At 43.9% G+C, this 72,089-nt stretch overlaps 1 protein-coding gene across 1 annotated transcript; it reads right to left on the reverse strand.

Moving 5' to 3' along the window:
- Window positions 1-5,414: 5,414 nt before the first annotated feature.
- Window positions 5,415-56,961, reverse strand: RBP2 (retinol binding protein 2). The gene is made up of 4 exons (XM_033959518.1): window positions 56,848-56,961; window positions 38,303-38,481; window positions 34,561-34,662; window positions 5,415-6,098 (listed from the first exon to the last, which is right to left on the reverse strand). The coding sequence occupies exons 1-4, from the start codon at window positions 56,918-56,920 to the stop codon at window positions 6,045-6,047; spliced, it is 408 nt and encodes a 135-aa protein (XP_033815409.1). The 5' UTR covers window positions 56,921-56,961; the 3' UTR covers window positions 5,415-6,044.
- Between the last annotated feature and the right edge of the window lie 15,128 nt (window positions 56,962-72,089).

The raw sequence follows: 72,089 nt of genomic DNA on the forward strand, positions 1-72,089 counted from the left end.
AAACGTTTTTAATTTAATCTTGAATTTATCTAGGAGATTTTCGTGGCGAAGTTGGGGAGGTAAGGCATTCCATAAAGTTGGGGCGACAACGGAAAAATTGGATTTCCTAGTGTAATAAAATTCTTTAATAGAGGGAACAGATAGCAGGTGGTAGTTTTTTGGCTAGCGCGTGCTAATCCGGTGTAAAAGGAGCCCTTAGTCATACCTTTCTGGATCTGTAGTTGGGCACATTATTTGAGGATCTTTTGTACCGAGTAGGTTGACAAAAATTATTTTCCACAAGTCTGTTTGATTACTCACATTTTACAAATGCCACCGCTATAAAAAAAAGTCTGCTCCAGTCACTGTGATTTGCCAGTTGTCAGAATGGAGTTCTCTGTGGTCTATTGATATCTCATTTTCTATTGATTCTCCTTAATCTCTTTCCTGCCATATAAATACAGTATATACTAACCATGCAAGCCTATAATTCTAAGTAGTTAAAATTATTTTCTTGATTGGCACTGAATTACCTTAAGGGTTGTTTTTTTTTTTTAAAAATCCCAGGAAGCCAATTAGCACACTTAATGGTATATGGGTTTTGGCAGTTACTATGTTTCAGTAATTAAGCTTAGTAAAACACGAGTGTGATTGGCATGCCTGTTGTGACTTACAGTAAAATGAAATATAGTAAAACCTTGGTTTGCAAGCATAATTCGTTCCAGAAGTATGCTTGTAATCCAAAGCACTCGTATATCAAAGCAAATTTCCCCATAGGAAATAATGGAAACTCAGATGATTCGTTCCACAACCCAAAAACTTTAATACAAAATATTATACATACTCGCTCATTTAGAACAGTCACTACACTCCTGCAGCGTCAGAGAGAGAAGAACCATTGGCGCAGTTGTAATGATGTGACGCATGTTGATGTACTCGTATTGCAAGACTTTGCTCGTTTAGAACAGTCACTACACTCTTGCAGCATCAGCGAGCGAAGAACCATCAGCTCAGTTGTGATGTGTGTATGCTTGTATATCAAGTTAAAATTTAATAAAATGTTTTGCTTGTCTTGCAAAACATTTTCAAAGTAACTTGCAATCCAAGGTTTTACTGTATTGTAGTACATAAGAATTTGCACTAACGCTAACCAATATGAACCTGTAGGCCCATTATTGAACTTCTATCCCACTCGCAGCATATGCGACCTTGTGTGGATTCACACAGATAAGTGAATATAAAGATGCAGTGAACGAATGGCACAAATTATATAGAATTCCCTGCCCTCACGTTTGAAACCCCTTACTGTACTTTCATCTTAATGATTCAAAGAAAGTTATTTGATATCCAAAAACAAAATAGTCCCCTATGCGCAGCCCCCTAAATCATCCTTCTACCTGCGAAGCCCCTACTCTTACCTCCCTCAGAACCCAGAAAAGCCTCCAGTGCTGATGCAAGCTTACCTCTTACCAGCATCTAGTACAGCTGTTAGAGAAATGCTGGATGCTGGGTCTGTAATAGAGGTCTGCACGGGAAAGGGGATCACGGGGGTCCCGTGGGAATCTCCCCTAACCCACGGGACTTCCATGGGGACCCCCTCTAGCCAACGGGACTCCCACGGGGATAGAAGGCTTTGGAAGCAGGGTTCGTCCATATAATATAATGGACACGTCAGCCTTAGTAAAAGAGAGGGTTTATAAGTTAATTACCTGAACAGAAAACAAAAAAAGGGTTCCACCAAAGAGATTCCACAAGGAAAACAGCAGCGCAAACACAAAAGAAACTGTGGAATTGATGATCCCGTCAGAAGTAATTGCTGCTTTTTATGGGGTCTGGTGTGGATGGAGGTAATTCCTTGCGGGGATGAGTGGGGATGGAGAGGATCCTGACGGGGACGGAGAGGATCCTGGCAGGGACGTGTGGGGACGGAGAGGATCCTGGCGGGGACTAGCGGGAATGGGTGGGATTTCTGTCCCCGTGCAGCTCTCTAGTCTGTAAGTGACAAGCTGTGTCTTCTTAAGGCTCAGCTGGTGGGCTGGGAAGGGGTGTAGGGTCATCTTTTTTGTTTTAGTTCAGGCAGGTTGTGGTAATTTTTTGATCATTCTATTACTAGCCACTAACATTTTTGTCCATGCTACCCCCTAATTCCACAACCTTACCCCCAGATTCTGTATATGGGCCTAATGTTGTGTGCATAAATCAGCGCGCACAGCCAATACATGCACACAACTTAATTGAATAATTGGCCTAATAGGCACTGATAATTGGCAATTAACACCTCATAATTGACACTAATTAGAGCTCCTCCTCTCTTACCTCCTCACTAATTGGGGCTAATTAAAAGTTCTACGCACAACTTGAAAATCACAGTTCAATAAAAAGTATGTGCCAGTTGCAGTGTGCAAATTTGAAACGCAGGCATGGCCGGGGCAGATTGTAAGTGGATCATGGGCATTCTTAAAAGTTATGCACATGGTTATAGAATATGCCTGATCCACGAACAACTTAGGCACAGGTATTTAGGCCTGGTTTAAGCTGAGGGAAGGATTAGAAGGAAGTGTTGTGTTATGTTGTTTCAGGTTTTCTATTCCGCCTTTACCTATTCAGTTCAAGGTCAGATTGCATTAAGAACCTAAGAATTGCCGCTGCTGGGTCAGACCAGTGGACCATCATGCCCAGGAGTCCGCTCATGCGGCGGCCCTCTGGTCAAAGACCAGCACCCTAAATGAGACTAGCCCTACCTGCGTACGTTCCGGTTCAGCAGGAACTTGTCTAACTTTGTCTTGAATCCATGGAGGGTGTTTCCCCCTATGACAGACTCCGGAAGAGCGTTCCAGTTTTCTACCACTCTCTGGGTGAAGGAGAATTTCCTTATGTTCATACGGAATCTATCCCCTTTCAATTTTAGACAGTGCCCTCTCATTCTCCCTACCTCAGTTACCCAGGAAGTTACAGCGGACAATTTGACCTGGTCATTCAATAGGGTTGCTAGGACAGGTAGACCAGTACAACTATTAAAACAGATAGTTCATAGTTACAAAAACATAGTTACAAGTAAATCATATTAAATATTAATATTTTATATTATATTAATATTATTTAAGTTAGTGATATTAAAATATTGGAGTTTTGGTGTAGAAGTGGGAATATTTTTGGTTTGGGAGCATAGGTATCCCTGTTCCTAGTTTTGGATGGCCAATTAGCAAGTTAGCACTGCAAATCAGCTCTGGCCTCCTTTCTTTTCCCCCCGTAAGCTATCTCAGGTTGTGAATCCATCTATTTTTTCAACAGCTAAATTTAATCACTTAATAAAACAAAGGAGCTAAATTTAGCCACTGAGCAGTGAAACATTTCTACTTAAGGAAATCTCTCCAGCTAGTTCCCTGGTTAGGCATTTAGATATTTATGTTGTTGTGCTCTACTGCCCTCCAAGACAGATATCAGGGTGGTTTACAATCAAATCCAATGGAAGAAAATTAAAATAGATCCCTTTTAAATCACACCCTTTATTTTAGAAATATAGGGACCCTTTTACTAAGCTGCATTAAGCGCCCTGCAGTAACTGCCAAATTAACGCATGCTGTGTAAGAAAAAATATTTTTTTGGTAAGGGGCATGTCAGGGATGGAGAGTGGGTATTCATGTGCTAATCAGTTAGCGCAGGTATAACACCGCGTGATAACTGGTTAGCACAATACCGCATGAGCGTTTACCACCCCAGAAATGTAAGTGCTCATGCAGTAAAATGTTGTAGTGGGTGTGCGCTGGCAGGAGAGTGTGGCATAGTGGTTAGAGCTACAGCCTCAGCACCTGAGGTTGTGGGTTCAAATCCTGTGCTGTTTCCAGTGACCCTGGCAAAGCTACTTCATCCTCCATTGTAGTCACTTAAGGGCAAATTCTATAAGAAGCGCCCAAAAGTGAGGCGCCGATATTGGCACTGTTCAGCGTGATTCAAGTAAAATTGGGTGCTGTGTAGTGCATCACGCTGAGCGGCACCTGTTTTGGAGGCGCCCATTAAATAGGCCAGCTCTAGGCACAACTAAAAGTTAGGCACCCATATGAGCCTTTAAGCACGCTTAAGAGCAGTGATTCTGTAAGAAAGTGCCTAACATGTGCCCACACCCACGTCTAACATGCATAGCGCCTATTTTTTTTGAAGGCCACCTAAATTTTTAGAGGCGCCTTGTTACAGAATCGCGCTTTCTTGATAGGCGCCTAAGTTTCAATTAGTGCCGATTAAAAAGCTCAATTAAGCTTTTTATTCAATTTAGATAGGTGTCTATCTAGTTGAGCGCTTCCAAAATAGATGCCTAACTTTATAATAATAATAATTTTATTCTTATATACCGCCATACCCGGCGAGTTCTAGGCGGTTTACATCAGTTAGATTAGGATCCGCGTTGACAGCAGATTTACAACAATTTATCAGCTATATAACAAATTTTAACCGAACTTGATAGAGGAGGGGGGAGATTGGGGGAGGTCGGGAATAGAGAAGCTATCATGGAGGAGGAGAAGAGCAGGGGGCGAATTAGGGGGGGGCGAAGAGTAATGAAAATTGGGGGGGCCCTTAGGGGTCTTGTTCACTGAATAGGTAAGTTTTAGGAGCTGGTTTTAGAATTTGGGCCTTAATCTTCCATTGTACCCAGGTACATTAGATCTATTGTGAGCCCACTGGGACAGATAGGAAAAATGCTTAGAATACCTCTATGTAAACCACTTTGAGTGTGGCTGTATAACTACAAAAAGGCAGTATACGAGTCCCTTTCCCTTCTCTAATGGCAATATTTGTATGAGAAAGGCTGTAGGTCTGAAGTGAAGAAAGACAACTGTCCTAAAACAAGATACCCTGAAGCAACGGTAAAAAAAAGATTTTTGGATCACAAAACGCTGGCCGCGTTGGTATTCAGTGAAGCGACTTATGCACTGTGATTACTGGTTACCTGTGAAGAAAGCGGCTGCGAATGGTCACTACTTGTAAGCTGAAAGCTGAATATCTCAGATAAGTTCTGATGCTGATGAATTTGGATGACATTTAAAGTTTAGAAGTGTATGATTTTTCAGCAAGTGTTTCTCGTATGAAATATCATAAGACCTAAACATAGGAATGAACGTTGATAAAGTGGACTGTTAACACAAGCCTTCCCGATTGAGGCCTATTTTGCCTGCCAGGAATACTCTATTTTTACTTTGTTTATGACTACAGTGTAGTAGTATTTGGCTCCATTAATGTGGACTGGAAGGAATTGATGTCTATTTTTTCCTGATTAGATTTATTTTAATAAATGGCATTGTTTATTTTCCTGTATTTTGTTATTTTTTAGTAACAAAAATCAATAAAGTATAAAGTAAAAAAAAAAAGAAAGAGAATAACAATTGATTAAGAGACTGATATTTTTAAAGAAAAGGAAGTATTTAAGTTTTACTAGGAGTTTGGAAAAGGAATGAATAGAGAAAAATCTATATAAAAGAAGATTAAAAAATAGAAATAAATAAAAATAAAGTGGGTGGCTGGTGGTTAAAAGCCAATGATTACAACTAAGAGTGACCATAAAATTGGATTTTAACACCTAATGGTGGAGATGCTATAAGTCTGAGGATATTTTTCCACTTAGTAAATAAAAGAAAGAAAAAAAAGGGAAAGAGTTAGCTGAAAAAGATAGTTGGATGAGAAACATTTTGGCGGGTCTTATGGTAGTTTCTCAATGGAATAGCAGAAATACTAAATAGTTTATAACATTTGTACAAGGCCATTAATAGAAAAAATACAAACAAGCCATATTTACATCTTTGGTAAAAATGGCATTAGCACATGGGATAAACTCACGCTAATGCCACTTTTTTGCCTCAGCTTAATAAATGAACCCCTTGATTAGCGAAATAACTTTTCTATTAACCATGGCATCCAAAATCAAAACATTATATGCTGCAGTTTTTAGTTGCCTTAATTTTTTTTATCTCCATTTACAAAATAATAGAGTTGTACAAAATGCTTCATAACAAGGCCAAATTGCTTTTATAATACAAAACAACAACAATGTTTTATGATGTAGTATTCAGTATAGTTTAATTTTTCTTCTTAAATACTTGTAGGCACACCTGATCTTCACAAGTCAGCTCCTGCAATGAGAAATCAAAGTGTGAATCTAAAACGTATAATAGATTTTTCTAGTCGTATCTAAATACTGCGTCGGGTGCTCAGCCTATAGTTATAAGACAGAATATAGCATGTATTCAATTTCATTGTAAATGGATGTCTACAGAGCTAAAGGGGCTTTTTTAAAATTACCCAACCTGAGTATACGTAAAAGTGGGCACATTGTTGTATCTTAATGCACATAATTGTACCTGCTTTTGGAGGAGGTGAGATTAGGCTAGAGAAGCCAATAATACCTACAATACTACAAAAGTATCCTCCTAAATGGAGGTACAAATCTATACAAGTATCTTCTCCTTGAGCAATTTTTAAAGAGAAAGTATCCAGATACTGTCTTTTCTTTGTTTAAAAAATAAATCTTTATTCATTTTCAAACTTAAAACAATGCATTTAGGAATACTTACAGAATATTTGAAAAACAGCACTTACATCTTTCAATCAAATAAAAAATATTTTCACCCCCTCTCTATTTCAATGTAATCAAGAAAATCAAACAGTATTAGTTCCATATTTTTCAGATAACAATCCCAATATACTGTCTCCCTCCCTTCCCCTCTCCCTCCCTGAATGTGCAAATTATAACCAGAAATATAATGAAACACCATTCAATCTGAATCAATAAAATTAGTCAATTGAATCAATAAAATTAGTTTAAACCATTTGTTACCACCTTGCTCAAAAAACATTTTTTTGTATCTGTAACATAAACATAACGAATGCCACCAAAAAGTAAAATTTAATCAGTCACAGTTTTTCCAATTTTTGGTAATCATTTGGATGGCTACCCCATCATAATACCCAATAATCTATTTTTATGTCTGTCTACTAGAGGTGTAGGAGATAATAACACCCGACAGATTACCACATCATATGACAGCGGAACCGCAGACTCCAGAATCAGAGTAATATGTCCCCATATAGATTTCCAGAAGCTAAGTATCAAGGGACAAAAGAAGAGCATGACAGTGCCAGCATCTATTTGACTTAGAACGATCTAATTTTTGTAATCTTACAGGGGTCCAAAAACTTCTATGCAACAACTGTCTTTTTGAGAACTGGGAGTCACCCTGGATACCCACCTGTCCCTGACCGAGCACATAAACTCGGTGACTAAAAAATGCTTCTTCATCCTTTGGAAACTGAAAACCATTAAAAAATACTTCGACCCGCTATCCTTCAGAATATTGGTACAATCACTGATTTTATCCACCCTGGACTACTGTAACATTGTCTACTTGGGAATATCTAAAAAAAATGTGAGAAAACTGAGAATAGTTCAAAATACGGCCATCCGTCTAATATTCGGACTAAAGAAGAGCGATCATGTTAGTCCATTCTACAAACTCCTTCATTGGTTACCAATTGAAGCACGAATTCTATTCAAATTCTCCTGCCTCTGCTATAAACTAATCTGGGGACTGGCCCCCAGCTACCTACTACCTCATTTCAAATTCCACTCCTCTATTAGGCCTACCAGAAACCGTAACCTCTTTACCTACCCAAATATCATAGGCTGTAGATATCGCACCTTCTTTGATAGAACATTCAAATTCCAAGCAGGTAGACTGCAAACTTGGACAGGCTACTTCACTTATGCCGCCAGAGAATCATATAGTATCTTTAGGAAAGAACTAAAAACCACATTGTTTAAGAAATTTATAACCTAACCAGACTTCTCCCCTAAAATCGGAGCCTCCTCCCATCCCATGGAGTCCGTCTACCCTCTTCTGCCAAAATTTCTATCTTTAATTGTTACCAGTTTTTCCCACTGGTGCCCGTCCTTCGTTCAAATGTACCAAGTTAACAACTTACTTCTCATCAACATCTTATGTTATCTTTTTCACCTTCGCAGCCTTGCACCTTTGTAACTCAAAGCGCAATCTCCTTTCTCTTCTCCTACTTATGCTCTGAATATCGTCGACTGTATAATGCTACTCATTGTGAAACCATGTAATACACAGCCCTGTAACTCTCCTGTTACTATCACTTGATGTTCAATGCTATACTCTGTAATTCGCTGTCTGTACAGTTTCTCTTCATTGTAAACCGCCTAGAAGTCGCAAGATTGTTGGCGGTATATAAGAATAAAGTTATTATTATTATTATAATATTTAAATAACTTAGAAAGTGTCTTAACTGCAAACTGAAAACACTGCTTCATGTAAACATATGCATTGGGCATGCTCTGAAAAAAAATTAATGTGATTTTTGTTGTTGCATGCTGATAACTTGTCAATCCTTGGCTCATAGTGCGTTGATTTCAGAGCAACACATGCAGCACTCATGTCATCCGTTAATCTGTTTCTAGCATCAGATTTTATATGATTCAAAGCCGAAAACAGCTGCTCACAAGCATAGGATGACCCAAACAAAGTAAGAAGAGCAATCCCAAGTGCTTTCATGGACTTAAAATTGTCTGGCAGAGAATTCCACGCTTTTAGGATTTCATTTTCAGAACTGCTAGCAGTGATTTCATTTGTCACCCTTTCACACTCAATACGTTCAAGAGCCGCACGCAGGTCATTGAATTTACTTTTCCAGATAGAGCTTTCTTGAAATTCCAGTAGCTCCATTTCCAAATTTTGAATATCCAACCACTGTAAGCAGGAAAGATCAAGATCTTCAAATGTGGACTTTTCGGGGGAAGTTATAAATGAAAGGGTTGTCTCCATCTTATGGAACTGAGAAAATCTTTTACTAAAATTCTCCTTTGCTTCGGCTACAATGGTGGAATATGCTTTGTGGATTTTCTGGTGTTTTTTATGACTGTCCACAAATGTAGAATTATCCAAATGTATTTTTAGGTTGGGAAAATATTTTAGCTGTCCACTCTCAAGGTCTTTTTCAAAAACATGCAATTTTCTCATTTTCTTTGTTCAAGACTTCATACAAAAAGATAAAATTTGTATAATAAAAAAAATCTAATGAAGTGCTGTATACAAATCCGTCCCCATAAAAAAATATGTGATTGGGGAATTTTACTAATTGTAGACATCCGTTTTGGTCAAAAAATATACTGTCCGGGTGAAAACCGGACTTGTGCAACCCTAACCTGGACACCTAGACAAATAGCCAGATAATTTAATAGGTTTTTAAAAAGGAGCCCAGGCAAGTTTATAATTAACATTAGTATTATTGGTCCAATTAAACTTAGGCAGCACAGGTAGGGCAAAGTAGAAGTTTACCTAATAATAAATGATGTAGAATGCAGATTGCGTCTCCTGTTCTCCTCAAGTCTCCCGCTAGGGTGGGAGGGCGTGACAGGAGAATGCTCGGTGCTGTAGGCGAGTACCTGGGCGGGTTTAGAGGCGGAGGCGGGGAGTGAGACTTTGCTTCTCACAGCCCCGCGGCGGTTCAGGCAGCCGCGAGGAACACATTGCCAGGCAGGGCCGGACTGGGACAAAAAATAGGCCCGGGCATTTTAGGTTGAGCAGCCCAATCACATGACCTCACGCAGGCCCCGCCCATTGAAGTCCAGGGGCAGGGCTAAAATGCAGAAGCACACTTGAGAAGCACGGCCAGCCACTAATAAGTAAGGAGTGCAAAAGCCAACACACAAGAAGATGTGACATGGGGGAGGGAGGGAGAGAAGATGGGACATGGAAGGAGGGGGAAAGAAGATCCATATCCTCACCTCTCTAGCATGGGAGCACTAGGAACTGTTCCTGATTACAGATGTCACATGTGGAGTCACACTACAGCCTCACTGAGTTCCTGTGACAGACTCAGTGTGAAGCTTCTCTTCCTCCCCCCACTTCCCTCTCACACACTGCCTGGCTCATAGGATACTAAGGGGAAGACAGGCAGGCTAAACATCCACTCACAGGACTGCAGCCAGCACAGGAGGATAGGCCGCGGCCCACCAGGACAATGCCCGGTCCTCCCAATGGCCAGTCCGGCCCTGTTGCCAGGTGAGCAGCAAAGCAGACACAGGCACACTCGCCTCCTGCCGCGCCGCATATCTTAATTACGGACCTTACCGCGTGCCAGCTGCAAGGCCTTCGCGTGCCACAGTTGGCACGCGTGCCATAGGTTCGCCATCGCTGGCTTAGAATTATGATTAAGCGATTAATCAAAACCTCATTAAACTTGAAACTTGAAAGTGGTACACTACATAGGCAAGCAATGAACAGTCATTGCTAGGGTTGCCAGATTTTCCAATCGGAAAATCCGGATCCCCTAAACCCGCCTCCAGGCTCACCCAGTTCCGCCCTAAATCCGTCCCCAGTTCCGTCCTAGCCCCGCCCCTCACTGCCTGCTCTTGGCGGGCAGGGAGGAAGTTCGCGTGTGCGTGGCTGCCACATGATGATGTCACTTGAATGCACGCATGATGTCATCGTGTGGCAGCTGCACATGCGCAGACTTCCTCCCTACCCGACACAATTTGAGGAGGCTTTTCAAAACCTGAACAAAGTGCCTGGTTTTGAATAGCTGTCTGGACCCCTGGACATGTTCTCAAAAGGAGGGAAATCCGGACGCCTGGTAACCCTAGTCATTGCAGACTAGTGTGAACTGAGACACGCCAATGAAACACAAAGCTGGAAACATGAAAAATGCAATCAAATTATCCAGTAACTAGTATTTTAGCCCGTTACATTAACGGGTGCTAGAATATATGTCTGTCTGTCTGTCTTTATTTCCGTCTCTCTCTCTCTGTCCTGCTGTCTTTCTTTCTGTCTGTCTCTGTCCCTGGCCTCCTTTGTCTGTCTGTCTTTCTGTGTCTCTCCCTGTCCCTGTGTCTTTCTTCTTTTCTTTTGGTCTCCCTTCCTCCCCCTGGTGTAGAATATATGTCTGTCTTTCTTTCTGTTTCTCTCCATACCCCTGTCTTTTTCTTTCTGTCTCTCTTCCTCCCGCTGTCTTTCTTTCTGTCTCCCTCCCTGGCCCCCTTTGTCTGTCTGTCTTTCTGTCTCTCTCCCTGCCCCTGTCCCTGTGTCTTTCTTCCTATCTCCTTCCCTACTTCCCTGTCCAGCAGCCGCAGCATTCCCTCTCCCTCTATTTACCGCGAGAGGAGCCTGCACGGAACTAACAGCCCGAGCCCCCAGCAGTGTAACTACCCGGCGGCTCCTCTCACGATCGCCGCCTTCTCCGCCTTTTCCGCCGCTGCAGCGTCTTTGAGAAGTTGAAAAAAACTTCGGCCCATCTCCGTGCTCGGCCGCGGCGGGCTACAGCTGCCGCGGCCTGCAGCCGCCGACAGCCGCCGCGGCCGACATCCGCCTTGCCGTATTTTTTTTTTTTAGTTGAAAGACGCGGCGGTGGCTCCTCTCATGATCCCCACCTGCGTCGAAAGTCCGACGCAGGCGGGGATCGTGAGAGTAGCCACCGCTGCGTCTTTCAAAGAACCGTAAGCCGCGCATGCGCACTTCCTATGGGTCGCTACAGCTCACGGAAAATGGACCCACGCGGTGGGAGTGCGCATGCGCTGCCTAGCGTTTTATTATATTAGATGGTATGGCTTTGCATACTCTGATTAAAGCAACATATCATAATTTGTTAGAACTGAAGCAACAAGGGAATTGATGAAATGACAGGTTAGAAAATAACATGAAGCAATGCTTTGGCAGAGTGGTATAAAAATAAATTGGTTGCTAGACAGTAACTATGGTATCTGTAGTCTAATAGTTTAGAATTTTCCGAAGTAGAATTCCTGGCAGCCGTAGTTTGAGTCTATTTGCCAGTGTCCTGGAAATCGTTTAGTTTTACATCTTAACTTCCCTTCCACAGAGAAATTTTTAAAGTTATTTCCAGGGGTGAAATGGTGTTCTACCCATAAAACCAACCAGAGAAAATATTTCTTCACACAACGTGTAATTAAACTCTGGAATTCATTGCCAGAGAATGTAGTGAAATCAGTTAGCTTAGCGGGGTTTTAAAAAGGCTTGGATAATTTCCTAAAAGAGAAGTCCATAGGCCATTAGTGAGATGGCTTGTGGAAATCCACTACTTATTCCTAGGACAAGCAGGATAAAATCTGTTTTACTACTTGGGATCTTGGTAGATACTTGGGACCTTGGTTGGCCACTGTTGAAAACAGGATACTGGGCTTGATGGACCTTTGGTCTGTCCCATTATGGCAATTCTTATGTTCTTATGCACAGGTAAAAGATGTGTATCATGGAATACTTATAGCTGCATTTAGTAGAGGTATTTTTGGGACATGGTGAGGGGAAGTATTGAAACAGTGCATAGACATTTGTGTTTTCATGAGTATACACAAAGGGGGCAATTCTATAACTGGATGTCTCAAATTTGGCACCTACTTCAGCGCACTGAGTGATAATTCTATAACGGCATCTGGGTGCCCAGATTGTATTATAGAATACTAGCATGAGTTGGCATCTATGCCCCTATATCTAGACACAGCTACTGGTCTAAATGCAGTACTTTAGCATGAAACAGAGTATTCTGTAAGTTACAAATGTAAATGTTGGATATGCTCATGCCTTACTCGTGTTTCACTTTCAGTGCATGCCCTTTGCATTTACACCCTAAGAGGCCTTTTTATTAAGTTGTGCTAAAAAGTGGCCTTAGCATGCCTTTATGTGGGTCTATCCCATGCATTAAGGCCATTTATAGCCCAGTTAGAAAATGGCTGATTTTCCATTTCACAAATGAATGATCATCTGCTAATGTTACATTAGCAGATGGCTATTAACAGAAATTAGTGCATGAGCCCATACCATCTCCTATTTTGTAGGCAGTAAGGTCCCGATTCCAAAAATGGCACCTAAAATGTAGGTTCCAAGTAGTGTGGCTCTTAGACATGATTTTATAAGAGTTCCTATGAGCGTTGGGAGCAGCGCGTGACATTCAGCGCAGCTCTCTGTGCTACAAACTGCTAGCGCAGTTTAATAGAAGAGGGGGTAAGTCTAGGTTGGCCCACATCCCGCCTTAACCACTCCTCCAGATACACTTCTTTCAACTCTGGGCACACAGCAGCATTCAGAGGCCTAAAATGTCCCTGGATATGTCCAGAAATTAGGTTTGATTGTCGGCACTTGGATGACCTGTCTTTAGGTCATCCAAGTGCTAACTTGGAGGAGGGGGGGTGTTTAGACATGTTTAAGTTTCGATTATGAGCCCTATAGTGTTATCAGTTATTTAGTTCATGCATAACAATGAAATTTCTTCTGCATTCACTAAAAGGCAAACTGTTAGGAGCACCCAAAGCAGCTAGCATAGCCATGCTATTTCTGCAATTAATTAATGCATGGTAACTGAAAAATCAGACCCTGCTTTAGTAAAGGTGGTCCTCTATGCAGTAAACCACGAGAAAGAGGAAAATACTGCATATGTATTTCCAGTTCAGTTGTAGTAGTGAAAACAATCATTCATAGTCCCAAGATAGCCAGAAACCTGATGATAATCTTTTCCAAGAGTCTAATTATATCATCAGAGTACATAGTAAATCATGGTACATAAAACTAAATTGATTCATCCAGTAGGTCCAATTGTGATCTCTCCTCCTGAACGGAGGAATAGCCTAATGGTTAGAGCAGTGGGCTGAGAATCAGGGAAGCTAGGGCTCCAATTCTGCTGATCTTGGGCCTCACGTAGAAACGTGAAGAACAATTCTAGAACTGTGCACCTGCAGTTACTGTATATGTGCCCAGCATGCAGAAATGTGGCAAATTTGAGTAAGTAGCACATATGCATGCCATTATAGCACAAGTGATATAGGGGTCCTTTTGCCAAGCTGCTTTAAGCATTAGCATGCTCAGGCTTCCTATGGTACGTTCTGAGTTAGCTTGCACATATCATATGCAGATATGCTAGAAAATTGTTTTTATTTTTTACTGTGGAGGGGCATTTTTGCAGTAATCAATTAATGAAGCTACACTGCCACATGCTAACTGAACAGGGGAGGCCATAGGGGCCGTGATCTCCCCACAGATTGGCGGTTGCCGGTCAGTTCCTGCCCACCCATCCTACTCCCAGCACTGTACTTTTAAATCGTCAGGCAGCCACTGTGCCGCATCAATGAGCAGACCAGCCCCGGAACCCTTCATTTACTTCCGGGGGCAGGCCTGCTTGTTGGCACTGGCATGGCAGCTGCCCGAAGGTTTAAAAGTATAGCGCCAAGAGGACGACGGTGACGGGGCGGTGAAGGGAATGGCGGTGACGGGGTGGTAAAGGGGATGGTGGGCCGGGGATGGGGCAGTGACGGGGACAGATTTTTTCCCCTTGTCATACTCTAATAGAATCCAATAGAAAGCAATCTTGATTATTCATCAAATACTTTACCATCCAATGCTTTTCTATTTTAAGCAATTGCTGAGGTTATACTGTCCCGGTAGAGCACTATGTTCAGAAAATGCCATGTTACTTGAAACATCAACTAAAGTGTGATAAGCTGCTTTTTGTGTGGCAGGTGTTAAAATATGGAACGCATTGATGGGACAATTACGCCTATGTGCTGACAGATTGAAATTTAAAAAAACTGTTGTAAACACAGCTATTTGTATCTGCTTTCATGTAAGAAAAGATTTCTATTTGTACAGGTAATACAAGGAGATGGGCAAGAAATGTCATGAAGACTCATCTTTTTGTAATGTTGATTTTTATGTTATGTATGCTTTATACGGAAACCCAGAATATCCATTCTTATTTTTTATTATTCATACACTATCCTCCTTAAAATATACTATGATAGTGCACGGATAATGGCATTTGTTGGAACTAAGATGAATAAGTGAACATCTCCTAGAAAACCGCGATGATTGAAAATGGGTGCTGTTTAATGATTTTGTTGAAACATTAGCACAAGTGCTATGTAGCATTATTCTGGGTTAGTGATAATTATATAAGTATATGTACCTGGGATTATACGATATTTGATGCTCCTATTTTATGGAAGAAAGAGTTATATGGAAACCACCTAAATATAGACAGTATATACATTTAAAAAAATTAATAAATGGTATCTGATTCCATTTAGAATAGGTACTTTCTATGCTGCATCAGGGTACCCAAATGGAAACAGCCATTATAGAATTCCCACATTAGAATGTAAGTTCCAGAGAGAAGGAAATGCCTACTATACCTAAATGAAGGTCACCTTGAGATATTACTGAATAGGTGTGAGCTAAATCATAATTTTACTCCCCCCTTTTACTAAACCGCGTTAGTGGTTTTTAGTCCCAACGCTCATAGGAACTCTATGAGTGTTGGGAGCAGCGTGGAGCATTCAGAGCGGCTCCATACGCTAAAACCTACTAGCGCAGTTTAATAAAGGGGGGGGGGACTGTTAGGTAAATATGCATCTAAATTCCCAAACTGAAACCAACATTAGCTCCCCACTCTTTTAGCTGAATTTTTAACTTATTACCTACCTGTGCCTTTCATATTGGTCCCAATCATGCTTGGTCTCTAATATCAATAGTGGGAGATATCAGTTTTCTCCCTTGTTATCTTATTACCACATTTTCTAATAATCCACACAAGAGTTATTTTACTCTAACACGAGCCATATGTGTGCCTAACATGGCAAAAAAATGGACCGTCACAGAATGGACTGCAGCATCATCCAGTAGTTTTTGAATAAGAACATAAGAACATAAGAACATAAGCGTTGCCTCTGCCGGGTCAGACCAGGGGTCCATCGTGCCCGGCAGTCCGCTCCCGCGGCGGCCCCCCAGGTCCATGACCTGAAAGTGTTCCCTACCTAACCTGAAATATCCATACCCTATTCGCTCAATGTCCTGTACGGTAAACCTCTATCTGTACCGTGTTATCCCCTTCGCTTCCAGGAAGTCATCCAGTCCCTTTTTGAACCCCAGAATTGTACTCTGTCTTATTACCTCTCCGGGAAGCGCGTTCCAGGTGTCCACCACCCTCTGAGTGAAGAAGAACCTCCTTGCATTCGTTATGAATCTGTCTCCTCTCAGTTTTTCTGAATGACCTCTTGTTTTAGTTGTCCCTGCTAGTCTAAAGAATCTGTCCCTCTCCACCTTCTCTATGCCTTTCATGATTTTATAAGTTTCTATCATGTCCCCTCTCAGTCTCTGCTTCTCCAGGGTAAAGAGCCCCAGCCTGTCTAACCGTTCGGCATATGAAAGGTTCTCCATACCCTTTATCATCCTCGTTGCCCTCCTCTGGACCCTTTCGAGTATTGCCATGTCCTTCTTGAGGTATGGCGACCAGTATTGGACGCAGTATTCCAGATGTGGGCGCACCATTGCTCGATACAGTGGCAGGATAACTTCTTTTGTTCTGGTAGTGATACCTTTTTTGATAATGCCCAACATTCTGTTCGCTTTTTTTGAGGCCGCTGCACATTGTGCCGCCGGCTTCATTGTGTTATCTACCAATACCCCCAGATCTTTTTCCTGGCTGCCTTTCCCGAGTACCCTCCCTCCCATCGTATAGCTGTACATGGAGTTCCCCTTCCCTATGTGCAAGACCTTACATTTCTCCACATTGAAGCTCATCTGCCATTTTTTTGCCCACTCACTCAGCTTGTTCAGGTCGCTTTGCAATTCTTTGCATTCCTCAACAGTTCTGGCCCTGCTGGAGAGTTTTGTGTCATCCGCGAACTTGATAACTTCGCACTTTGTCCCCATTTCTAGATCATTAATAAATATATTGAACAGCAATGGTCCCAGCACTGACCCTTGCGGAACACCACTTGTGACCCCTATCCAGTCAGAGTAGTGCCCCTTTACTCCTACCCTCTGTTTCCTGTCCGCCAGCCAATTTTTGATCCATCTGTACACGTCCCCTTCCACCCCGTGACTCCACAGTTTCTTCAGTAATCGTTCATGGGGCACCTTGTCAAAGGCTTTTTGGAAATCTAGATATATAATGTCTACTGGGTCACCTTGGTCCAATTGCTTACTTATCCCCTCAAAGAAATGCAGTAGATTTGTCTGGTATGATCGGCCTTTACAGAAACCATGCTGGCTCGATCTCATCAGATTATTTTTTTCTATATGCTCATTGATACCTTCCCTGATCATTGATTCGACCATCTTCCCTGGAACGGAGGTTAAGCTCACCGGTCTGTAGTTTCCCGGGTCTCCTCTCAATCCCTTCTTGAAGATCGGTGTAACATTCGCTATCTTCCAGTCCTCCGGGATTACCCCTGTTTTCAAGGACAGGTTGCAAATATGCTGCAGTAACTCTGCTGTTTCATCTCTGAGCTCTTTCAGTATTCTCGGGTGGATCCCGTCTGGGCCCGGAGCCTTGTCCGTTCTTAATCTATCTACCTGCCTAAGAACGTCTTCGAGGCTTACCTCCATGCATGATAATTTCCCCTCTTGATCTCCCCTGAAGATTTTTTCCGGTTCTGGCACACTGGATGTGTCCTCTATCGTAAAGACCGACGAGAAGAACTTGTTTAGCCTACCAGCCACCTCCTTTTCCTCTTTCACCACTCCCTTCCGGTCACCCTCATCCAGGGGCCCCACCTCCTCCCTCGCTGGCTGTTTCCCTTTCACATATCTGAAAAATGGTTTGAAATTTCTTGCTTCCTTGGCCAGTCTCTCCTCATACTCTTTCTTGGCTTTCCTGACTACTCGGTGACATTCTTTTTGTTGCTTCCTGTGCTCTCTCCAGTTTCCTTCAGTTTTGTCCTTTTTCCACTTCCGAAATGATTTTTTCTTGTCTCCTATCACTTTCTTTACTTCACTGGTTATCCATGCAGGGTCCTTTGTCTGATTTTTCTTGGAACCTTTCCTAAATCTTGGTATATATAGGTTTTGCGCCTTGTTTACTGTGTCCTTGAATAGGGACCAGGCTTGCTCCACAGTCCGAGTTTCCTTGGAGCTGTTTCTGAGCTTCTTTCTCACCATTTGTCTCATGGCATCATAGTTCCCTTTCTTGAAGTTAAATGTTATTGCCTTGGTTCTCTTTCCCATAGGTACTCCTACTTGCACTTTGAACTGAATCATGTTGTGGTCACTGGTTCCTAGTGGTCCTATGATCTCCACATCCTTCGCGGGGCCTTTCAGCCCATTGAGGATCAGATCCAGAGTCGCTGATCCTCTCGTTGGTGCCTCGACTAGTTGTTCCATGAAGCAGTCCTGGATTGCTTCCAGGAACTCCATTTCCTTTGCACATTTTGAATTTCCAAGACACCAGTCTATCCCAGGGTAGTTGAAATCTCCCATAACTATGGTGTTTGGGTTCTTGCATTCCCTTCTCAGCTCGGCTACCATTTCTGTATCTTCAGCTTCAGTTTGCCCAGGTGGACGGTAGAACAATCCCATCTTTATCTCAGATCCGTTGCTTCCTGGTACTTTGATCCACAATGACTCCAGTTGGGCATTTGTCTCTGCTGTGTCCACAGTAGTTGAGTGAATGGTATCCCTTATGTATAGTGCTATTCCTCCCCCCTTCTGGTAAGTCCTGTCTTTTCGGTAGAGTTTGTATCCTGGCAGTACTATGTCCCATTTGTTTTCCTCGTTCCACCATGTTTCCGTGATCCCTATGATGTCTAGTCTCTCATTTTTGGCCATGACTTCTAGTTCCCCCATTTTGTTCTTTAGGCTCCTTGCATTAGTATACATGCAGTTCAAGTCCTGGCATTTTCCCTTCCTTTCTATTTTCCCTTGCATTTCCTGCTTCATTCTGTCCCCTTCCTGGCCTGCCAACTCCTGAGTATTGTCTCTTTTGTCCTCTCTTTGTGGTAGATTCCTATTGCCTTCCCCTTGTGGCGTGTTTCTACTGTCCTCCTCTTGTTCTTTCTCATCATCCAGTCCCGTTTTGTCTTCCCCTTTCAGTATGTTCCTCCTTTCCCCCTCTCGCTTCATCTGACTCCCTTGTTTGTTCATAGTCTGTTGCTTGCCACTTGTGTCTTCCCCAAAATCTTTCCCCTCAGTACCCTCACTGGGTACTGTTTCCCGAACCGTCGATACCAGGTCGACTGTCGGCTTTCCCCTACTACTTAGTTTAAAGCTTGCTCTATCGCTCTTCTGACGTTATTTGCTAGTTGTCTAGTTCCCGCCTTGCTCAGGTGTAGACCATCATTCTTGAAAAGCTTGTTCTTTCCCCAGAACGTTGTCCAGTTCCTCACAAAGAGAAATCCCTCTTCCTCACACCATTTTCTCATCCATGCGTTAATTGATTGTAGCTCTGTCTGCCTCTTCGTTTCTGCCCTCGGTACTGGAAGGATCTCTGAGAAGGCTATCCTCTGGGTCCTCATCTTCAGTTTCCTTCCTAAGATCTTGAATTGTTCAGTCAGTGCATTTTTGCTGTAGTCCCTCCTGGTGACATCGTTCGTCCCGACGTGGACTATCACTGCTGTCTCTTCCGTCTCTGCTCCTTCCAGGATTCTCTCAATCTTGTCAACGATGTCCTTTGTTCTTGAATGTGGTGTGTGCTTATCGTGCACTAAATTTTTGAAGGTTTTTTTGAGGGGGGGGGGTGCTAACTGGTTAACACAGGAACATCTATGTTATTGCATGCTAACTAATTTATGAACGGATAATGCAGGAGCCCTTACCTCCTAAAAATTAGGTGGTAGTAAGTGCCCCCATGATAATAAAAATAGCTTCACATCAATACCAACATTAACACTTGGCCACTAATGGAAAAAAATAGACAATGAAGGTTTTTATGTAATTGCTGTTTGGGTCATAACTGCTGCTCCATGAAACGTACCCTGGTACCTTCTTGGAAGCATCAGTTGTTGTGCTCATAACTGTATCCAATCTCTTGTTCATTCAAAAATATGTCCATTACAGTTTTGAATTTAAAACCATCAAAGCTGTTCCATAGATGGGTATATATAATTTATTGGCTAAATAGTTTTAAAAAGAAAGCTACAGAGGGACATTTTGATAGTGCATCTAACTCCGATTTAGACGTCCTGAGAAGTGCGTTCAAAACTTGGATGCTGAAAACATCCGTTTAAAAAAAAATAAAAATTCTTTATTCATTTTTTAAAACTTACAATAAGTGCGATATAAAATAAAAACCATTTTACACTTTAACATCACTTGGCCGTGTGTGTTCAAAAAGAAAAAAAAAAAATTCATTCTTTACAATATTTTGTTAATGGCTCCCAAACATCCTGAAATTTCTATTTTTGAAACTGCTAGACATCCATCTTTTTTATTCAAAAAAATGGCCTATTTAGATGTCTTGATCATCAAGATGTCCAGTCGTAGGACACATAACTTTTTTTTGCAATTTTTGAACATAAAAGCGTCCAAGTTCTAAATGTCCAAACCCAAGCCATTTGAATGTAGGCAGGGCCACCATTTACACTACACTGGCCACACAGGCCTGCCAGCAGAGCAGTGGGGTAACTTAGAGGGCACTGCTGTGAACTTCACATAAGGGTGCCAGGTGTACATCTCACCATAACCCCTTTATAATTTATGGTGAGCTCTCCAAAACCTATTGTACCCCTATACCCACCTGTCTATTACCTCAATAGCCCTTATTGCTCCAGATGGCACCTATAAGGCAGTATAGTAGGGTTTTGGTGGCCTCATACTTTCTACAATAAATGTAATGGTTAGAGTGGGATATGGGCCTGGATCCCCCTCTCTATGGTTCACTACACTGCCCACCAGGTTACTCTAGACACCTGCTTGCTGCTCTACTAGGCTTTCCCATGCCAGGTGCTGCTGTTCTAGAGACAGGTATGCACCATTTCATTCAGATCTTTGTGGGGTGGAAGGGGTATTGGAGGGGGGGATCATTACTTAATCCATCTAGTATTCATTTGGTCAGCTGGGGCACCTTTTTGGCATTTAGATTATTTTAAAATAGTTCTAACTACAGACATATAAGCTATGTCCTGGGAGACTTCCGGCGGAAGCATGGGGCTGTGAGCAGGACGGGCTCGTGGCTCCGGTACGCCCGCTGCAACGCTAAACTTTAACCGGCATTGATTACCTCGGCTCCCGGTTTCAGCGCGCAGGGGAGTACTGTGGGGCGTTCCACGAGCGATTTCGCGGCTCTCTGGGGGATGGCCACGCGTCAAACCAAGCCTGATCGCGAGCGCAGGAAGCAGCCTGAATCCAAGATGGCGGCTCACGTGGCGCCTGCCTCGCCCAAAACTCCCAGCTCCCTCTGGGTCGCAGAGGTTACTGCAGAGGTACAGGCCGCGCTGGAGGGCATCCTGGGTGACAAGCTGCAGCGCATCCTGGACAAGCTTGATACGCTGGACCAACGATTCGCCACTTTGACCTCGGAGGTTCGGGACACACAGCAGCGGGTTAGCTCTACTGAGGACGCAGTGCAGAGAGTCGTTGGTGGAATCGGATCTGGGGGACTTTTTGGAAAAGTGGCTGCTGGAGTCTTTGGCCCTTCCGCAGCAATTGAGCCCTCTCTTCATTGAACGGGCACATCGCCTGGGGTCCAGAGGGATGGCGTGGATCGTCCGCGGGTAGTTATCTGCCGCCTGCTCAATTATTGCCATAAGATTGCAGTCCTTAGAGCCCTGCGCCAGGGGAAGAAGCTGCTGTACAACAATAAACCGGTCCTCTGCTTCCAGGATTACTCGGCGGAGGTTTCTCAGGCTCGGCGCAAGTTTTCTCCTCTCTGTTTCAGTCTCGTCCGACGCAGTATTCCTTTTTCTCTTCAATATCCTGTACGGTTGAGGGTGCTACACTCGGGCAGGCCGCTCAACGGTTTGTGGAGGAGAAGTTCCCAGAGGTGGCACCATGATCTTCTGACCATCTTCTTCGGTGGTGTTGGCTCTGCTGGGGGCTACCTTCTGTTGTTCCTGGCTTTGTGCGGGTGGAGCTGTCTCCCGAGTGGACCTTCCTCCCTTGACGTTGGGGCTTCTCCTGAGTTGCCTACACCCTATGACAGACTTGTTGAATTTCCTGCATTCTGGGTCTGTTCTCTTGGGTGATGTAGGGGGAGGGGGAGGTTGTTTGTTCTGTGCTAGAGTGTGTGGGTGTGAGTGTTGGAGTGGCTTTGGAGCGGGTTGTGGTGGGGTTTGTCTAGGGAGGGCTTTCTCTGTGTATGTCCGCTTGAGTAGGGTGCGGGTGTGGACAGGGGCTTGCTGTGTGATTGGTGTGTGCTTGATCTGTTTGCCAGGGGTGTAGTTGGTGGGTGTTCCATTTGCTTGTTGGGTGTTTGGGGTGGAGATATTGGTTTTATTGGTCTGGGGGTTTTGCTCTCTGGCTCAGTTTCCTTTTTTTTCCTTTGGGTTGTTGTTCTTTGGTTGCCAGTTTCTGAGTGTTTTCTGGGGCTGAAAGGATTTGTGGGAGGCCTGCAGTGGGCGTACCTTGCTTTCTGGAAGTGGCACCTATTGGGGTGTGGTATTTGGTTTGGCAAGGGTTGGTGGGGGGGAGCTGGAGGGGGGTTTGGGGACTGGGGTCTTTGTTGGATCAGGCAGGTGGGTGGGTGGGACTTTTTGAGTGAGCGGTTGGAGGGGTGGTGGCTGGGACACTCCTCTGGCCTTCTACTGTGGGATATTCAGTATCTGCTTTTGGCTCTTTTTTTAAATTTTTGCTGGAACATAATCTGATTTCTTGGAATGTGGGGGTGATTCACTCACCTATTAAGCGGTATAAAATATTGCAAGCGTTGAATCATAGGAGAGCCTCCATCGCTTTTTTACAGGAGACCCGGTTGTCCTCAGTGGAGCATGCTAAGCTCTGCTCTTAGTGGGTGGGTACACATTTGGAGGCTCCGGCTCTGGGGGGGGAAGGGAGGAGTGGTGATCCTTTTTCGCAAAGGCCTCCACCTGCAAACTCACAAGGTGCTTCGAGATCCTGAGGGCTGGTACCGTATTGCCTCAGTCTCTCTTAACCATAAGCCCTTATTGTTTTGTAATCTTTATGCTCCTAACAATCCTTCTGCCAAATTTTTTCAGAAGTTGCGTAACCTTTTGTTGCAGTTTGGGGATATTCCTCTGAATCTTGGGGGAGACTTTAATGAGGTCCCTGACCCCCGGCTGGATCGCTCTACTTCTGTGGGACGTGAGTCGCTTAGGGCCTGTACTGGGGCTTTACTGTTGGCCTCTTCTTTGAGCTTATTAGATGTCTGGAGGGTCCTCCATCCGGTGGAGCGGGACTATTCGCATTTGTCCAGAGCACATGGGACGCTCTCTCGCATTGATCTTATTCTCATTTCTCGGGATCTTCTCCCTACGGTTCGGGAAGTCCTCCTGGGATCCATTGAAATTTCGGATCATGCTTGGGTGGGCCTGCGCTGGCTTTGGGGGTCGCCCCGGATGGGGGGGGTGTTTCCTGGAGGTTCCCTTGCCATTTGTATCGTAATGCCCGATTTCAGGATTTTTTGTTGGCCAAATGAAGGGATTTCCAATGTGCTAATCTGCAACATCGCGAGGATCCTATTCTCTATTGGGAGGCTGCGAAAGCCGTGTTGCGGGGGGAAATCGTGGCCTTTGTTGCCTTTGAGGCTAAGATTCGCCACAGAGAGATTCTTACCTTGAAGCATAGGGTTCGGATTCTGTGGCGCCGTTTTGCTAGCGCCGCCACGTTGGCGATTAAAACACAGCTTTTGGAGGCGCAGCAGGCCTTGAATGAACTCCTACATCGGGGGGCTCAGCTGTCTCAGGAGAATTTTCAATTTCAGCTTTTTCGGTTTGCCCATAAGAGTAGTAGGATGTTGGCGCGTTTAGCTCGTCCCTATCGGGGTTCTGCAGGTGTCACCGCTTTGCGCGATGCGCAGGGCGTGCTTCATCATAAGAACGAGGAGGTGTGTCGTATTCTGTGAGACTTTTTCGCTGATTTGTATGCCTCGCCAGGCCCCGATCTTCTTGACGGGGGGTCTATTTGGACAGCTTGGATTTATCTCATCTCTCGGCTGCTGACTCCGAAATGTTGGAGCGCCCTGTGATGGCGGAGGAAGTGGAGTGGGCGATTTGTGCTAGCCCGCTGTGCAAGTCTCCTGGACCCGACGGCTACCGTGGTGAATTTTATAAGTTGCTGGTCGATGAGATCTCTCCGTTGTTGTCTGAAACCTTCAATTTAAATGTGGCAAAAGGGTTTTTGCCCCGTTATTTGAATTCCGTTCAGATCATTGTTCTTCCGAAGCCGGGCAGGGATCCAACTCTGCCGGACTCCTATAGACCCATTTCCCTGCTGAACTTTGAGACGAAATTGATGGCTAAGGTGCTGGCGAATCGATTGGCTCGAGTGCTGCCTTCTTTAGTATCAGAACAGCAGGTAGGTTTTGTGCGTGATCGGCCGGTCTCTAAGAACCTTCGCCGTATCTTGCTGGCCCTGGAGAAGTCTGGAGTGGATGGGGCCCCCGCCGTACTTGTGAGCTTTGATGCCGAAAAGGCTTTTGACCGGGTGCGGTGGGGGTTCCTCTTTGTCACGTTGCGGGCGTATGGTTTTGGCCCTTTTTTTCTTAATGCTGTTTTGGCGCTTTATAGTGATCCTGTGGCACAGATTTCAGTGAATGGTGGCTTTTCGGACCCTTTTTCTATTAGCAGGGGGACTCGTCAGGGCTGTCCCCTGTCGCCCTTGCTGTTTATGCTTTCCTTGGATCCCTTGATCAGGGAGCTGCAATTTAACGTTGACATCTGTGGCCTTCAACTGGGTGCCTCTCATTTTAAGATTGCGGCCTTTGCCGATGATCTTTTGGTCTTTTTGACTGACCCGCAACGCTCTCTGTCTACTCTCTTGGAGAGTATTAGGGAATATGGGGATTTTTCCGGGTTCACCTTAAATTTGAAGAAATCGGAGGCTTTGGCCTCTGCTGAGTGTCTTCGGCGGTCTTGGAGGGGCCGTTTCCGTTGCAGTGGGCGGATTCCTCCTTTTGCTATTTGGGCATCCAGTTGTCCATAGATGTTTGTGAGCTTTATCGGTTGAATGTCACTCGTTTGCTCTCCACTACCAGTTCTGTGTTGGCCACTTGGCGTAATCTGCCTCTTTCCTTACTGGGGAGGGTGCAACTTTTTCGGATGGTTTTGTTCCCTAGGTGGCTTTATGTCTTACAGACTTTGCCTTTGTATCTCTTGCGTAAGGATATCCGGGTCCTCTCCTCATTGTTGTTGCAGTTCTTTTGGGGGGGGGGGTCAGAAACCTAAGTTGCGGTGGCAGTTGTTGGTGGGCTCCTGGGGCCGGGAGGGTTTTGGGGTGCCGGATATTGCTCTTTATAATCAGGCGTGTCTTTTGCGCCACATCCGGGACTGGGTCTTGGGTACTGATCTTTATACTGATGTCTCCATGGAGCATGATTATTTTTATCCTTCTCATCTTCTTTCTCTATTGCATGCTCGGTTGGCGGTGCTGCCGGCTTCATGTCGCCGTAGTATTTTGTTTCGCCCCCCTTTGGGAAGTGGGGCGACGGTTGCTGCCTTTCTGGCGGCAGGATCCTCATGTCAGTGTGTTGCTGCCTCTGACCGGTAATCGTGCCTTTCTCCCGGGGTTGTTTCCCTCTGTCTTTGGGCGCTGGCACGCTCGCGGATTTGAGTTCCTGTTTCATCTGTTGCGAGATGATGGCACTCTCCTCTCCTGCGACGAGTTGTTGCGTGGTGGTCTGCCTTCTTCGGTCCTTTTCTTTGCTCATTGTCAGTTGAGGCATTATGTACAGTCCCTTCCTCGGGGTTCTCTTTCTTTGGATTTTGGGATTAGTTTTCACGTCTTTTTGGAGGGGGGAGAGGACCCTGCCTCTCGGATCTCGGTCTCCTTATACCATAAACAGCTTGGGGCCTTTGGACCTCCGCGGGATTTTTCCTTTGTGCTGACGGCTTGGCAGAGGGATTTGGGGCGGGAGTTCGGGGTAGGTTTTTTGCTTCGGGCTCTTCGTTGTATCCCAGCTTTGGTGCATAGTGCAGAGCTTCGAGAGTGCCACTTCAGGACCTTGTTGAGAGCGTACGCCTCCCAGAGCCGGGCCTACCATATGGGCTGTGTCGATACCCCCTACTGTCTCACCTGTCATGCGGAGGTGAACTCTTACTTTCATTTGGGGTTGTGAGAGTATTCAGAGATTTTGGAGGGCCTTGGCTTCATTTCTTCAGGGTCTATTGCGGGTTTCTGTTCCGGTCTCTGCCTATCATATGTTGTTTGCTCATTTTTCTTTGTTTTCTGTGTATACCTCTGCTGAGAAATTGTTTTTGAGCAAATGTTATATTTGGGGGGAAAAGTGTATACTAAATTTCTGGTTGGCGGATGTTCCTCCCTCCTTCTGGTACTGGAGGAATAAATTACATGACTTGCTCAGCTGGGAGGCCAACTTGGCTTCTTCCTCTCGGCGCCGGAGCAGAGACTTTGTTCATATTTGGACTCCCTATTTGGACAGTTTGTCTCCCCGGGTGCGTAGTCGTATCTTGAATAGACTGCGGTTGTATTTCAGTCCGCCTGTCTGATCTGGGGGAGGGGGGTTGTGGGGGGTTGGGGGGTGAGGGGTTCTGGGGGGGTCTGCTTTGGGGGTGTTGTGGGGGTTTGGGGTTCTTTGTAACCTGAGAGGACATAAGAGTCCGGTCCTCTCGGGGGGTGGGGAGCCCTGTTTTTCCTTAGTTGGGGGTAAAACTGCTATATTTTTGTCTGCTGTTTGCATTTGTTATGGTTTGTTGTTTAATAAAAACAGATTTCAACTAAGCTATGTCCTGGAAGTCTTGGGAAAGGTTCAATTATTACCACGACATCCAAGAGCCAAGCATGCCCAAAGTCTGCCCATATCATGCTTTCAGCACGTGCCCTTGAACTATGTAGGCTCAGCAGACAAGAAGCCTAGCAAGATGTCCAGAAAGTCAGTTTTGAAAATTGTCACTTGAACGTTTGGGGGAGAAAAACGCTCAAATGTCGGTTTATGCCGTGTTTTGTATATCTGTGTTTTAAAAATGAGCCCCACGATCTTTAGTTTGAAATATTTTTATGTTCAAACGATTTTATTGATGACTTGGAAAATACAGAAATGCAACTTGCTCAACAGTAGAAGTTCAGCCATCGACATTCACAGAGAATTCCCCCTCCCGCCCCACCCCGCCCCAAGCTTTACCAACACATAGTTAAACATAAGAACATAAGTAGTGCCTTTGCTGGGTCAGACCAATGGTCCATCATGCCCAGCAGTCCGCTCACATGGCGGCCCATCAGGTCCAGGACCTGTATAGTAATCCTCTATCTATACCCTCCTATCCCCTTTTCCTTCAGGAAATTATCCAGTTCCCCATAGAACCATTCCAACAGAGAACACAACTGTACAAACCCCATAGGAAACATCCCCGCCCCATGTTCTACAAACAAACAGCCCATAGAATTCCAAATAAGACATCCCACCCTCCAAAATCATATAACTCTGTCCCAACTAGAGAGTTGCGCAGGGACAGAAATCCCACTCATCCCCACCCGTCCACGCCAGGATCCTCTCTAACCCCACCCATCCACGCCAGGATCCTCTCCGTCCCCACCCATCCCCGTCAGGATCCTCTCCGTCCCTACCCATCCCTGCAAGGAATTACCTCCATCCCTGCCTGTCCCCATAAAAAGCAGCAATTTCTTCTGACAGGATCATCAATTCCAGAGTTTCTTTTGTGTTTGCGCTGCTGTTTTCCTTGTGAAATCTCTTTGGTGGAACCCTTTTTTTGTTTTCTGTTCAGGTAATTAACTTATAAACCCCCCTCTTTTACTAAGGCTGACGTGTCCATTATATTATATGGATGAACTCTGCTTCCAAAGTCTTCCATCCCCTTGGGAGTCCCGTGGGCCAGGGGGGGGGGGTCACCGTGGGAGTCCCGTGGATTAGGGGGGATTCCCACGGGACCCCCGCAGGACCCGTGGGATTCCCACGATCCCCGTTCCCGTGCAGACCTCTAGTCCCCACTCTACTTATTATCCCCCTTCCAAACAGTCACAACTCATTCAGTAAAATACTACGTCCTCTCTGGTGCAACCTCCATATGTACGAATCCCACACCTTCATGGCAAGTGATAATTTCAAGTGTAAGTGCATGCTAACATTTACTGTAGTTTAGTAAAAGAAGTCCATAGTGCGTATTTGCAAAGGGGCATATACATGGTGGAACATGGATGAAGTTCCCATTTATATGTGATACTTGCAGAGTATTGTAAGCTACGTGCATTCCTATTTCATTTATTTCCTAGTCTATGACTGCTGTAACTACTTGCACTTAAATGTTTGCCATGTTAATAGTGGGTGCCCAGGTTCTGTTTTAGAATAGGCACCAACCACAGAGCCTCGAGATGCCTGACTGGAAGCATTCAGTTATAGACTTACCCCCTCTGTGTTACTGCTGCCATATGTTTTGCAATGACTTAGTCATTGATCCCTTAGGACAATATCATGAATTATCTTAGATGTCGTGGGCTCTGATTGGTTCAGTTTATACAATCATGTATAGCATTAAAGCTATTAAAGATCAGTCCATAATTTATGACTTTCTCAATCAAATGACTTTCCCCAGAGGTACGGGGAAACTATGGCTGGTTAAAGCATATTAGAATAGCAGTTTAACAGCCAAATATTTAATAGATGCAAGATATTAATTCTTCTCTAGTAGTTTTACGAACCCTGCAGGTAAACAAAGGGCACAGCTTTCTTTTAGCTCTCCTGTAACCTTAGCACAGTCTTCACAATGTGAACACATACATTTTCAATAGCTTTACTATTGTAGATTAACCCCCTCTTCTACTAAACCACGCTAGCGTTTTTAGCGCCGGGAGCCGCGCTGAATGGCTCGCACTGCTCCCGACGCTCATAGAGTTCTTATGAGTGTCGGGGGCAGCACGGGTCATTCAGTGCGGCTCCCAGCGCTAAAACCGCTAGTGGGGTTTAGTAGAAGACGCCTTAAGTGCATTATTGCAGTGGTTCCCAGCCCTGTCCTGGTTGACCAGCAGCCAATCAGGTTTTCAGGATAGCCCTAATGAATATGCATGAAAGAGATTTGCATTTAATGAAGATGATAGGAGTGCAGATCTGCCCCATGCATATTCATTAGGGCTATTCCGAAAATCTGACTGACTAGTGGTCCTCCAGGACAGGGTAGGGGTCCACTGCATTAAGGTGACTGTGTTGTCCATATAGTTCAAGAGTAATCAGATCTATTGAGTTCTTTGTGGAGCCCTTAGAAACCTGTACATCTTTTCTCCCTGTGATTCCTGCTCTGTGTTTCATTTCCAGTTTTTAAATAAAAACAGAGAACTCGGAAGCTGAACATCTAGCATTTCTGTCTCTGTATGTTCTATTTACAAATCATGGATTGCTAGTAGCTTGGTAAAACTCCTGCCCAGGGTGACAAATCTAGAGCATAACCAAATATCTGCATTACCTGAAGGTAATATGTGCTGAAAACAAATTATTGTTCCAAACAAAGCTATTACTAGAACATTGGATATATTCCACATAATTGCCCAATGATTTTTCCAAATATATTATCCGATTTTAGTTAAGCATAGAGAAAGTGCAGTGCAATGTATATATAGTCCGCTACTGCCACTTCCCTGCTGGCATCTCTCTGATTGTCTTCCTCAGATGTCCTTATCCTTATGTAACCTCATTTATTTCTTCCTGTCTCCAATACCACTTTTATTTCCACTGCAAGCCATAACAGTGTTTCTTTTCCGATCACCGCTTTGCAAGGTATCTTATTGTCTATCTCAGGGCAGCAGAACTGAAACTCTCTGAACAATCTTGGAACAATTTTCTGGTCTGGCTTATGCTTACTGAACCATCCTTACTAGAGCTGTGTTTTACAGGAACAAAACTTGATCTACGAGGGTCATTTCATAAATAATGCCCACTTTTTTGTTTTTTTAAAATTCACATGTTTAATTTTTTTTCAAGTATTTCTTTACATATAAGGGAAATAATTTCAATTAATCTTTACAATATTTTGTTAATGGTTTCCACACATCCTGAAATTTCTTAAAATATCCCCGTTGTAGTGCAATAAACCTTTCCATTTTATAGATATGGCATAAAGAGTTCCACCAAAAGTTATAATTTAATCTCCTCCAATCCTTCCAATTATATGTAATTTGCTGAATGGCAACCCCGAGTCATTATAAGTAATAATTTATTGTTGTTCACAGAAATCTGACTTTTTGCTCTCATTTCCATACCAAATATCATAGTATCATAGGATAATGCCACTGGGTTATCTAATAAATTATTAATTTGGTCCTAAATTGATTTCCAAAAATTCATAATAAATGGGCAATGAAACAATAAATGATCTAAAGTTCCTGCTTCCAGATGACAATGCCAACATCTATTAGACAAAGAACTATCTAATTTTTGCAACCTAACAGGGGTCCACATCCATGTCAGGATGTGTGGAAACCATTAACAAAATATTGTAAAGATTAATTGAAATTATTTCCCTTATATTTATCAATTAAGGTGTAGGGAGGGGGAATTTTATTATTATATGTTTATATGATTATGAAATTAAATGGGTGGGAGGAATGGGAAAGGGGAAGGGATAAGAATTTATGAAATGTACCAATGATTGTTTGTAAGTGATGTTTTTATTGTTAATGTGAATGAATATATTTAACACTTAATGTAATTTTGAAAATGAATAAAGAATATAAAAAAAAAAAAAGTATTTCTTTACAATCCTTCAATATAGTCTCCCTGCTTTGCAATGACCGAGTCCCAATGTCCGGAAAGCTTCATTATTCCATCCAAGACACTGTTTTTGTTCAGTTGCCGAATGTCTCAGGTACCGGCAAAAAAAAGCTCTTTCAGAGATGCAAAACGACATCCACACATAGGTTGTTTCAACTTTGGAAAAAGGTCGAAGTCTGGTGGACTCATGTCTGGACTGTAGGGAGCATGAGGTAACACCTCCCAGCCGTATTTGCGTAGTTTTTCAATTACAACATTCCCTATGTGCGGGCAAGTGTTGTGAAGAATGAGTGACCCAGCCAAGAGCAACTGAGGTCGGGTTTGTGCATTTTTCTGCACATTTTTTGCAAAAAATCACAATAACATACTGCTGTAACACTTCTTCCACATGGAACTTTGTCTGTAATAATGATGCCTTCATGATCATAACCAAAAATTATCATTTGTTTAACTTTTGATTGAGATAGTCGAAATTTTTTTTGGCCGTGGGGAAGATAGAGCTCTCCACTCGTCATTGAAAAACTACACAAATGTGCTCCCTACAGTCCAGACATGAGTCCACCAGACTTCGACCTTTTTCCAAAGTTGAAACAACTTATGCGTGGACATCATTTTGCATCTCTGGAAGAGCTTTTTTCTGCCGGTACCTGAGCCATTCGGCAACTGAACAAAAACGGTGTTTTGGATGAAATAATGAAGTTTCACAGATGTTGGGACTCGGTCATTGAAAAACAGGAAGACTATATTGAATTGTAAAGAAATACTTGGGGGGAAAAAACATGTAAATTTAAAAAATAGTGTGCATTATTTATGAAATTACTCTCGTATATTTACAGAGATATGTTTCTAAATAGATTTGTTTTTACAGCAAGTATGTTTTGCATGTGAAAAACCTGTGAAAAGCAAGTTGCAGTGGTCCAAGCGAGAGGTGATAAGGGTGTGGATAAGGGTTTTGGTAGTGTGCTTAGAGAGGAAGGGTCAGATTCTGGTGATACTATAGGGAGAAAAACAATTTTGGTGGTCTGTTGATTTGTGCAGAGAAAGAGAGGAGTCAAAGGTTGTGAGCTGTCGAGACAGGGAGGATGAAAATGTTATCAAGATACCTTTTCGTTCAGCGTGTTTCATTTACAGATGGGCATGCGCCTGGGTGGAGACTGGGTGGAGCATGGGTGGGACTCACACTTATTTCATAATGTGTAGACTACTATAAGATAAGGACTAGGGGCCCAATTCACTAACCTGCCTGATCGTGCCAGATCCAGGACCGATTTGTGGCAGGCCGACTGATCCACAACGGGTCAACATGTTAATGGGGGCAATCGGAGGAACGACCCCCCCACCGACTACACGGATCACTAGTGAGCGATCCTGACGCATGCGCAGACTATGTTCTGTGCCTATAGATGGTCTGCCATGCGGTTTTTTTCCCGTGAACTGCTTTATTTTTATTTTTTGACTTTTTTTTACTCGCGAGCCCATGGTTTTAACCTGTGGGTTAAAACCACGGGCTCGTGCTGCGGGGCGACCAGCATTATTTTTCGGGACAGAGAAGAGAGCGGAGTTGGGCGCAAGCAGGAGAGTCGAGCAGGGTGGCCAGATTTATTTTTCGGGGCAGAGAACGGAGTGGGGTGGCAAGCAGGAGAAAATAAATTAAATAAAATCTGACGGGCAGGAGAAGGTAGAAGAAACACCTCATTACTTTGAAACTTATAACTTTTTGAATAGTAGCACATGATATGGTCAAACCATCAATTTTAAGCAATCTATCCTCTGGCTTCCAATATTAATCGGGACAGAGAGCAGGGTTTTTGCTCAAGCGACTGGTCCTCAGCAGTCACTTGTTTTTGGATCGGCCAGCCTTCTTTAGTTTAGTGAATCGCATCCTTCCTACATTTGCATGCCATTTCCCTCATTTGCATGCGCAGATCGGGTGTGGACAGGATCGGCATAGAGGTTAGTGAATCGGGTCAGAGGAAAATCAGGTCGCAAAAGTGGTCGGGACACGATCAGTGTCCTTAGTGAATCTAGCCCGAGATTCTTTAAATAGTGCCTAAAGGTGGGCAACCCCCCAAAAAATGCACACCAAGAGCTATTCTCTAAATGGTACTCCAATTGGGTGCCATTTAAAAAATAGCATGTAGCACTGGAATCCATGCCCTGCTTTTGGGTGCAAGGGTTTACACCAACTGAAACCTGGTACAAATCCTCCCATAAAAATAAGGTGTGAATCCCCCCCCCAAATTCTATAATATGGCACACATCTTTAATGAGTGTTTCCGCTCCCTCCCTGTCCCTTCCGTGATCATGCCCCCTTTTCAATTACTTGCTAAAAGATTTGCATGTGTATGTTTATAGAACAGCGTATAGCAAGATGCATACTCAAATCTAAATTGTTGCTTATCAGTGCCATAATTGTTAGTAGTCAATTATTGGTGTTAACTGATTCATTACACAATTTGCATGTGCAAATCAGGCACATGCAAATCGGGCACAAGTGCAATTTTTAGCATGATATATAGGGCTCCTTTTACAAAGGTGCGCTAGCATTTTTAGTGTGCGCTACCCGAAAAACTACCACCTGCTCAAGAGGAGGCGGTAGCGGCTAGTGCACGTGGCATTTTAGCGTGCACATTAATTCCCTAAAACACCTTTGTGAAAGGAGCCCATAGAGTCCGCGGATCAATGCACGTCTCTAGTAGCTAGGCGCGAGCATTTACACCAGCCCTATGTCTGCTATAAGTGCATGTACCTAAGTGCATATGCACGTAATCTATCTGGTTATGTTAGTTTTCTATAAAGTAAAGTAGGCACCTACATTTCTGTATAGAATAGGTGTCACATAGGGACCTTCTTGGAATCTAAATATAGGTTCACTGTTATAGAATATGTTTAAGCTTCATGCATTTATTATAAGAATACCGAAAGTCAGTTATCCCAGTTTTATTGTGCAATCTGTCATGAGCAAAACCTACCTGGAGAGAAATTCATGGCAAGGAGCAATAAATTGAGGACAATTAAAGTTTGAATTAATACTACAGTACAAGAGATGGCAAGAAGCATTTTTCATATTTAACAGTAGGTGTGTTGTATTGATTATAAGCTACAAGCTATTGTTCAACAGATGTTGAGCAATAAATATGTCAGGTAATACACTACAACTGTATAAAAATGACAGGTTAGGTATCTGGAATGTGTCCATAAAAAAAATATGCATCCATTCAAAATGATAAGGTAGAACTGACTACAGAAAAATCAGCATTGAATTTCTTGGCAGTGGGATAGGGCTCTTTGTAAGCTTTATTCCTCATGCGACATTCTCGATTGGCCTTAAAGGGCAACTACAATTTTAAAAGACAGTTGTGAATATGGAGATGTGATAGGGCATGGAGGAGGAAAGGTTGATAGGACCAATCAGAATGCTGATGAACCTGATAGAGAATAGATTTCATCTAGCAATCAGTATACAAAGCCCAGGTGAAATTCATGCAAATTGATTTTGGTCAGCACTCGTCCCTTTTACTTTTTCCTGCTGAAGCTAATCTGAAGTTTTCTGCCTGGTGAATTAACCCTTTATTTGGCATCGTGGCTCAGAAGCAACACGTGTCTTCTATGGCTCTTATGGGAGATCTGCATCTCCAAATGCCTGTTACTTGGCACTGTTGCTCTCATTCAGCATCAAGTTACGTAAAGCAACCATTTTCACCATCTGCCAATTAAAGGGTTAAAAATGACATTTAATAGAGGCCTTTGTTTGTGAATATCTTGTTGACAAAGTGATTCTGCTAAAGGCACACATACAGAAGTAAATTTGTGCCATGGTGTCCGACTAATTATAGGATCTCTCTGTCATGGACAACTGACATTATATAATGAAAAGGCAATTTTTGCCCACTGGCTGATAACATTTTTTTAAACTTTCAAAATATTAAGATAGAAAGAAAAGCAAAATCTTACCAGATATAACTTGTCCCCATCAATCCAGTGTTTCCATCCTCTGTTATATTTTTCGCCTTTTTGGACACAAATTAGTTTGGCACCATCCCAGGTCACTATCGTCTGCAAAAATCAAATTTAAATTCAACAAGGTGTGGTAAGGATGTTGGACAATGCTGAACCATTCACAATACTGAAGAATTAAAGGAAATGTAATTGCAGTGTATATATAACTTCTGTGAAACAAGAAATGTTGACAAGGGACAGATCAATGCGCATAAGTAGTCATTTCTGGCTGTAACCTTTTCTTTCAACTGCAAGGACGAACAACAGTCAAGAAAAGAAACATAGCTTGCACTGCCAATGTTCTAATTTGAATTTACATGAATATCTTGCACTGCCTGGAATTTCTGAAGCCTAAATCAAATATTCATTGGGCTCTGCCCAGTTAACCCTTTATTTGGCAGTGTTGCTCAGAATACAGGTCTGCACGGGAATGGGTCCCGCGGGGATCCCTCCTGACCAACAGGACTCCCACGGGACCCCCCTCTAGCCCACGGGACTCCCACAGGGATGGAAGGCTTTGGAAGCAGGGTTTGACTTACTGAGGCCTACCTAAATTTTGATGCAGCTGAGAGACCAGTCTGGTACCATGGTGAGCTCAGCACGCACACAGCTGAAAACCTTGCTGATTGGTCCTGCGGCGTGGCGGGGCGGGAACAGCAAACAAGGCTCTCAGCTGTTTACGTGCTGAGCTCACTGCTCAGCATGTACACAGCTGAGAGCCTTGCTTGCTGATTGGTCGGCAAGGCTCTAGAGCGGGAAGACACTTATTTAGTGATCCGCCCAGCACCCCAAAGGCCCTGATACTGGTGAGACTCGTCTCGAACTAGAAGAGAGTGACCCAAGGAGGCAGGAGACAAGGAACCGAGTGATTTTTTTTTTAACAGACCCGAGCTGAGGACGGAGCAGCAGTGAGCACAGCAGGCATGAGGAGGTGCATCAGAGAAGCAGGAGGATTCGGCAGCCGGTAGTCAGGTAATTAACTTAAACATAAAAGAAACTGTAGAATTGATGATCCTGATGAAATCTTTTACTGTGTTTTATTTTTGAATTCATCTGCACCTTTTTCAAATAAAGATTTCATCAGGATCATCAATTCCACAGTTTCTTTTGTGTTTGCGTTCCTGTTTTCCTAGTGGAATCTCTAGTGGAACCTTTTTTTGTTTTCTGTTCAGGTAATTAACTTATAAACCCCCTCTTTTACTAAGGCTGACATGTCCATTATATTCTATGGACGCATTAGCATTTAGCGCATGCTAAATCGGCTAGCACGCTTTAGTAAAAGAGGGGATTTATAAGTTAATTACCTGAACAGAAAACAAAAAAAGGGTTCCACCAAAGAGATTCCACATGTAAAATAGCAGCGCAAACACAAAAAAAACTGTGGAATTGATGATCCTGTCAGAAGTAATTGCTGCTTTTTATGGGGATGGGTGGGGATGGATGGGATTACTCATGGGGATGGGCGGGGACGGAAGGGATCCTGGTGGGGGCGGGTGAGGACAGAAAGGATCCTGGCGGGGACGGGTGGGGATGGGGGGATTCTGGCGGGGACGGGTGAGATTTCTGTCCCCGTGCAATTTAATCGATTTGTAAGTTAAGGAGTTACTTTTTTACTTTTACACTGTATGTATGTACAGTACTGATGATTTTATATTGTGTTTTATTCCCTGATTGTCCAGCACTTCTTGTTGTATACCACCTCAAACTTTTATGGCTTTGGTGGTATATAAAAATAAATTATTATTATTGTCTGTGGTTAAAGGACTGGGGCAGATTCCCCTCTCAGGCATTCTGCCAAAAGTTACACTGTATCAAATTTAATTTAATGTAAATGCCTTGAATATGCCATGCTGCTGGCAGTCAGGACTTAGGAGCACCAATGGCATGAGTATGAAGGCCTGCCATCACTCTGCGGCTGAAAAGGCAGAGACAATGGGCTCCTTTTACAAAGGTGCATTAGGGCCTTAACGTGCGCAATTGCGCGCATTAAACTCCCAAGCGCACTAGCCATTACCGCCTCCTTTTAAGGAGGCGATAGATTTTGTGTGTGTGCTAAAAACCCTAGCACACCTTCATAAAAGGAGTCCAATGTGAATAAATTAAGTTCAGGGCCTCTGAGCTGCTGCTGTGTTCAGTGTTCTGCCACATTCCTGCACTTCACTTTGGTGAAGACTTTTTTTTTTTTTAGTACAGTGGTACCTCGGTTTACAAGTGCACCGGTTTGCGAGTGTTTTGCAAGACAAGCAAAACATTTGCAAAATCGGCGCCTCGTAAATCGAGCGTGCCTCGATTTGTGAGCGGCGCCCCCCGCAATCCGGCACCCTCCCCCCCGCGATCTGGCACCCCTCCCCCCGTGATCCGGCACCCCTCCGCCGCGATTCGGCACCCCCCCACCGCGATTCGGCGCACCCCCCCGCCGCAATCTGAAGTCCCCCAGACCCACCCGAACAGGCTTCTTACTTCCATCTTGTCCTCGGCACTGGCACCGGCATGTCCTGTGCGTTGGTGCCGGTTCCCAAAGATCGGCCTCCTCTTCTTTGCTGGGCCTTGAACATCTGCACATGCTCAAGGCCTGCGAGTTCATGCTCTCTCCAAGATCTCCAAGAATCTCAGAGAGAGCGTGAACTCGCAGGCCTTGAGCATGCACAGATGCTCAAGGCCCAGCAAAGAAGAGGAGGCCGATCTTCAGGCACCGGCACCAACGCACAGGACATGCCGGTGCCAGTGCCGAGGACAAGATGGAAGTAAGAAGCCTGTTTGGGTGGGTCTGGGGGACTTCAGATCGCGGCGGGGGGGGGGGCCGAATCGCAGCAGGGGGGTGCTGGATCGCAGTGGGGAGGGTGCCGGTTCACGCTGGGGGTGACCTTCGGGGGGAGCAATGCCGGTTCTCATGGGGGGGGATAGAGCAGCGCCGCTGGCCTCGGGGGATGGGGGTGGGTGGGAACAAATCAAGCGAGTTTCCCTTAGTTCCTATGGGGAAACTCGCTTTGATATATGAGTATTTTGGTTTATGAGCATGCTTCTGGAACAAATTATGCTCGTAAACCAAGGTACCACTGTATTAGGAAGGCTATGCAGGGAAGGGGTGGTAATGTGGCAGAACAGCTAAGAGACCTTGCCTTTATTTTTTTTTTATTTTGTTTCTTGCATATGGCCTGCTGGAATCCTTTTGGCCAATGGCGAGGCAAAGCAAGGGGAGCTGTGCCAAAAAGATGGGCTGATATATTTGCTCCATCAAGGACTGGAATTTGTCAATGCTGATTAAGTTTTTAAGTACCTTTTAAGTACATTAAACTTTTTCCAGTTATGATTTATTTCATTATCCTATCTAATACCTCTATTGTTAGGAATTTAGGAATTGGGGGGGGGGAATATCTGCTAATGCTCATAGATTAAAAATACAATCTAGAAAGATAAAAAATAAAAATAAATAAAGGACATTTTATAAAAATCAAACACTTATTAACTGGATTCAAAGATAAAAATGAACTGCTCTGGCAATAAATTTCTCAACATTCTCCTCAAGTGTGAAAAAATATTTATAGCATGGCAAAAAATGACTGCTCTAACATACCACAAATTAACTGAACTGTTATGAGCAGGTATTCTCTTTCTTTCATCACATTCCCTGCAGGTACAGCGTGAGCCCTGATATTAACCACTGTGTAAATGGAAACGTTAATCATAGGTTTTTTACCTGCACCACTCTGTTGTCAAGTCCTTTGGTTTTCTCTTCAAACTCCACTCCAACCGTGAAATTCAACTCGTAGTTTCTAAAAGTACTTAAAGTTTTCGTCTGAAAGTTGTCTCCGTCTTGAACCAATTCTTTAGTTTGTTTCAGGTGCAGTGCAATTTTGCGAGTGGCAAAGTCTATATCTGTTAAAAGAAAATGTACTGTAATAATTTACGTATCCAGAGTCCAACCTGAGATACTGAAGGAATTCAATATATTCAATATATTTATTAACGATCTGGAGACGGGGACAAAATGTGAGGTTATCAAATTTGCTGATGACACCAAACTCTGCAGCAGGGTTAGAAACACGGAAGACTGCGAAGACCTACAAAGGGACCTAACGAGACTGGAAGACTGGGCAAAAAAGTGGCAAATGAGTTTTAACGTAGAGAAATGCAAGGTCATGCATGTAGGGAAAAAGAACCCGATGTTCAACTACAAAATGGGGGGAACACTGCTAGGGGTGAGTAACCTGGAAAGGGACCTGGGGGTGATGGTCGACTCATCACTGAAACCATCGGTGCAATGTGCGACAGCCTCAAAGAAAGCAAACAGAATGCTGGGCATCATCAAAAAGGGTATCACGACCCGGACGAAGGAAGTCATCATGCCACTGTATCGCGCAATGGTGCGCCCGCACCTGGAGTACTGTGTTCAATACTGGTCGCCGTACCTCAAGAAGGACATGGCGGTACTCGAGGGAGTGCAGAGGAGGGCGACTAAGCTGATAAAAGGTATGGAAAATTTTCCATACGCTGACAGGTTAAAAATGCTGGGGATGTTCTCCCTGGAGAAGAGGAGACTTAGAGGGGACATGATAGAAACCTTCAAAATCCTTAGGGGCATAGAGAGAGTAAATAAGGACAGATTCTTCAAACTGAGAGGAGCCACAAGCACTAGGGGTCACTCGGAGAAATTGAAAGGGGACAGGTTTAGAACAAATGCTAGAAAATTCTTTTTTACACAGAGGGTGGTAGACACATGGAACGCGCTTCCGGAGGAAGTGATAGGCCAGAACTCTGTACAAGGATTCAAGAAGGGTTTGGATAGGTTCCTGGAGGATAAGGGGATAGAGGGGTACAGATAGAACTTGAGGTAGGTTATAGAAGTGGTCAGAAACCACTTCACAGGTCGCAGACCTGATGGGCCGCCGCGGGAGCGGACCGCTGGGCGAGATGGACCTCGGTCTGACCCAGTGGAGGCAACTTCTTATGTTCTTATGTTCTTAATAATTGATATGAATGTGAGAATGACTGATATGTACGAGGGCTGTTCAAAAAGTATCAGACCTTAATTTTTCTTGTGTAAACAAATAAAGCTAGGGAGGCATGGTTTGGTGCACATATGTAGGCGATCCTAATGCGCATGCTTGAATTTTTTCCACCCACAGAAGCTATCAGTCGCCGGCAGACCGCCGATGAGTGAGGACGTGTAAGTGAGCGCCATCCGAATTTCATTTTTGACAAAATGACAGAAAAAGTTGAACAATGCTACTGCATTAAATTTTGTGTAAAGCTTGGCGATTCCCAAGTGGAAATGATCCGCAAGATTCAACAGGCCTTCGGGGACGAAGCAATGGGCACCACACAGATAAAGGAGTGGTACAACCGCTTCAGAGATGGCCGCACATCAGTGGAGAGTGAAGCACGTTCTGGTAGGCCCTCAACATCCAGAAATGAGATCATCATTGACCAAGTGAGGACTCTGGTGATGCAGGATCGTCGAATCTCGATCAGAGAACTTGCAGACGAGGCGAGCATCAGCGTTGGATCTGTTCATTCCATTCTGACTGAGGATTTGAGCTTCAGGAGAATTTCAGCGAAGTTCGTGCCAAAGCTGCTAACGATTGAGGGAAGCAACTCCATTTGGAAATCGCACAGGACATGCTGGAGACTGTGAACAGTGATCCCAACTTCCTCAGCACAGTGATCACTGGCGATGAGTCCTGGGTTTATGGGTCGATGTCATCATCTTGGAAGCATTCAACATCCCAGAGGCCAAAAAAAAGCAAGGCAGGTCCACAGCAATGTCAAAGTCATGCTGACTGTCTTCTTTGACTACAGTGGCTTGGTTCATCATGAGTACACACCACACGAAACAACCATTACCAAGGAGTACTACCAAGAGGTTATGTGTCACCTTCGTAACTCTGTGAGACACAAACAGCCAGACCTGTGGGCAGCAGGCAATTGGCAGCTCCATCACGGTAACGCACCTGCCCATTCTTCACATTTGATATGGAGTTTCCTGGCCAAACACAACACACCTATGATTTCTAAGGCTCCCTAGTCTCCCGACATGGCTCTATGTGACTTCTGGCTTTTCCCCAAGCTGAAAATGTCCCTGAAAGGGATCAGATTTCAGTCAAGAGAAGACATCATGCAGAATGCGATGGACCAGTTGCAAGCATCTGAAAAGAGGCAGCCCAAGGAGATTAGTATAAGATTGTTGTATCTGAATACGAGTATTTTTTATCAATAAAGATCTGATACTTTTTGAACAGCCCTCGTATGTGAGAATGTGGTGACTACCAAAAATTGTTAGTATTATCTCTAGAAGACAATAGAGGTGATTTTAAAAGCATCTATACATGCACATGACCACATTAAAGGCTCCCCCCCCCCCTTCCCCATTTTATAAAACCGTGCTAGGCTTTTTTATCACCAGCCAAAGCAGTGGCATAGTAAGGGGGACAAGGGGGGTCCACCCCAGGCACCATCTTAGTAGGATTGTGGCACCCCTCCTCCTATTTGCCCCCCACTCCTTCCCTACTGCCCCCACCTACACTGCCACGCATTTCCCCCGTGCCTCTGTAACGTTCCTGGCGTGAGCAGTAATCCCTAACTTGCTGTCATGTCTGCATCGGCTCTTCTTCTGATGTCACTTCCTGGACCTACATCTAGGAACTGACATCAGAGGGAGAGCCCACACAGGCGTGAAAGCAGGTTGGGGGTTACTTGCTGCTCATGTCAGGAACGTTACAGAGGTATGTGGGGTGGGAAGCAGCAAGCATGCGCATGGCAGTGGGGGGGAGGGACAGGGAAGGAGCATGTAGGGGTGAGGGAGGGTTGCCTCTGCCCCAGACACCTCTCGTCCTCACTATACCACAGTGGTATTAGCTCTGACGCTCATAGAATTCCTATGAGCATTGGAGCTAATACCGCCGTGGCCAGCGATAAAAAAGCCTAACGCTGCTTCATAAAGGGGGCTGTTAATTTCATGGGAATTGATCTGGAACACAGTTCCACCACTTCTCTTCAGACTCCGGAGCTAGAACAGCCTGCAGGGAAGAGGAGGAGAGAGGATAAGCATAGAGTATAGAAAGGAATAACCACTTCTCCCTAATTCAGTCCGTCTTCTCCTGTTCTTCCTGCCTGTGACCTAACCCCTTACCCCATTCCTCATTACCACTTCCTTTTTATTTACAAATAAAACCACGGCGGCATTTACAGATGGGTTGCATGTGTAAACAGAGATTTTGGAAGCTTGCTAATATGCGTAGATGATAGGGATGCTGAAATTAGAAGAGAGTTTATCACAGGCATGGTTTGGGCAAGCTGAACAAATTACATGTGTCTTTTCATTTTACAATGGCAATATACGTAGAGGCAAAACATATCTTCCTGTCAGCTTTCTCACTTCTTCTGAACCAAGTGCAACTTTTATAAAAGGGTTTATTTGGGCTGGGAATTTTATTCTGTCTTTTTTTTTTTTTTTTTAAATATAACTTTTGTGGCTTTGCTATATTGACTGCCTCACCTTTAGCCCCATGTTTATTCACACCTTCAAAAAATGTAACAAAATGATTAGGCAAGACTTCCCTCGGCTATACCCATATTTTATTTGTCCCATTAAACCATGACTAAAGTGCTCATTTTCAAAAAAGATAGACATCCAAAAAACAACATAAACTGGCACTTGAATGTCTTGCTGATCAAAACGTCCAAGTGGCCATTTTGAAACTGACTTTCTAGACGTCTTTCTGGTCATTTTTTTCCAGTGCATCTAAATCTTAAAGAAGCATGATAGAGGCATGTTTTGGGCAGGCTTTGGACTTGGACTTTCTGTGGGGATAATCAAACTTGTAACAAACATCCAGGGCACCATTTAGATGTTTGGGACTAGACCTGTTTTATAAATGAATACGGGTCATGCTTAAACTGACCAGATGACCACTGGAAGGATTAAGGCAGGGCTCCCTCTTACTCCCCCAGTGGTCACTGATCCCCTCAGCCACCCAAAGATGTGAAACCCCCCACTCCAGTACATTTCAGTTTGTATGACAGCTTCAGATGGCCACACAGACAGCTGAGCACAGCAGAAGCACGCTCTAAGGCAGGGTGTCCAACCTGCGGCCCTGTGAAATATTTTGTGCGGCCCCGGTCGAGGGTGATGCAGTGTTTTCCTCTGCTGACTCCAGTATTTACCGTCTTGCCGGCTCCCTCCTCTGTCTTGCTGCAGCATTTGCATGTTTGTGCGGCCCCAGAAACATTTTTTTCAGCCAATGCAGCCCAGGAAAGCCAAAAGGTTGGACACCCCTGCTCTAAGGGGTACTGCAGAGAAAGTCACATAAAAAGGCATTCTTTTTAAAATCCACAAAGAAAAACCTGCCCTGTGTCTCTTCTATTATATATTGGTTTACTAAATATATATATATATATATATATATATGTATGTATGTGTGTGTGTGTGTGTACTATATATATGTAAACATACGGAGTGTATTTATTTTATATATAATACTTTGCATAATTAAATGTGAAAGGTAATCAGTATTCAGAGGACGCTAGAATAAAATCCACCAAGGCAGTATACTCTAATAAATACACGAAAGTAATGTTGTCCCTTAGATCATATGCCAATATATATATAAATGCCAATAAAGTGAAGAGAATCAAAAGTAAAGCAAAATAATCACTGAAAATGAAATCACTCAATAATCTCATTAATGTCCAAACTATAGTGTCGTAGTAAGAGGGGGGGGGGGGGTGGCGGGGTAGGTACGCCCTGGGCGCCGTCTTGGTGAGGGCGAAGTCATCCATCCTCCTCTGTGCCTTCTGCTCCTTCCCCATCCCTCCCCCACTGCCTTGGGTGTACGCCACTTCCCTTTCCCTATATCTGTAACATTCCTGGCGTGAACAGCAGCCCCCCAAGCTGCTGTCGAGCCAGCATCGTCTCTTTGTCTGATGTCACTTCCTGGACCCTTGCAGAAAAGAGTGGCAACTTCCATGTCTAAGTGCTACATTTACATGTGGAAATGCCAATGTCAAAATTTTCACATATAAGTGCTACCAATTATATAGTCTCATTTTAGAAAATTATATTCATAATTGGAACCAATTAAGTGATGTATATGGATTTTCAGAAAGCATTTGACAAAGTCCCTCATGAAAGAATCCTAAGAAGTTAAAAAAGTCATGGGATAAGAGACAATCATCTTATTGTGGATTGGAAAGTGGTTAAAAATAGAAGATGGACAGTATGATTCCTTTTTGAATTTTCTCAATGGAGAAAGGTGAATAAAGGAGTACTGTGGGGGTTTGTACTGGAAATGTGCTTTTCAACTTATTTATAATTGATCTGAAAATGAGAACAATGAATGTGGTGATGAAATCTGGAGAGGACATCAGATTATTCAAAATCATTAAACTATATGCAGCAGTGAACAATACACTGAAATCTTCTGCTATGTGTGGGGCAGTGGCCTAAAGGAAAACAAAATGCTAAGAATTTGTGAAAAAGTAATAGAGAAAAATGCATTGGACAGGTCCATGGTGCAACCAGACCTTGAAATGTACAGTTCTAGTTGCAGCATCTCAGAGCCAACTTAGAGAAGGTACAGAGAAGAGTGACCGAAATGATAAGGGGATGGAATGACCCCTATGAGGAAGGGTTAAAGGGATTAGGGTTTCTAGCTTGAAGAAGGGACAGCTAAGGAAAAGGTCTATAAAACCCTGAGTGGAGTGGAATGGTTGTTTATGCTTTTAAAAAGGACAAACACTAGGTGACACGCCATGAAGTTCCTAAGTAATACATTTAACAAATCAAAGAAAATAGTTTTTCGCTCAGATCATAAATAGAACTCTGGAATTTGTATGATGTGATAAAAGCAATGTGCATAGCTGAGTTTAAAAAAAAAAGTTTATACAAGTCCATAAACTAGTGTGCCTCGTGAGATTCTAGGTATGTTGCCAGATGCTGGGGCTGACTGCCTACAGGATGTATCTCTCGCGGTGAGAGGCACATCCTGTAGGCAGTCAACTGGCGCTGGTGCCTCTCCTCCTCCCTGGTGTCTGCCCTCCTCTCCATGTCTTATCTTTTTCAGCAATCCCCCCCCCAACACACACACAGGCATCACAGGACCTTATCTGCAGGGCCTCTGCGCATGCGTGAATATCAACGTGATGATGTCACATATGTGCATGGCATCACGTCAGTGAACAAGCACTTCTGGATGCCTTCAAGCCATGGCCCCCAATTTAGTGTGCCACCGGCTCATAAAGTTTGCGAAACACTGAACTAGGGGATACTTAGGGAATTCCACTACTTATCCCTGGGGTTAAGCAGCATGGAAACTAGAGCATCCTAAAATGGAACTTTCCTGCGCACTGAACCCATTTCTAGTACTGCTGTCAATTTGGCTTCTTTCCAATTTGAACTTTTTCTGGATGTTCACTATTGTTAGCCTGCAGCCACTGGGAAAAAAAAATAATTTAAGAGCATTTAGGCCTGGATTCTGTATAGGACGCCCAGCCTCAGAAGCCATTTTGAGAATTGCACACGGGCGTTCTATAGAGAATCATGCCTAAGCCCACCTAATAACCCGATTCTCTAACCCAGGGGTGCCCACACTTTTTGGGCTTGCGAGCTACTTTTAAAATGACCAAGTCAAAATGATCTACCAACAATAAAATTTTAAAAAAACACAACGCACACTGTACTCAGAGAATTGTTAATTATCATTCCTATTCCGGGGTTTTTTCAAAGAGGTCAAAGCAGATGACTCTATGCACTGTCACCTCAGTAACAACCATACAAAAATAGACAAATACCCACCCCCTCCCTTTTTACTAAACCACGATAGCAGTTTTTAGCTCAGGGAGCTGCGCTGAATGCCCAGCTCTGCTCTCGACGCTCATTGGCTCCCTGCGCTAAAAACCTCTATTGCGGTTTAGTAAAAGGGGACCATATTGTAAAATATAGACAGCAGATATAAATTCAGACACATTTTGATCACTAAATTTAAAATAAAATCATTTTTCCTACCTTGTCTGGTGATTTCATGAGTCTCTGGTTGCACTTTCTTCTTCTGACTGTGCATCCAATCTTTCTTCCCTTCTTTTAGCCTGTATGCTTCCTCTCCTCCTGACCTCATTCCACCCCCCCAACACGTTTTCTTCTTCTCTCCCTGCCCTCTCTTTTTTTCTCTCTTCATGCCCCCTTTCTTTTTTCTGTTTCTCTTCTTTCCTTCTGTCTCCCTGCCTGCCCTCTTTCTCCCTCCCTGCCCTCCCCCAAGCCACTGCCACTGCCGCTGCCATCGGATAACAGGCCCCCAAAGCCGCCCGCCGCTGGCCAAGCTCTCCTTGCTTCGGGCCCACCAGCATTCCTCTCCCCGACATCAATTTTGCCGTCGGAGAGGAAGTTCCGCTGGCCAGAACTTCCTCTCCGACGGTAGAATTGACGTTGGGGAGAAGAAGGCTGATCAGCCCAAGATTGACCTATTGGGAGAAATGCTGCCGGGTCCTGCCTTTGAGGAAACAGAAAGTAGGCAGGACCTGGCAGCAAGAAGAGCAAATCGCAAGCTTCACTGACCTGTCTCCCGCTTTAGCCCGTGAACGGGGCTCTAACATGTGCGTGCCGGCTTCCCTTCTCTTCCCCCCCCAACATAACTTCCGGTTTCAGAGGGAAGAGAAGGGAAGCCGATACAAGCACACGGTTAGCCCCCGGAGCATAAGTTCTTCAAGCCGTTTTTTTTTTTTAAATGTTGTGCAGCGGAGGCAGCAGCAGAATTCAGGAGCAGGCCAGTCAGGAGGGGAAAAAAGAGAAGGGAAGAAGGGAACCCGCTCTGCGATCGACAGGGTCGCCTAAGCGAGCGATCTGTCAATCGCGATCGACGTGTTGGGCACCCCTGGTCTAGTATGTTTGTTAGTAGCAAATGAAAATGAATCCATGAGATAATTGGGAGAAAGTCCAAACAAGATTTTGTAGCAAAAACATCCAAATTTAAACTTAATCCAAGCCTCCACTGGCAACTAATGTAGTGTGCAAAATAAGGCAGTGATATGATCATATTTTTTCAATCCGAAAATCAGCCTAACTGTAGTCTTGGGGGGGGGGAGATGGGTTGCCACTAAACTTATCGTGGCAGGGAGAACCCTTGCCGTGATATGCTCAGCTGCAACCTGATTCTCTAACCGGCGCCTGTGACATGGACATCGGTTAGAGCAGGGGTGCCCAACACGTCGATCGCGATCGACAGGTCGCTCGCTCAGGTGACCCCAGTCTAGTTCACGGTCCTGGTCATTCGCGGTATTTTCTGAGCACGAAGGAGAGGGCAGCCAGAGTGCCGGCGAGTGAAGGAAATCACTCGCGGTATGCTCCATCCGCCTCTTCCTGTACTAAAGTCGGGCCTCACCAATCAGGAGCTGCTTTGACACGCAGCGCCTGATGTTAATGTATTCATACCTTTTGTCTAAAGGTACGAATACATTAACATAAAAGATTCTGCTCTTTGAATATTAGATTCAGTATTTTCCAGTGAAGTAAAATTCATCTAACAAATGTGTGGCAAGGTTAATGGTAAAGAAGCTAACTTTTACTTTGCAATGAAATAGCAGACCCTGCAAAAGTCCCTCCAAAGATCTGCAGGAATCCTCCACCTACATTCCTGACACTGGCAGTGCTATTTCAATACTGCTTTTTCAATAGCAAAGGTCAGACAAATTCTGCAGGACTCCAGAGGATCTACCTGTCCCTAATGACTGAACATAGTATTAAAGCACACCCTCCCTCCCACATACACACTCTGGAAGCAATGCAGTTGGAGGGCTCCCGCACAGCTCACCGGAAACATTGCCCTGTTCCATATCAATACAGCACTGACTTTCTATTAGATATAGTGGACATGTGCCTAGGAGCATTTGTTCTACAAAGGGTATAGTGTTCTCTTCTTACCTGCTTCCAGTTAGAAAGAGAGAGCAATGCTTCTTAGCTGAATCTGCCAGCTTCAGTCTGAAAGCTGAGCTGAGTCTTGTAGCACTCAGTAGCACTATATGATCAGACTTCAAATTGAAGCCAGCAGAAAAGGAGGCAGATGTACAGTAAGTAGGAAGCCTTACTTTCTTTTTGGCAGAAGAGAGATGATAGCATTTAGCTCGTGCTATTTCAGTGGTTGTTAAAGAAAGTTACATTCAGGTACAGTAGGATTTGCCTGTCTCCAGACAGCTTGCAATCTGAAGTTTGTACCTGAAGCATTGGAAGATTAAATGATTTGCCTAAAGCCACAAGGACTGCGATTGGGATTTATACCCTTGTTTCGTTGGTTCATATGCCATGAAGTTCCTAAGTAATACAAGAGTTCCTAAGTAATACGCAAAATAACCTAGTGCAGGGGTAGGGAACTCCGGTCCTCGAGAGCCGTATTCCAGTCGGGTTTTCAGGATTTCCTCAATGAATATGCATTGAAAGCAGTGCATGCATTGGGGAAATCCTGAAAACCCGACTGGAATACAGCTCTCGAGGACCGGAGTTCCCTACTCCTGCACTAGGTTATTTCTCTATTCTAGATTGCTGTGGGAAAGGTAAGGAGGACGAATGTTGAAAATCTTATACTTAAGAGTGCATGAGTTGTAAATTTGTTGCGGAGAATGTGGTGAAATTGGTAAGTTTAGCAGGTTTTTTGTTTGTTTGTTTGTTTTTAAAGTGTGGATAATTTCCTAAAAGAGAAGTCCATAAGCCATTATTGAAATAGCTTGGGAAATCCACTGCTTATTCCTAGGATAAGCAGCATAAAATCTGTTTTACTGCTTGGGATCTAACTAGATACTTGGAACCTGGGTTGGCTACTGTTGGAAAAAGGATGCTGGATTTGATGGGCCTTCAGTCTGACCCAGTATGGCAATTCTTATGTTTTTATAAACCCTTGTGATTACATGCTTAAAGGATTTAAGCGCCAAGGTTTGAGAATTACGACTAAGTGCAATTATATGCTTAATTACATAGAAACATAATCTAATCTAATTTTCTATTTGTGCATCACACATACCTATACAGGCTCAAGGCGACTTACAAAGGAGGAAGTAAGAGAGAGAGAGAGGGAGAGGAAGGGGGTAGGGAGATAAATGACAGATAAAGGCCAAATGGCCCATCTAGTCTGCCCATCCGCAGTAACCATTAGCACCAATTAATCCCTATTATAGTTGATTATTGGTATTTAGTGCAAATTAGCACCCAATTTATCAAATTAAACTATGTGCATAACTGGGGTGAGCTACTGGAGAGATGGAGCCAAATGGGGCTGGCGATCTACCTCTGACCTCTCCGCGATGTTAGACATATGCTGTGTTGTACATTTAAACATTCATATAGTCCCTGCTGTTTAGATCTTACAATCTGATCAAACAGATAACAGGGCAAGTAGAGGATCAGCGAGTTTAGAAACATAGAAACATGATGGCAGATAAAGGCCAAATGGCTCATCCAGTCTGCCCATCCGCAGTAACCATTATCTCTTCCTCTCTATAAAACAGGGGTGTCCAATGTCGGTCCTCGAGGGCCGCGATCCAGTCGGGTTTTCAGGATTTCCCCAATGAATATGCATGAGATCTATTAGCATACAATGAAAGCAGTGCATGCAAATAGACCTCATGTATATTCATTGGGGAAATCCTGAAAACCCGACTGGACTGCGGCCCTCGAGGACCGACATTGGACACCCCTGCTATAAGAGATCCCATGTTCCTATCCCACACTTTCTTGAATTCAGACAGTCTCTGTGATTCTAAGTGTGAAAGAGATGAGTCTACAGACATATGGGAAAACCTGGACATGTCCTTTTCCAAAACCTGACATTTGTCCGGGTTTTGGAAAGCCCCGAAGAGCTCTAGCCGCATCTGGAGGGCCTCTGAGCATGTGTGGATAATGTTACACACATCCATGCATGCTCCAGGCCCTCCAGATGTGGCTGGAATTAATCTGGAAGAAGAGAGGAGGCTTTGTGGGGGCAAAGCTGGGATGGGATGGGGCTTGAGACAGAATGGGGCAGGGTCATGTATCTGGGGTTTCCTGGAGAAAAATATGATAACCCTACAGATGATTTGCAAGTGAACTTTCTCAACAGCAACTCTGCTTTCATGAAGTTTGCTGCTGCAGGAAATTAGGCTACTGAGAGATAGTTTAACTTTTCAGAAAGACACTAAAGCTTGTTTATTTTAGACAGGATTTTGGCAATGCCTGAATGGTTGGGAGAAGGTATAGGTGAGGGTTATGAATACTGTGGGTAAGATGCAGTGGCATACCTAGTGTATTTGACACTCAAAGAAGATCATTTTTTAACACCACACTAACAAAAAAAATGTATTCTCTGCTGTCCTCTCCCCCCTCCACCCACGTTACAATTTATGCCTTAGCTGTGCAAGCCAGTGGAAGAAGTCTTTTGCCCTGGGGTTCAGGATGATACATCACAGCCATTTAAAAAACCTTTCATTGTGGCACTGTGCAGCACTGCGCTTTCATTGTGGGACTATTCAGCGCAGCCCCATGGCTCCAGCACGTGGTGCATGTGATGGGGGGTGGGGCAATGCCCAAAATCAGCACCCCTCTGATGCAGGATGTGATGTATGTGGTGGGGGGACAATGCTCCCCATACCCCTCCATCAGCACTCCACCTTATAGGTGTTGTATGTGGTGGAGGACAATGCCTTCTCACACACCCCCATCAGCACATGTGCCACATGTGGTGGGGGGCCAATACCCCCATACCCCATATAAGCATTCCACTTTGATCAGACAATACCTCCCCACACCCCTCTGATCCAGAAATGCCACTCCATCTCAATCTAGCAACAGTACTCCAGTTTCATCCAGCATGAAGGGCGTCGCTCTTAATAGTCAGCTCTTAAATGATGGCAGTAAAAGGGCAACACTGAACTGGCAGCTCTTAAAGGGCCACACTGAATGGTCCCATTCCGTCTGCCCTGGGCCTCTGTGCAATGGAAAAGTTGGAAGCACACTTCCAGCTGCTGATACTGGCACACCTCATATATGTTTAGTTCGTACTCCCTTAGTGACTGCATCTAGGGCGGACAACTCCCACTGCATTGCCCTTTGTAAACCACTGGTAAGATGAGAAGGAAAAAAAAGGTTTGGACAAATTCCTGGAGGAAAAGTCTATAGGCTGTTATTAAGACATGGAGGAAGCCTCTGCTTGCCCTGGATCGGTAGCATGGAATATTGCTACTCTTTGGGCTTTGGCCAGGTACTAGTGACCTGGATTGACCAACGTGAAAATTGTCTACTGGGCTTGATGGACCATTGGTCTGACCCAGTAAGGCTATTTTTATGTAATCTTATGTAATCTTATGTATTGCTGATATTTTACCTGTAAGTCACTTTGAACTTTGTAATCTTACCATCTGCTAAATTTAATGCATGAAATTAAATGGAATCAGGAAATTGTGGGAAATTAGGATTCTCGATTACCGCATCCAATTGATATGCAACTCGTACTCCCATTGGGAGAGAGCCGAAAGCAACAAAGCAATACATCTCAAACATTCCTAATTAATAATTTGCTGTTAAAAAAACAGTATATCGTTAGTTGGCAATATTGCCCATTTAGCTGGGTAATGTCCAGCTCAAAGAGAAACATTTCAGCTAAGATGAATAACTTCTTTACAGGGAGGACATCGCTTCAGGACACAGAGTTCCTCTTTGTAGAAAAATCAGGCAATCTCTGAGATGAACAGAGTAAAGGTCATGATCATTTTTTGTCTTTATGGAGACAACGAAAACCAATGTCCTTGAGCTAGTTTCCATTCACCACTGATAACAATTGCTAGATTAAGCGCATTGTATATTGTAAAAAGGGCAGGATCATACTTATCAACAGAATCATGTGAAAATGCTCACATCGAAAACAAATGAAATATTTGCCATTGTACATACATGGAAGAATTGTATCATTAACCCACTGATTTCACTTTGCGTTGCACTAGAATTTGTATGAATATTTGCCATGCTTGGTGTGAAAGGCTTTGCATAAAACCCTGCAGTAGCGAAGTGGTGATTTTTCAGAATATTGATTATAAATGTGAACATTTTCTCTTTGCACTCCATTATTTTCCAAATGATTTTTTGTAAGTAGTTATACACTGAATAGTATAAGCAGTCTTTATGTTTTCAGACACTTTGGAATACAGCATCAAAATGTCTTGTAAGGATCAAATGATATTTTATATTAGCATAGTCCATTCATTGAAAACATAAGCTAGAAGAATTTCATACGAACACTTTACCCTTGTTTTTCTAGTATATATTTAACATTGATGCTAATTAATGATAAAAATAACAGAAATATACCCAGTCAGTCCTTAACATTAGTATTCATACTTTGTCACCTTTAACATCGCGCTCATACCAATAAAGGCACCACCAAAATATATGTGGATCAATCAGTTTGGCCGCAGCTTTATTTCTATCCCCAAACCTTTCAAACATTGTAGAATTTCATATCAAATCTCAACAAACCCCCAATAATATTTTTACTCCCCAAGGAGCCATTTGGTGCCGAAACTAGCTCCCCATTAAATTGTATCCTTCAACAATCCCCAAAACATGGCCCACGGTAGCACCAGGCTATGCTTCCCTCACAGCGATGCCGCCTTCAAGGTTCACATTTAATCATGTATTAACTGTATATTTACATGCCCCAACTGTGCCAAAGCACTCTTTATGCCCCCTTATTATATAATTGTTATAAATAAACTGTGACCCCCCCCCCACCCACAACCCTCACCCCTCATTACCATCCTAACACAATCCCCTGTAAAACACACACAATATAACCACAATACAAACCGAGGGAGGGAGGGAAATTTTCCTAATCCCCATCCTACCTTACCCTTCCACCACAAATCTTCCAAACTGCCAAAAACCCCACTCAATCCATGCCCAGCTTCACTCTACACCAGTGGTTCCCAACCCTGCCCTGGAGGACCACCGGGCCAATCGGGTTTTCAGGATCGCCCTAATGAATATATGCATGGAGCAGATTTGCATATCTGTCACTTCCATTATATGCAAATCTCTCTCATGCATATTCATTAGGGCTAGACTGAAAACCCGATTGGCCTGGTGGTCCTTCAGGACAGGGTTGGGAACCACTGCTCTACATAATGCTCCCCCACCTCCACAAATCACAACCCACCTTACAAATTACATTCTGTACCTAAATTACATTCAGGTACAGTCGGTATTCCCCTGTCCCCAGATGACTTTTAGTTTAGTTTGTACTTGAGGCAATGGAGGATTAAGCAACTTGCCCAAGGCCATAAGGAGTGCCAGTGGATTTTGAACCCTGGTCTCTCTAGGTTACAGTCTGCATCTCTCTAGCTCTGTCTGCTACTCTAACCACTAGGTTACTCCTCAACTCTGGTTTTCTGTGGATTTACCCACATTGTGTAGCATCTGTTTTGAAATTTCAATACATATAGCTCAGTGGTCTCAAACTCAAACCCTTTGCAGGGCCACATTTGGTTTTGTAGGTACTTGGAGGGCCTCAGAAAAAATAGTTAACGTCTTATTAAAGAAATGACAATTTTGCATGAGGTAAAACTCTTTATAGTTTATAAATCTTTCCTTTTGGCTAAGTCTTAATAATAATATTGTAATTTATAGCTAAAGAGACATATGATCAAGAAACTGTTTTATTTTACTTTTGTGATTATGATAAACATACCAAGGGCCTCAAAATAGTACCTGGCGGGCCGCATGTGGCCCCTGGGCCGCGTGTTTGAGTCCACTGATATAGCTGAACTGTGTGCCACTTCCCTGCATACATTAGATAGCTTATACTGTATTTCAGCTGTATTTAGTAACTCTATACTTCACTAAATATAAGCGCTTGTTTTCAAAAGTCATCTAAACTCCCATGAGGGGTGGCCTAAGGGATCTGGCCAATTGGAATCTTAGGCCACTCCTAGTGCATCCCAGAATGCACTGTGTGAGAGGCTCAAGATTCCGGTTGGCCCAGGTGCCTAAGGAAGGGCCTTAAGCGCCTGGGTCAATCAGGGTCTTGGGCCCCTCCCCAGTGTATCTCACAAAGCACCAGAAAGTGGCAGGCATGCCATTCTAATGAAGGCGAGCCAGCCGGCTGGAGGCAGGAAGGATGCCTTTGACCGGTTATCTCAATAAGGTAGGGTGTTCTGGGTGGGCTTGGGAGAGGGGGTTCAGGTGGGATACTTGTGGTAGTGGAGGGTTCTAGCAGGAAGGACTGGGCATCCCTCCTGCCAATGATGTTTTGCTGAGGTAAGGGTTCTGACAGGAGGGACTGGGCATCCCTCCTGCCAGCGATCCCTGCAGGGGGAGTAGGCCGGCAGGGGGGACTGGGCATCCCTCCTGTCGGTGATCTTTGTTGGGGGAGTGGGGGGTTCTGACAGGAGGGACTGGGCATCCCTCTTGCTGGTAGTCTTCACGAGGGGGGATGAGTAAATTTATCATAGCAGGGAGATCCCTTCTGCGATAAGCTCAGTGGCCTACATTTCAGGCACCTATCGTGGGCTTAGGGAGGCACGTAGGGTTGCCTAAGCTTTTCTAAGGCTACTTCCTGGTGAAACCACTCCCACATCTAACCTTAGGCAAGCTTAGGCAGCCCTACATGCTTCCCTAGGCTCACAGAGGCGCCTACAATGTAGGTGGCTTGCCCGGGATGAATTTTTTTAACGTGTGTTCTGATTGGTGGTTAGACAGCAGTATGCCACCTAAAATCAGAACGCTGTTCACAGAATTTGCCCCTTTGTATCCAAACAAGATCCAAAGTACATAAATTTGCATATTACTTTAAATATGCAAAACATAGAGATTTCAGAAGGAGCGAGACACAGTGGGCTAGGGTCAGTGAATGACGCTCAAAATTCAGCACCCAAAAAACCTGGCACTGAGTGTGATTCTATAAACAGCATGCACTCTGGTAAGACCTGGTGTAAATACTGGCACCCAAGATAGGTGCACTGAGGCCAGTGGCATAGTAAGGGGGGGAGGGCAGTTCACCCCAGGCGCCATCTTGGTGGGGGCACTGGCACCCTTTCTCCTCTCTGCCTTCCCGCTCCATCCCTGCCCCCCACTACCGAACTTGCTTCCCCCTACCTTTTTAATGTTCCTGGCCTGAGCAGCAATACCTAACCTGCTGCACGCACTAGTGTTGGCTCTTCCTCTGACGTCACTTGCTAGGAAGTGATGTCAGAGGGAAAGCCGGCGCTGACACGGGCAGCAAGTTGGTGATGCTGCTTGCACTGGGAACGTTAAAGAGGTACGGGAAAGGGCACGCACGTGCGGCAGAAGGGGGCAGGGAAGGAACAGGTGGGGGGCAGAGAAGAGGGTGCGGGAGGAACGCCACTGCTCCAGGCACCTCTCACCCTCACTACGCCACTGACTGAGGTCGTATTCCATAATTCCATGTGCAAGTTTTCAGGATGCCACTGACATGCACGTGACCACGCACCCTTTTGAGTTATGTGCTAGTAGAGTTAGGCACCATGCCTTTTAAGCGCACAGCTAGATTTGCATGCAAATTTTAATGAGTGTAATTAACATGAATAATTGATTGTTAGCATCCAATTTTCAACACCCTCTTTATGTACACTGCCACAAGAACCTGGAACTCTCTCCCACCTTCCATAAGAACAGAATAAAACTATCTCTTCTTCAGGAAAAAGCTGAAAACCTTATTTGACAAATTCCTTGCGACTTAAAGCCACTGCAGCAATGCAGCAGCCTTACACATGGTAACTCAGTTGTTTCCTTTCTGTAGCAATGTAATCTCCCCTAATAATGTTTTGTACCTTCCTTCTCTGTATTGTAAAATTTCCCCATGTTGCTACATGAGCTTCTTAACATGTAAATCACCTTGAACCTGTTCTGGAAAAGGGTGATTAAGAAGTCTAGATTAGATTAGATGATATTAATTGACTCATTACTCAGTTTGTTCATGCATCTTGCGCAGAGGTATAGCTAGGTGGGGTGCAAGGGGAGTAGCTGCACCCCAAAAGGATTTTGAATGAAGTGGCTCCTAGGTGAATTGGGCCTCGCACCATCACCTATTTTACAAAAGGTGTACTCCCCTAGATGTCAAAACCTTCGGTGTTGGTGGTGGTGGTGATGGTGGTGGTAGTGGTGGGGGGGTTAGCTTATACTGAGCTCCTCTCATGATCTAACCAATGAAATTTGTGGGATTAGCAAACGTCTTGAGAGGGAGTTTTAAAATGAACGCTGTCGCCATTTTGCCGGGGTCTGAAATACCAGCAGGAGCAAAACACTGCATTAAGTAGAGAATATTATTTATTTGTCAGACAGTTAATAAGACTGATTATAATCTATATGTTCTTATTTTTGTAGAGTAAAACGTGCCACAAATATTATGCCCTGAGGCAGCGGACATAGTAAAATAAGTCCATGAAACACTGGCCATGTCAGCTTTTTCTTATGATATGAGAGAGAGCTGTGAGGCATCAGAAAAATATAAAAAATAAGTGAAGCTACTCTCTCCCTATGTGCAATAATCCGCTGGTACTTATTAGTTGTGGGCTATCCCGAATGTGGTTATAGTAGAGAGAAAGAAAAACATAAGAAAAATTTAAAAAGTAAAAATAAAATAAACATAATACAGTTGGGGTTTTTTTGCCAGTGACTGCAGTGAGGAGCAGATTTGATCTAATATGCTAAAACAGTGTGTTCTGAAGAATTTGCTGTGCGTATGGCTCCAGTTTCTGAGGCTTTTTTTCCCCCAGATAGAAACATAATGATCTACCGTGTTTGATATCATGAGTTAAGGGACCCCTCAACTTTTAGAGTCTTGGTCTTGGTCAGACAACTTTCTTTGAGTGCTTTATTTGCACTTCTGGGGCACATATACAAATTCTGGTGTACAATTCTGGATGCCACATATAGAATCCAGGGAGTCTGTTCTATTCGGTTTTGATGAAAGAAAAGCAAAGAAAGAATGATAATTTCACTCCTTTGTGTTTATAAATGCATTAGAATCTAGGAGCTTTGCATACCAGTATTTTCTTAGCAACCTTTCTCCTGACATATTAAAAATTGTGCCTTAAATAGACCAGTTACTATATACTTTCACAAGTTACCCAATAGGAGAGATAAAGGTCCACTTCATCCAATTACCAGACATGATTTAGCCGTGCACAAACTCAGATCTGTGTACAATCATATGAAGTTTAGGCAACATTTAACTACTCGTATTAAGCTTTTATAAAAAAAAATTTTCAAATGTTTACCTAAAGCTTTCATATAGCCTTCAAAGTTCTCATTGGACTCCATTTCCCAGATTCCGTTGTAATCAGCTGGCATTGTGGCAAAGAGATTGGCGTGGAAGAGGGGAGAGATGATATGTGTCTGGAAGCAGAGCTGCACAAAGAATATGGAACTTTGTCCTGCTTTATATACTTCTTGGATAGGTTTTATGGTTTTTGTGATAGTAACAGTTCAAAAGTCAGAGAGAGATAATCCAGATAGACCTTTATCTTTATTAATGCAGTCCAAATAGAAGTAGATGAAGAAAGGCACTTTTCAGGTATAAGGCCATGCAAATTGTACAGCTAAACAAATTGAGGGCAGAGAGGATGAATGGTGAGGGTTGCATAATTTGCCCTTTACATGAGAGTCCATGCATTATACTTCTGCATATATTCACCTTTTGCCTTCTGCAAGCTCTAAAATTTCTAGTAGAAGCTATGAATTACCATGTTTATAAGCCATTGCATCTCAATGAGATACTCATGAGCATAATTCTTATGAATTTTAGAATTAGCGACCATCAAAATGAAGTGATTCTTTGACCCCCAAGAATATGGCTGCATCTATCATTGACCTGTGGCAGTTGTGGCCCTGTAAATTATTGACCCTAAGTCTAGGGCAGTGGTAGGCAATTCCAGTCCTCGAGAGCCAGAGCTAGGTCACGGTTTCAGGATATCCACAATAAATATGCATGAAATAGATTTGCATCTCAAGGAGGCAGTGCATGCAAATCCATCTTATACATATTCATTCTGGATATCCTGAAAACCTGACCCGGCAGCGGCTATCGAGGACCAGAATTGCCTACCCCTGGTCTAGGACAAGTGTTGGCATAATACAATTCACTAATTGAATATGAAGAGAACAACTATTTTGTAGGAGTATGAGCTAGAAATCCAGTAGAACCTAGGGCATCTCTCAATTCAGGGAATAAGTTGATTTAATGCAACTTTCAGGGTTTGTCCCTGTTTGAATTTGTTTAGAAGCTAATATTTGAACTTTGCAAAAAGATAAAGTCATTTTACCAGTTCAGAATTTTGCTGAGAATAGTGATTGCCCAGTAAATGTTTTAGTCTTTCTTCTTTTAGTTATGTTTTTCCTATTATATTATGTTTTTATAAGCTGCACTTATGGGATAAATAAGTTATTTTGAAGTTCATTTCATCAGTGGCGTACCTAGGGTATGTGGCACCCGGGGCCCATCATTTTTTGACACCCCCCCTCCCCCCATGTAAAAATTTTTTTTTTTTTTTTTGCAATAACCATGAAATGGAATAAATGGTCAGAATAGAAACAGGCAGTGAAAATTTTCTTTTATTGAACCTCATATATGTAACCATTATTCCAAACATAACATAACATAAATTATGTCTAAATTGTCATGACATTAGAAGTACATATGGAGTAGTTGCAGGTGATGCTTGGGACAGTTCTGATTGTGTTAGTTCGGTTTTATGTGTTTTTTGAATAGAAGGGTTTTTATTTCTTTTTGAAGGTTTTGCAGTCTGTGGTTGATATCAATTGGTTGTAGAGTTGGGGGTCGAGTGTTGCAGCTCGAATGGCTAGGAGGTTGTCGAACAGTTTTTTTCTTTTGACGTTTTTGGTTGGAGGGTGTGTGAATGGTGCACAAGTTCTCCTATGTCTGTTTGAAGTGGATTGAATTATTTAGCTGAAGAAATTAGTTACCCCCCATTCCACACACATTAATTCTCTTCCATTTTTGTTCCCATTATAAAAAACACTGATAAGTTCCCAGAAAAAAAATACATTAAAATAAGAAGTGAAAACAAAGGCCCCTACAGATGAGAACATAACATAAGAATAGCCTAACTGGGTCAGACCAATGGTCCATCATGCCCAGTAGCCCATTCTCATGGTAGCCAATCCAGGACACTAATACCTGGTCAAAACCCAAAGAGTAGCAACATTCCATGCTACTGATCCAGGGCAAGCAGACACTTCCCCCATGTCTTAATAACAGATTATGGACTTTTCCTCCAGGAATTTGTCCAAATCTTTCTTAAAACCAGCTACACTATCTGCTTTTACCATAACTTCTGGCCACTTCATTTTTAAGTTTAGATCTTTCCTTTCAAACAGAGACCTTGCTAGATGTCAAATACAGCACAAGGTAACTTCACATGGACTTAGCTGTGCAGGAAATGTGAATCTCCTCATACACCCACCATATAGTGCAAAAATGTGCAAAGGTCTGTTTTTTTCTTTCGATCACTACATAGCCTAATGCCACACAAGCAGCGCTGTTACAAACATATTCTGTAGGTCAATGCTAAGGATAACAAAGTTTCCTTTCTTGGACCAGAAGGAGATAAACCACTGGAAGAGATCCCAAAACAACACCCAAAGACCCACTCAGTGTGTGAATCAGTTGAGTGGAGTGGACTAACTGGGGGGTGGAAATGGGCCCGGAGTTTGCTCAGCAGAATTTCCCAGACCACCTCTTCCTCTCAACACATTGACACGCTGCCACCATCACCACTAGGAACACCTCACTGGGTAGGCCAGCTATGCTATAAACTTTATAAAACACATTATTATATTTTCTTATAAAGCACATATTTTAACTGACCTCTCTGACATCCTCAGCCTTTCCATTCACAAAAATAGAAGGAAGAAAAGTTCCCATTTCCTGCTGTCTCATGTCCCCGGCCTATACAATATTTTTTTTCTGCAGACCCTTCAAAAGTCTGACCAAATCCTCGTTTCACTTGCATTATAAAGTACTGAGGATGCCATCTCTCCCCAATCCCAGGTCCTAAAGTCTAAGACAGTAGCGCAAACTAATGCTGCCAGATACAGGAAAAAAAAATTTTGATTCGATTCAGCCCTATTGAATTGGTTTTTCAATTCGATTTTCCTGCCCAGTTGGGTGATTTTTTTCAAAACTCCTGGTGGGTTTTATAGCTTTTTCACCCCCTTTGGCTTCTCCTAACCACACTGGCGCTGTGGTGTAAATAAAATAAAGAAACAAAAAGGACTTTTCCTCTTTCTGTTAAATCCTAGCTCACGTTTGCAGTCCAACACCAGCTCTGGCAGGATACACATTTCAAATCTGACATGTTATAATCACAAAACAGAAAATAAAATTAATTTTTCTACCTTTTGTTGTCTGGTTATATTTCAAATCTTGTTGGTCCAAGGCTCTGGTTTTCTTCTGATAACTTGCTTGCCAGGGTCTCCTTCTTTCTGCATGCTAACCATCCATCTGCCAACTCTGTCCTCCCTTTCCATTTCCCTTCCCTTCCCAGGAAGTCTGGTATCTTTCCTTTTTTTCATCTCCCTCCACAGATCCACCTTTTCTTAAATACCCTTTCATCCGGCATCTCTCCCTCCTTCCCCACCATCCCAGAGTCCACCATCTCTCCGTTTCTTTTCCTAATTACCCTCCTATCCAGTATCTCTATCCCTCCTCCACACCATCCCTTGTGTCCAATTTCTCTCCCTTTCTGTTCCTTCCCTCCCTAAATCCCATGGTCCATCATCTCTCTCCCTCTCCTCTATTTTCAGACCCATTATTTCTTCCCCCCCCCAAAGTTTGGCATATGCATGTCTCTTTGAACACCCCCTTCCCTCCGTATACTTCTAAATCATGGTCCCCCCCCCAAAGGCCTGTCCCCCCTTAAAGGTCTGCCTGTCCCACCTTGAAGGCCTGCACCCCCCTTGAAGGCCTGTCCCTTCCCCTTGTAGGCCTGTCCCCCCCTTGAAGGCCTGCCTGCCTGTCCCCCCTTGAAGGTCTGCACCCCCCGAAGGCCTGCACCCCCCCGAAGGCCTGTCCCCCACTTGAAGGCCTGTCCCACCCCCTTGTAGCCTCTCCCCCCCCCTTGTAGGCCTGTCCCCCCCTTGAAGGCCTGCCTGCCTGCCTTTCCCCCCTTGAAGGCCTGTCCCCCCTTGAAGGCCTGCACCCCCTTGAAGGCCTGCACCACCCCCCTCGAAGGCCTGCACTCCCTTGAAGGTCTGCACCCCCCCCCGAAGGCCTGTCCCCCACTTGAAGGCTTGTACCACCCCCTTGTAGCTTCTCCCCCCCTTGTAGGCCTGTCCCCCCCTTGAAGGCCTGCCTGCCTGCCTTTCCCCCCCTTGAAGGCCTGCACCCCCTTGAAGGACTGCACCCCCCCCGAAGGCCTGCACTCCCTTGAAGGCCTGCACCCCCCCGAAGGCCTGTCCCCCCCTTGAAGGCCTGTCCCACCCCCTTGTAGGCCTGTCCCCCCCTTGTAGGCCTGTCCCCCCTTTAAGGCCTGCCTGCCTGCCTTTCCCCCCCCTTGAAGGCCTGCACCCCCCTTGAAGGCCTGCACCCCCCCCCTTGAAGGCCTGTCCCCCCCCCCTTGTAGGCCTGTCCCCCCCCCTTGTAGGCCTGTCCCCCCCCCTTGTAGGCCTGTCTCCCCCCTTGTAGGCCTGTCCCCCCCTTGAAGGCCTGCCTGCCTTTCCCCCTTGAAGGCCTGTTCCCCCCCTTGAAGGCCTGCACCCCCCTTGAAGGCCTGTCCCCCCCCCTTGTAGGCCTGTCCCCCCCCCCTTGTAGGCCTGTCCCCCCCTTGAAGGCCTGCCTGCCTTTCCCCCCCTTGAAGGCCTGTTCCCCCCTTGAAGGCCTGCACCCCCTTGAAGGTCTGTACCCCCCCAAAGGCCTACACCCCCCCCCGAAGGCCTGCACCCCCCTGAAGGCCTGCCTGCCCCCCTTGAAGGCCTGCCCCCCTTGAAGGTCTGCACCCCCCCCCGAAGGCCTGTCCCCCCTTGAAGGCCTGCCTGCCTGCCTGTCACCCCCTCCCCCTTGAAAGCCTGCTTGCCTGCCCGCCCGCCCCACCCTGAAGGCCTGATGCCCCGACCCACCCCGAAGGACCGCTCGCCCCCCTGGCCTCCCCGCACCACCTATGAACAGCCGCAGCAGGATCGCGAAGTCAGCGTCAGCGATCCCTGCGCTGCTTCCTGCGCCACGGTCCCGCCCCTCCTCTGACGTCAGAGGAGGGGGCGGGATCGCGGCGCAGGAAGCAGCGCAGGGATGCTGACGCTGACTTCGCGATCCTGCTGCGGGCTGCTTCACAGGTGGTGCAGGAAGGTCAGTGGGGCGAGCGGTCCTTCGGGGGTGGCGGGGGACTGAACGGCAAGGCCGGGAACACCCCCTTAGGGCTGGTACCCGGGGCGGCCCGCCCCCCCCCTAGGTACGCCAGTGCATTTCATATTGTCCTTATATAGTTCTCATCTCAAATAGGGTATACAAAAATTTTGTATTAATATTTTATGACTAATTTCCTTTAACGTCAAGGGTCTAAATAACCCAATTAAAAAAACCTATGATATTGAGTTATCTGGGTTTGATGGAAGTAGATATGATTCTTCTCCAAGAAACACTTTTAAGTTTTTCTGATTCCCAAAGATTGAACAACACTAAATTTAAAATTTTGGCCTCTTCCCCAGTGATTGATAAAAAAATGGAGGAGCTATTTTGATGAATAACTCTTATCCTGCTATTGTAAAAAGACAATCTAATCAAGGTAGATGGGCTCTCATTGAAATATCCATTAATAATAGCATATATATTATACTTATATATTTATATGCTCCGAATGTTGATTCTCCTGAATTTTTTAAGTCAATGGCTTCGGAAATTGCTAATTCTGGAAAAAGTTTATAGGAGCAGCATTATAGGAGGAGACTTTAACATGGTACAAGATAGAGTTCTAGACAGACAATCAAATAGCCCATACAAGTATACCAAATCTCACGCGATTATTAGGGACATAAAAAATTCCTTTAACTTGATTGACTTCTGGAGACTATTATACCCAAAAGAAAAGTGAGCTTTTCCTGCATCTTGATTTACCATGAGTGTCACTAACTTGCGGTATCTCTGTGCCACAGGTTGATGACTCCCAAAGTAAAGGACTAATGGTGTCTTTGAATCGCCTGACACCAGCCCTTAATCCATTGACCTGGGAGCATCAGGCCTTAAAACATGTCAAAATGCTTCCAGGCCTCTCCTGACCCTGCCACCCTCTGAAGATCACCCCAAACCCATGATCTCAAGTCCCCCAATCTCAATTTCTCCTGTTAAGATTGGATGGAGTCCTTCCTAAGTTCCTCCACAATCTCAACCTCCCAATAGAAATGCCTCCCCCAATCAAACCACCCTCACCCCCATGGGCCTACCAGCCTATTAATGGAGATATAGGATGTCCTGGACATGAGCAATCCCCTGATATTCCTGCCCATGCTGTTACCACCTCTCAAAATGGCACCCTTAGTGGTACTCTCCCAGTACTACAGCTAGGGGGTCATGTTTCCTTATATCTATATATATAAAATCGGAGGTATGTATGTGTGTGTGTATGTGTGTATGTGCCGCGATCACGCAAAAACGGCTTGACCGATTTGAACGAAACTTGGTATGCAGATCCCTCACTACCTGGGATGATATGTTCTGGGGGTCTCGCGGCCCACCTGCACACGTGGGCGGAGCTACAAACAGAAAATCAGATTTCACCCATTCATGTCAATGGAAAAAATGTAAAAAGCTGCCAACGCAAAAACGGCTTGCCCGATTTGAATGGAACTTGGTATGCAGATCCCTCACTACCTGGGGTGATATGTTCTGGGGGTCTCACGGCCCACCTGCACACATGGGCGGAGCTACAAACAGAAAATCAGATTTCACCCATTCATGTCAATGGAAAAAATGTAAAAAGCTGCCAACGCAAAAACGGCTTGCCCGATTTGAACGAAACTTGGTATGCTGATCCCTCACTACCTGGGGTGATATGTTCTGGGGGTCTCGCGGCCCACCTGCACACGTGGGCAGAGCTACAAACAGAAAATCTGATTTCACCCATTCAAGTCAATGGAAAAAATGTAAAAAGCTGTGGGACCGATTTGAATGAAACTTGGTATGCAGATCCCTCACTACCTGGGGTGATATGTTCTGTGGGTCTCGCGGCCCACCTGCACACGTGGGCGGAGCTACAAACAGAAAATCAGATTTCACCCATTCAAGTCAATGGAAAAAATGTAAAAAGCTGTGGGACCGATTTGAACGAAACTTGGTATTCAGATCCCTCACTACCTGGGGTGATATGTTCTGGGGGTCTCGCGGCCCACCTGCACACATGGGCGGAGCTACAAACAGAAAATCAGATTTCACCCATTCAAGTCAATGGGAAAAATGTAAAAAGCTGTGGGACCGATTTGAATGAAACTTGATATGCAGATCCCTCACTACCTGGGGTGATATGTTCTGGGGGTCTCGCGGCCCACCTGCACACATGTGCGGAGCTACAAATATAAAATCTTATTTCACCCATTCATGTCAATGGAAAAAATGTAAAAAGCTGTGGGATCTCCAGTTATTTTACTTAGCAACCTTGACCCACCAAAACTTTGCAATGGCACAAGGTTTTGTGTAAAGAGGTTACTGTCCAATGTAATTGAAGCGACTATCTTAACCGGAAAGGGACAAGGTGAAACCGTATTTATCTCGCGGATACCACTTATTCCAACAGATCTTCCTTTTCAGTTTAATTGATTGCAAATTCCAGTGAGACTTGCATTCTCTATCACAATCAACAAATCACAAGGACAGACTATTACATACTGTGGAGTGGATTTAAGATCCCCCTGTTTTTCCCATGGACAACTCTATGTTGCTTGCTCAAGGGTGGGTTCACCCAAGAATGTATATGTTCTTGCTCCTGGAGGTGAAACTAAAAATGTTGTTTATAATCAAGTTTTGTGTTAGTAATATTTCACATTATTATTTGAATATTGTACTTTTTATAAAGCTGTAAAAAAATAATTTATTTCACCACTATAAAGTATCTTTTTTTGAATCCATTTACAGTGTTATTGCTATAATTAAATACCCGTGCAACGCCGGGGCATCAGCTAGTACAGTTATATAAATCTAGCTCCTAGTGAGAGTACTACAAAACTACGTGGATGCCATTTTGAGAGGTGAAGCAGCAAGGGACTGTTCCTGCCTTATACCTCCAGGTATGTGCTGATAGGCTGCCTGGGGTGGGTGGAGAGGTTCTTTGGGGAATGGGGTTTGATCAAGAGGACCCTTCCAATCAGAGGACTTGATATTGGATGCTAACCTTCCTATTGGGGGGGAGGGGGCTGTTTGAGACTAAGGAGTCTTAAAATTGGGAGAGATGGGTCTGGGGGGGATCTTTGGGGGGATGGCAGGAACAGCACCACTGCCCCTTTCCAATGCAACCCTGGAGCATTAGGCATCAGTTGAGGTCCAATGCGGCAAAGATAATAAAATAACCACAACTTACATAAAAATAACCACAATTTACATAAAAATGAACTGCTTTACATGCATATCCTGAGGTGACACTATCACTGCATTATGGTATTTGGAAAAGAATGATTTGTTCCTCTCTCAAGAATTTAAATGTCTATATCATATCTCCCTTGTTTCTTCTCTCCCCCAGGGTATAAATATTCAGGTTTTTCTCTCATACATCTTCCAGTACAGACTCCATACCATTTTGGTCACTTTTCTTATCTTTTTATGGATTCCAAAATTGAACACAGTTCTCACATACAATCTACCATATATCTCTTCATAAAGTCGGTTAATAAATCCCAATAAATAAATAAATATAAATAACTTGTAGTAGGCATTATATACTAGTAGGCATATATATAAACACCGTATATATATACTAGCTGATGCCCCGGCGTTGCACGGGTATTTAATTATAGCAATAACACTGTAAATGGATTTAAATAAAGATACTTTATAGTGGTGAATGAAATAATTTTGTTACAGCTTTATAAAAAGTAAAATATTCAAAGTATAATGTGAAATATTTGACAAAATGAATACAATTCAACTAACACAAAAATTGATTATAAACAACATTTTTAGTTTCACCTCCAGGAGCAAGAACATATACATTCCTGGGTGAACCCACCCTTCCCACGTGTGCAGGTGGGCCGCGAGACCCCCAGAATATATCACCCCAGGTAGTGAGGGATCTGCATACCAAGTTTTGTTCAAATCGGTCCCAAAGCTTCTTACATTTTTTCCATTGACTTGAATGGGTGAAATCTGATTTTCTGTTTGTAGCTCCGCCCACGTGTGCAGGTGGGCCGCGAGACCCCCAGAACATATCACCCCAGGTAGTGAGGGATCTGCATACCAAGTTTCGTTCAAATCGGTCACACAGCTTTGTACATTTTTTCCAATGACTTGAATGGGTGAATCTGATTTTCTGTTTGTAGCTCCGCCCACGTGTGCAGGTGGGCCGCGAGACCCCCAGAACATATCACCCCAGGTATTGAGGGATCTGCATACCAAATTTCGTTCAAATCGGTCCCACAGCTTCTTACATTTTTTCCATTGACATGAATGGGTGAAATCTGATTTTATGTTTGTAGCTCCGCCCACATGTGCAGGTGGGCCGTGAGACCCACAGAACATATCACCCCAGGTAGTGAGGGATCGGCATACCAAGTTTCGTTCAAATTGGGCAAGCCGTTTTTGCGTTGGCAGCTCTTTACATTTTTTCCATTGACATGAATGGGTGAAATCCGATTATCTGTTTGTAGCTCCGCCCACGTGTGCAGGTGGGCCGCGAGACCCCCAGAACATATCATCCCGTGCCGCCGGACCAATCAGCAAGCAAGGCTTTCATCTGTGTAGTGCTGAGCTCACTGCTCAGCATGGCTATTTCCCGCCGCGACGCCGGACTTGTAAGATGCACGCCTGAAAAAGAAATCATCCTGGCCGGGGTCGGTGTCATGCTCCGGAGATCTACAGCCTTCCTATCTCCCTCTCCCTTCTACCTGCTTCCGGCCACATCCCCTGCTCCGCGGCTCTCTTCGGCAACTCAGCAGCAGCGATCGACACAAGCTTCTGACGTTGGGGCCTACCCTCTGCGAGTCCCGCTTGTTTCAACTTCCTTTTTCCACAAAGGCGGGACTCGTAGAGGGAAGGCCTCGATGTCGGTAGCTTGTCTTGATCACCGCTGCTGACAAGTTGCTGAAGAGAGCCGCGGAGCAGGGGGGTGTTGCCAGGTGCAGGTAGAAGGGAGAGGGCCAGATGCAGGACTCGTGGGTGAGGGAGCAGAAGAGAGAGAGAAAGAGAGAGGGGAGGGAAACAAAAGGAAATATTTCATACTGGGCTGGGCCGGAGTGGAGGGAGGGTGGAAAGATTCTAGCTACAGGGTGCAGTAACAAAGGAAAAGGGGGGGAAAGCTGAAAATGGAGATAGTGACACAAAGAAGAGAAAGGGTAAGCAGGACCTACTGAATAAGGATAGAGATACAGAGGGGACATGAAAGGGTAAATAAGGCATCCTCCCGAAAATAAGCCCTAGAGCATATTTTGGCCTTCCAAAAAAAATAAGACAGTGTCTTACCATCGGGGAAACACGGTAGTACACTTATGGTGGAAGATGTGACCCATCAAAACCGTACTGTACCATCAGATAAGTGATACCTGTAGTCATAAGGGCTATTGGTATGGTGTATAGTAGGTATTTTTCGGGTTTTGGAGGGCTCACCATACAATGTAAGAGGGTTATGATGAGGTGTGTGTACCTGGGACCTTTTATATTACGTTCACTGCAGTGACCCTGAGGTGCCCCACTGCTCTGCTGGGATGTTTGTGTGGCCAGTCTAATAAAAATGCGGGCTCCTCCTACATCCCAAATAGCTTGTTTTTGGATGTGTGGATTATTGTTTGGGGGTTTTTTTTTAATGGCTCAAAAAGAAAGACACAATTTGAAAAACGGCCATTTTTGAACAACAGGATAGACATTTTGCAGTTTTGAAAATGAGCATGTTTTGGTACTAGATTTTTGTGCATCTTCTACAAAACATCCAAACTTGGATTTGGATGTCATATCGAAAATGGCCCTCCACATGTCATAGAAATGATCAATTACTTCTTTTCAACAATTGCCCTTAATAGTGCCAGGGTAGAGTTAAGAAGTAATGCTATACTATATGTACAGCAGAAATATTCAGCCATTGTGGGGGTAATTCTCTAACAGCGCACCAAGATATACTAAACTAAACTAAACCTTAAGTTTATATACCGCATCCTCTCCACAATTATAGAACTTGGCACGGTTTACAAGAGCTTAATATAAGGAACAACATAATGGGGTTGGAGGCTGAGTATAGGGGGGAAGAGAACATTACATTTTTGAGAATAGTCTAGATTTCAGGTGCTTTTAGAATAGTTGGAAGGAACCCAGATTCCATAGTGGGGCAGTAAGGTTATTCCAAAGCCCTGTGATTCTGAAGAAGAGAGATTTCCCAAATTTTCCCGCATAGAGGATACCTTTTAGCGAGGGGAAGGATAGTTTAAATTTTTGAGTGGATCTGGTGGTGTCGGGACTCAAGGAGTTCCAAGATAGTGGAATTAGGGGAGGGAGGATGCCATGTAGGATCTTAAAAGCTAGGCAGGCGCATTTAAAATGAACCCTGGAAATTACTGGAAGCCAGTGAAGTTTGGACAGAAGTAGGGAAACATGATCAAATTTGCTTTTTGCGAAGATCAACTAGGCCCCCATATGGGGTCTGATGGGTGCATTTTCAATAAAGGAAGGCAGGTGTCTAGAAGACTAGCATACATAACTGGGTATGTGCTTAGGTGCAAGTGCTTACACTAGCCATAAATGCTGATGTCTAGATACCAAAGATGTATATTTCTGTAGCACTGAAAAGCATATGCAGCGCTGAAATGAAATAGGCTGTCCTGCTCTGAAGAGCTTACAATCTAGTTTGGACAGACAGACAGGACATACGAGGGGTTGGGGAGTTCCTTAAAGGGAGAATGATCGGAAGGACATGGGTAATTAAGAACATAAGAATTGCCGCTGCTGGGTCAGACCAGTGGTCCATCGTGTCCAGCAGTCCGCTCACGTGGCGGCCCTTGATCAAAGTCCAGCGCCCTAACTGAGACTAGCCCTACCTGCATAGGTTCTGGTTCAATAGGAACTTGTCTAACTTTGTCTTGAATCCCTGGAGGGTGTTTTCCCCTTTGACAGACTCTGGTGAGTGGGAGTTAGGAGTTGAAAGCAGCTTCGAAAGAGTGAGCTTTTTATCTTGGTTTTGAATACTGCATGAGACGGAGCCTGACTTAATGACTCAGGCAGTCTTTTCTATGCATATGGCACAGCAAGATAGAAGGGATGGAGTCTGGTGTATTTATAAGTTATGTGCATAAATGTGTGCCCTACTCAGAGTCCACCCGTGTGCATACTCATCTGTAAACTACATGTGTGTTTATGGACTAGCACTTACTCTAGGCACATATCTGGCATGTATACACATATAACCACACATACACACTTATATGCTAGTATACTGAACATTTACACTCAAATGGTCTTTATAGAAATATTTCCTTTGAATCAGATTCAGTAAATATCACTCAATTTGGGTGCTGGAAAAAAATTGGCATCCAGAACTATGCTATAAAGGAAATTCTGGATCGAGCAGAATAGCCCTTATCACCAATTTCCACGCCTAAATTTGGGCACCAGGACTTACATCTGCTGAAACCAGACTTAACATAGTAACATAGTAAATGATGGCAGATAAAGTCCTGAACGGTCTATCCAGTCTGTCCATTCATGATTAAATCATCTTTCTTTACATTTCTGGGACGTAGAACATAGAAGTCCGCCCATCACTGTCTTTAGGTCCCAACTACTGGAGTTGCCAACGAAGTCCACTCCAGCCTGTCCGAACCATCTTATCATTTGCAGAGCATAGACAATAAAATTCTGCTTGGCATTGTCCTCATGTTCCAAATTACTGGAATTTCCCTAAAAGCCCTCTCCAGCTCATTCTAAACCGGATTGTATATATGAGACACAAACCATACAAGTCTGCCCAGTATCGGGCTACCATCTAAGCACTACTCGAACATCAAATTCATATCCAGCCATTTAAGTTATGTTATTTATACCATTCATTTTCTAATTAGTGATCCTCTATCCCCCCATGCCTTTTTGAATTCCATCATCATTTTTGTCTCCACTGTCTCTCTCAGGAGGGTACTTCATGGAAATTCTTAGTGAATGCTGGGTGGGCCCTTTAAACACAGGACTGCACTCAAGCATTACTCTATGAAGAAGACTTCCTATTGGAGGGGGTGGGCCATAGCAATGTTTTAATGTGGGCCCGTACTTACAGAGCCTGTGCATTGCAAAATTTTGTTTGAGACTGGCATAGAAGGAGGTAGGAGGTAGGGGAGTAGAAGGATTCAGGATGGAATGGAGACGGGAAATTGAGATGGCCATCTGGGTGGTTAGAAAGGAAGGGGAAAGGTAGAAAGGGGAAGGAAAGATGCAGATCTATTGGAGGATAAAGATGGAAATGCCTTGAGCTGCCCTATGGGGTAGCACAGCTGAAGGTTTCCATCTGATACTCTTGGGCTAGCCCTGATGCATACAATGCAGAGCATCAGAAAGAATACAGAATCATCTGCCCTCAGCAATGAAGCAACAGAGCAGCTGACAGCAAGATTGAACACTGTTGATTTGCTTGTGTTGAAAATATCTTTGTATTTGTTCAGATTGCACAAAAATGTGCAGGAGCTTTTTGCTGTATTTGTCTACTGTTTTGCTACCCTTCAATGAAAGAAGCGTCTTTGGCAAAACAATCACTTTCTGATTGTAGTAAAAGTGGAAATACAGGTTTTAGCTTAGTTTTTTTATCTTCCCTATAATGTCTTTCCTAGTCATCAGAATCGAGACTAACAGAAAATGGATGGAAAAAAACCCCCTGACAATTGGAAATGAACAAAAAAATAAAGTTACAGTATTCACCCAAAAGAAAGTGGAAAACAGAGAATGCAGACTAGGAGAAGCTGGAGATGAGGGATTCAGTGTATAATCTAAAGGAAGAAGGAAATTGAAAAAAGGAGAAATAAAACAGAGACATATCTAATAGAAGGAATTAGAGTCAGAAGACCAAGAGAACCAAGAGAACCAAGGCTTGGTTGAAAAGTCATATTTTCAACCCAGATCTGAAGGAAGAAACATTTTGTTTAGATCTTAAGGTTACCCCTACCAGTGAGCAAGGTTCATATCACTGAACCTTGACTTTTATTTAGATTTTAAAAATTTCAGTGGACCTGGAGGCACTAGAACTCTGATATCTAAACTTGAGCTACAAAGTTATGGCACAGGTTTCTTGAAAGACTATGATATAATATTGTGAAATCTTGATAACCAATTGTTTAATGGATTACATTAGTATTATCAACCCGATAAAAATGAATTGCAGGAGATTTGGTCATCTTGAATTTTCATTCATTTCTGTTCTATATACAGCATATAAAAATATATATTTAGGCATGCGGAGGGGAATTCTAGATAGCATGCCTAGCACAAGAAGGTAAGCAACCCATTGCAAAGTACTCTCCATCAAGGCATTGCACATACTTTTCCACTAGTTGGCATTCTGCAAGGCCACTTCGGTATGCAAGTGACTAGAATGCGACTATTTACATGTGTACCTATAGCCTCAAACTATTTGGCTTCTCATTGAATTACTCTTTGAATAGGCAAGGAGAAATATGCAAAAAAATGGTGGAACCTTCAATTCCATGTGACTGATTTAAATCTGAATCAGGGGAGTGACAAAAAATAATTGGGAAATCGGTGCGATAGCTTTTGTGAAATGAGATGGTAGTGTCAGCTCCATTCCTAGAGGGCAGATACCCAAATCATCAAATGAAACTTTTTGCCATCATAATTTGTTGGCAGCTATGGAGAGAGGTGAAAGACTACCACAAGCGTGGAAACGTATAGGAGGTGGTCCTTCCAGATCAGGGTTGAGGCACATTGCCAGGAAAGTGTGGAGTGGTTTACTCTCCCTCTGTCATGTTGCAGTTGTTTTGTCGATAAATGAAGATTTTAATTCCAGTGCTGGAAATTTAACAGAGTGTATATTTTAAAACTGCATAAAGTGAAAGTCTTCTGACCTTTATCAAGTAAGTCAGATCCACAAAATCTTGGATTACATTGATTTCATTCTAGTGTGTATTGATATGGGCATTTCACTTTGATTAAAACAAATTTCACAAATACTGAAAGTAATTTAATTTAAAAAAAAAAATTTTATTAGGTATTTATATACCCCTCATCAAAGTTATCTAAGTGGTTTTTAATCAGGAATGCAAGCATTTGTCTTATCTGCCCTAGAGGGCTCACAATCTATCTAATGGATCTGGGATAATAGAGGAT

Source organism: Geotrypetes seraphini, chromosome 9 (assembly GCF_902459505.1).
Source record: "Geotrypetes seraphini chromosome 9, aGeoSer1.1, whole genome shotgun sequence".
Lineage (NCBI taxonomy): Eukaryota > Metazoa > Chordata > Amphibia > Gymnophiona > Dermophiidae > Geotrypetes > Geotrypetes seraphini.

Coding starts and splice junctions, on each gene's coding strand:
- RBP2 (XM_033959518.1), bottom strand. CDS start 56,920: ATGCCAGCTGATTACAACGGAATCTGGGAAATGGAGTCCAATGAGAAC. Junction 38,482..56,847: donor AGGCTATATGAAAGCTTTAG/GTAAACATTTGA, acceptor TTCTTTTAACAG/ATATAGACTTTGCCACTCGC. Junction 6,099..34,560: donor ATGGGGACAAGTTATATCTG/GTAAGATTTTGC, acceptor TTCTCATTGCAG/GAGCTGACTTGTGAAGATCA.